Source organism: Loxodonta africana, chromosome 18, assembly GCF_030014295.1.
Source record: "Loxodonta africana isolate mLoxAfr1 chromosome 18, mLoxAfr1.hap2, whole genome shotgun sequence".
Taxonomy (NCBI): Eukaryota; Metazoa; Chordata; class Mammalia; order Proboscidea; family Elephantidae; genus Loxodonta; species Loxodonta africana.
Window position 1 is genome coordinate 32,167,513 of NC_087359.1, and position 57,072 is coordinate 32,224,584.

Consider the following 57,072-nt stretch of genomic DNA (forward strand, 5'->3'; position numbering starts at 1 on the left):
GTGACTTTAGGTTTTTTTACCACAACAGCATCTCCACCTATTTGAAGAGCAATAAATAGCTCACAGACCTGGGAGACAGTGGACAATGTGCAGTCTATAGACGATGCCTGTCCACTTATGAATTCCCAGAACTCCCCCAGGTTGAGGGTCGCTGCTCTGGGAAAAGAGGAAAGGAGAGGATAGAGAATCACCCCAGCCAGGTACTGCTTGGGCCTGGGTCAGACGGAAGAAGCTAGGCTGAGCTCAGCTCCACACCCTCTCCATTTTGCTACCTCCCACAGGCTCTCCTACTGAAGACAGGGTCAAACCCTGGCACTCTGCCACCTCCAGCAAGTGCTTAACCCCTAACAGCTGGGGTGGCTTGTGCTTGGGAAGGGTGCAGGAGGAGGAGAGGCGCAGTCAGGGCAGGGGCTGGGAGAGGGGCAAGACAGCTGAGCAGAAAGGGGTAGAGTGTTATTCAAAGTGTGGCCTGTAAACCAGCAGGATCAATATGACCTGGGAACTTGTGGGCGTTTCAAATTCTCGGCCCCCACCCCAGACCTACTGGATCAAGGTGAGGCCCAGCATTACCTGCTTTAACCAGCTGTCCAGGTGATTCTTAGACACTGCTAAAATTAACTGTGGTATAGAGGGCACAAGGTTGGCACGAAGTGCTCTATGCAGAATCAGTGAAAGAGTTGAGTCCTCCATTCATCCCTCTGTGCAGCCAACCAGACATCATCTAATGACACCTACTAGATGTGAGTCAAGCACTTTTCATATAAGCCTTCCTGAGGGAAAGGCTCAGAGATGGAAATAACCTGGCTCCCTTAGGCCCAACCCCCTTTCTAATCTCTCCCTGGTCACCCTTTGGCCTCTTGTTCTGGGCGAAGAGTTCCACACCCCCACCCCCACCCCCATCCTAGTCTATGTGTGTGGGGTGGGGGAGGGGAAGTGTCTCAGGAGGGGTGTCAGGCAAGGCTTCCTGGCAGACCCAGCTGTCCTTTCCAATCCACATGGCCCTCCCCACTCCAGCTCCCTCACAACAAGCACACCCAACAGCTGCAGGAATCATCCAGCCTGGCCCAACTCTAGCCTCAATGTCCCCCAGCTCAGGGGAAGTGGAGTTCAACCTGTTCTTCCCTGCCTGGCCTTCCCAGACCTCCTCAAGGGACCTAGACCCACCACAGCCTGAACCATGACAACTCTTCTTCCCCTCCCCACAAACCTCCCCTTCTTGAGGGCATTGGGAAAAGCTGCCAAATACAATGTCCTCACCTCAGTGCCTTCAGCCTGAGCCCCAAACCCAGCCACCAACTCCTTAGGTCACAGCCCACCCCCACCCAACACCACTCCACACTGTGGGTGGGATCTCATCTCCACACAAGCCAAGCAGCTGGCTGAACCACCTGCCTACAGAAGAGACCAAATGGAAGGCTGAGAGGAAGGGCAGGGGTCGGGGAGGCTCTGAGGGAGAGGAAGCAGGGGTGAGAGGGCCAGACCAGGAAGTCTAGGATGTTAGAGCTGGAAGGGCCCTGAGGGATCAACTAGTATAGTCTCAACATTTTACAGATGAGGGTGAAGCTCAGAGAGGTTGTGCCTTGCCCATTATCACACAGCAAAGTAGTGTCAGAGCTCAGCACAAAGCTGATCTTCCAGTCCAGTACTCTCCACAGCCCTCCCCCAGAAAGGAGGAGAGGAGATAGTGGGATACGTGTATAGTAAAACATTCTCCCCAACCAACTGTAGTCCACTCCATTGCAGACCCAGGGTCCTCCTCTAGGGAGCTTTCTTTGGTTAACTCCTCATTTCTTCTCCTCTGTCACTCATTCCACCACTGTTGACTGCCCATAACTGGCACTTGGTTCATTAGATCATCTCTTATTCATGTTATGGCTCTTTATATCTTGGGGGGGGGTGTGTGTGTGTGCGCGCACACATGTCCTGCCTCCCCCATTAGACTGGAGATTTCCCAAGGACATAAGATATGTCTCTATCATCACTCTGGGTGTTCCTAGAGAACAGATGATGTCTCCCCTCCCATTAGACTGGGAGCTGTCTGTGGGCAGGGACTGTCTCCCCTATTAGACTAGAAAAAAAACTGAGTTTCCAGAATTTTGTGGGCCTTCTTCTCACCTCCATGATTCTCTTCAACCAAGACAGCCTGGTGTTAGCCCTTTAGCCATGTGGACTGGGACCTAAGAGCAGGGAGGCCCTTGGATGAGGAGTACCCAGTTAAGAGACTATCTACCCCTGAAATGGCTGGTGGGATTTGGGGCCATTGGGTCCACCACCGTGGAACATAACTTGGGAATTCTCAGACAGCTGTTCCCATTCCTTGCCCATCCTAAGATTCCAAATTTTTGTCACAGCAATTACCTACCTTGGTGTTCTGTAATTCCTGTCTCACTAGCTCTCCTAGGAAATTCCCTGAAGATTTGAAGGGAGCTCTTCCTAATCTGGAGACCCTCTGAACTAAGGGAGTCTTGGGAGGGTGAGGGGTGAGAGGAAGGGTCTCTCTTTTTCCCCTTGGTCAAGGCCTCTGGGGATGGTTGAGGCAGACACCTCCCTCTCCAAAGCTCCCCAGCCTCCTGCCCCACCCAGCCACATTGGCCTTCCCTCTCTCATTCACCCCAGCCCCTCCTTCTTACCATGTCCCAGGAAGAGTAGGGACCATAGTTCAGCAAAGGCCCTCAAAGCTCACCACCTCTCTAAGGAACTCATCAAGGAGCCTCCCTCTATGCTCTCAAAGAAGCTGCTGGGATTTTTGTTACAACCGCCAACCTGCCCCAGTCCTAGTAGAGTTAATGCTGGAACATTTCTGATATTATTATGCTAAGCACACAACAAGATGTGTTGTGTGCTTAGCATAATAATATGAGGCCCCCATGTATGTACTGCACCCACTGTGACCCTGACCCAGAGATGTGTCAGGGTCACAGTGGGTGCAGTACATACATGGGGGCCTCATCCCTGTCCCAGAGGATCCTGACACAGCCACCTCCCACACTAGGCTGAGCTTTACAGTATACAAAGCACCTTCATAGACAGCAACCTAAGAACATGTATGTAAAAGGCTGGAGAGCAGTGCTTCATCTGCCACCCTCCACGGCACCTGGTTAGAGCACTTTCCAAATTTACACTCTGTTGGTGTGACTAACCCCACTCCACCCCATAAGATTAAGTATGTGCTCTCAATGGCCAGGGTGCGTGGCATATAGTAGCCATTCAAGAAGTGTTTGTTGCCAAGTTCCGGCTTTTGCAGGCTTTACTGTATGTATATGCTTATTTCTTTCCCTCTTCTCCCTTCTATTTTAATATTTTCTTCCCTCTTTCTCCTTTCGTGTAAGTTCTTAGTTCTGACTAAACACGCAGGAAGACATTCGGACTTCAAAAATCATTTGTCTTTTGGAACACTGGGGGAGATCTTCAAGATATTTCTTACAATGAATATTATTTTTTAAAAAAAGAAGTGTTGGATGGATGGACGGACGGACGAAAAATGAATATGATCTATTCAACAATCCTATGAGATACATAGAACAGGCCTATCCCAGTTTGTGGATAAAGGAAATTTAGGCTCAAAGACATTAAGAAATGTGTCCAAGACCCCACAAATAGTCAGGAGAGGTGGAATACCACGCCAGGCATTTTTAGTTTCAGTGCCACCACCCTTTGTACCACATCCTACAATAGTCCCAGCTTGGAATCAAACCCAGGTTTCCAGACTCCCAGCCTACACCCAGGAGCGTTGTGTGTGGCTTAGGAGGTCCATACATTGCACAACCCCAGGAGATTCTTCTCACCTCAAAGTCTCTAAATGGCAACCTTGGAGTTTTTGTAGGACTCAACCTGCATGGCTGCACATGGAGGCTTTGCCTCTATACTCACTCCTAAGCTCTCTGTGTACACACTCAAATACTTAAGGCAACAAGAACTCATCCCCTCCTTCTCTTCTCCCACCAGCCACAGTGCCGGCCAGCAGGAGCTGGGACGGGCAGGTGAGGATCCCTGAGGAATATACAGCACCCCCCCAACACCACCACTCTGTGCCTCCTGCCTTCAGGTAGGAGCATTTCTATCAAACCTCACCAAGGCCCCCACAGCTCCCTTACACACACCCACACACTGGGTGCCACACCACACTCATCTCCTCACACATGTGGGTGTATACCGCTCACACACACATGTGCACCAGGCAGTTCTCTGCAGCTCCTGTCTGAGACTCAGAAAATCAGGGGGGCTGAGGGCTGGGGGCGGCCTTCCCTACCAGAGCCCCCTCTCCTCCACTCGTGTGCAGGGCCCTGGCCCCTGGGGGTGGGGGGAACAAGGCTGGGATTAATAAGCGGCCCGGCTCCCTCCCCTAATGGGCTCCAGCTGCACAAACATTCCCAGAATTCAGAGCCGGCTCTGTCTGGGGCAGCCCAGGCCTCAGCCCCAGCATTCCTGGCCCCCTCCCCCCTCCCCAAGCCTGGGACAGCTGCTCCGGAACTCCAGCAACTGGCCAGGGATCGAATCCCAATTCAGCTTTTCCAGAGGTGGGGCGCACTAATAGCTGGGGGAGGTGTGGTGTGGGGTGGGGAAGAGAGAAGAGCTGAACAAACTCTGAAGAGGCATCCTAGTTCCTGCCCTACCTGCCCCTCCCACCCTGATTTCCTGCCTACCCTTCCTCCAACACTGCTCACACTCTTAGCAGTAGGTACCAGGGGCCCAGCTCAATCTTACCTGATTTGTCTCCCCAGGCAGCGCCCTTGTCTGGTAATACCCAGGAGGAGGTAGTGGAGAGGGGGCAAGGGAGCTGAGAGGAAAGATAAATATCTCCCCTTGTGTTTTAAGAGATCCAGCTGTATCCCTGCTGGAATCCATGGCCTGGCAGGGGCTTCCTTCAAACAGATTCTTATCAAGAAGGTGGATGGGGCAGGGGGAACAGGAAAGAGAAATGGGGTCTCCCTTCTCCCTTTATCCCCCCAGGGAGGAACATTTAGGGACCCAATGGCAGGAGTCATCAGTGGATAAAGATGTGCCTGTGTTGACACCTCTGAACCTTTCCATCTTGTTGTTCCTGCCTCAGAATCCAGGGTCAGAGGGGGTCGTTGAGCTATTTTTGTCCTGTTGCTTACAGTTAAGCCACCTATGGGACACCAGGGATGAGGCCAGGTGAGGAGACCTGTGACTTGTGTTTGTGCTAGCGTCCATCTGAGTGGGGAAAGTGGTGGAGAGTGTGGGTGACCTAACAGTGGTATGTGTACGTGTGTGTCTGGGTATGCATGGTCTCTATGCACAAGCATGAGCAACTGTGTCAAGTGGCACCCACTTGAAGGTGTTTGAAAGTAGACGAGTGTGTGCCAGTCTACTTCCCAGTGTTCAAAAATGCAGTAAGTGTGACACTGACTTAGGAAAACAGAAAGGGCTGCCTGCCAGCCACTCCCTACCCCACAATGGAAGTATCCTGACCATAGGGCATATGCTAGAGAGAAGTGAAAAGGACAAAGAATAGTAAAAAGAAGAGAAGTCAGTGAAGCTGTGTGAGCAGCAGAGGGCACTGACCTGGGACTTGAGAAATCCGAGGCTTAGGCCCAGCTCTGATATGAACCAGCTGGGGACTTCAGACAAGTCACTTCCTTCATCTGGGCCTCAGTTTCCTTATCTTGAATATGAGAAGGTGACTAGGATTTCTCCTGAATTCCTTCTTAGATTCCATTGTGACTAGAGCTGGATTTAGGGCACAGGGAGGATCCTCCATCCCCTCAGGCGTATGAAGAAAAAGGGCTCTGGAGAGGCGACCAAGAGCAGTCAATGAGGATTAAATGGAGGGTCCCCAGGTCTCTCTGGCCCTGGCGGGAAAATATGGAGGAAGCAGTGTGGCCCCTGCCTTGAGAAGCCCCAGTCTGTGGGGAGGCAAGGTACACCAAGACAAGGAGGCAGATAAAGGCCAACTTAGCTCTTGATAGTTGCTCATTGAGTCAGGGAGCATGGGGTCATCACAAGGCCCTGTCACCCCACCCTCTCTCCTCCATGTACACAGGGCAAACACACCTGCCCCCTTCCCCAGGCCCCTGCTAAGGAATGCAGACAGACCTCTCCAGGTCTTTGTCTCCATCAATCACACTGTCCACATAACCTGCTTCCTTGTGGACCCAGCCATTCCTTCATAGAGGCACAGAGGGGATGGCTCCCCAAACCCACCCAGCACACAGCAGCCCCTGATGGTGTCTGAACACTTTAACTCATCATTACTATACATGACCCCACCCCCCAACTATGGAGCCAGCTCCTGAGTTGGAGGGAAAGAACGAAAAGAGGCCTTTTCCTTGCATACATGGAGAAACAGAAGGGCTTTGGTTAGGGACAGAACTCTGGAATTGTGCCTCCATCCCTTGCAGCCACTCTCTCCTAAGTGAGCATGATTTAGCCATTCATCTGCCATTTAGTGGTATTTCTATTGAGCCCTACATTAGAAATTGTGAGGAATACAAAAAAATAAAAATAACATTTCCCTCAGGAATATGAAGTCAGGAAAAAAAAAGCCCTTCACGAAAACCGCAGGTGGGTTTAGAACCAATTCTGGATGGACCCAAGGAAACAGTAATCAATACGCAATTGGATTTTTGAGCTGTTGTGGGCATCATAGAGTAACAATAGATAAGGACACCTGAACCTCCTCCAGGAAGTTTTGGATTATAAAGCTGTGGGTGTTTTGCAGGGATACCGGGGTTTTAAAAATAAAAACAAGAAAAGCAGCAGACTGTGGTTATGAAACTCTAAGATATAGATGGGCAAGAATTCATCGCTTTTCTTCCCCACCATTCCCTCCCTCCCTTTTTCAGTTATCTTTTGAGTAACAGTCCACCCCAAAACAGAGTGGTTTAACACAACAACAATCTTATTTGCTCATGATTCTACAATTTGGGCAGGGTTCAGCGCGGACAGGTTGTCTATGCTCCATGTGGTATTGGTTGGGACAGCTCAGCTGGGTCTGGAACATCCAAGATGGCTTCACCCATATGTCTGGTGCCTCAGCTGGGGTGGCTAGAAGGAATGGAGGCTGGCTGGGCCTTCATAGTCTCTCATTCCCTAGGGCATCTCTCTCCCTCTCTCTCTATGTAGCTTCTTTCTCCTGCAGGGGAGTTGGACTTCTTTATGTGGGGCTGGCTTCCAAGAGGGAAGCAGTGGAAGCTGCCAGGCCCTTTAAGACCTAGACCTGAACTAAAACAGTATCAGTTTTCCTGCATACTATTGGTCAAAGCAAGTTTTTAACCTGAAATGCCCTTCCTCCCCATGCCTACCTGACAAATTTCTACTTGCTCCTCAAACCCCAAATATCTTCTCTATGAAGCTTTATTCATATCGCCAGGCAGAGTTCTTTTCTCCCTCCTCTATATTGCCCAGACACCTTGAATCTTCCTCTATTAGCATTTTTTACTAGAATTTTAATTATCTGTTTATAAGTTTGCCTCTCCCACTACACTGGGAATTCCTCAGTGGCAGAAATAGTATCATTCATCTTTTCACCCCTGGGGTAAGGCAGATGTACAGTGGAAGTGTGTTGAAAGAGTGAGTAAATGAATGGATGGATGGATGGATGGATGGATGGATGGATGGATGGATGGATGGATGGATGGATGGAAGAATCAAGGAAAGAATTATTTTATACCTGGTTCTTAATGGTATGTACCCTAAATTTTCCTCAGTATGCATGGTATTAGTTATCTACTGCTGCAAAATGAATTACCCCCAATTTAGCACTTTTAGATAACAAATATTTCTTATCTTGCAGTTTATATGGATCATGAATTTGGGTGCAACTTAGCTGTGTGCCTTTGGCTCAAAATCTCTCATGAGGTTGCAGTCAAACTACTGGCTGGAACTGTGGTCTCATTTGAAGGTTTGACTGGGGCAGAGCAGGGAGGGGAATCTGCTTCCAAGCTCACTCACATGGTTGTTGGTGGGTCCCAGCCCCTTACCACATGGGCCTTCCTACAGGGCTGACTCCTAATATGGCAGCTGCTTTCCCCCAGGCCAAGCAATCCAACAGAAAATGAGAGAGGGTGCTCAAAATGAAAGTTGCAGTCTTTTTATAACCTTGAAGTGACATCTATCATAGTCGCAATATTCGATTCATTAGAAGTAAGTCACGGAGTCTGGGGACCATGGTTTCAGGGGACATCTAGGTCAATTGGCATAACCAAGTTTATTAAGAATATGTTCTACATCCAACTTTGGTGAGTGGCATCTGGGGTCTTAAAAGCTTGTGAGCGGCCATCTAAGATGCATCAGTTGGTCCCAACCGGCTTGGAGCAAAGGAGAATGAAGAACACCAAAGACGTAAGGAAAATATTAGCCCAAGAGACAAAGAGCCACATAAACCAGAGACTCCATCAGCCTGAGACCAGAAGAACTAGATGGTGCCCGGCTACCACGAATGACCACTCTGACAGGGAACACAACAGACAGTCCCTGACAGAGCAGGAGAAAAGTGTGGTGTAGAACTCAAATTCACGTAACAAGACCAGACATAATAATGGTCTGACTGAGACTGGAGGAACCCTCGAAGCCATGGCCCCTGGATGCTCTGTTAACCCAGAACTAAAACCATTCCTGAAGTCCATTCTTCAGACAAAGATCTGCTTCTTAGCTCAAGCAGATACACAAGACCACATGGGATGAGAAGGATGAGAAGGCAGAAAGGGACAGGACACAGGACACCCAGGAGGAGTGTGCTGTCACATTATAGGCATTACAATTAGTGTCACATAATAATGTGTAAAAAATTCTGTATGAGAAACTAACTTGAGCTGTAAACTTTCACCTAAAGCACGCCACACACAAAAAAAGGTAAAAATTAAAATATGCATCCATCCTACTCTTAGGGGAACCCACTCTAGATCAATTTTTGTTTTGGATCTCTTCTCTTTTCTGCCATCATTTGCTTTACAACAAGAGACGTCATATTCTTTTGCTTGGCTTTCCAGACATAAATCAATTAAAGGCTTTTGAATTACTAACAAGTCCTGGATGACTGATACAATGAGATACAAACTTTGAAAATTTAGCCCCTCATTGAATCTTGAAAAACACTTTTAAGATTTGAATGAATGTGTGAATAAAAATAAAATAATTTATGTAATAGAAAAAAAAAAAGTAAGTCACTAGGTCCAGCTATGATGGAGGGCTTCCTAGAAGCTGCCTACCAAATGTAGTCATAGTTTGTCCACTTTAAATGACACAAAGTAGGAAAAGAAGAAAAAAAACAAGAGAAATTCCTGTTGAAGGACCTTGAGCCAGGATAATATCTTTGGGAGCAAAAATCCCAATCACTGAGATGGTGTTAACAGAAATTTTACCTAGCTCTGGTGAAAATGGCTTTGTGTCCGCACACAGGCACACACACACACATGAATTCATGTTTGCACCCATAAGACTGAGAAGGAGCTAGCCCTTTTTGCATCTCTCCTGGGGATGGCAGAAATTGAAATCAAGATTTTCGGTCTGGTGATCCTGTTGCATGAGGCAGGTATGGTGGTCCAGAAGGAAGGGGTAGGGAGGGGTATTGATCTAAAAGAATGTTCCATTCTGTTTTTCCCCGTGGACTAAAAGTCAGCAGACTTGGGATCTGGTCCTGGCTCTGCACAAAATGACTGTGAGTACTAGGGCCATTCATCTAATTCCCCTGGGTCTTCATTTCTTTATCTATGAAATAAGAGTTCAGCTGTGTGATCCTGAAGGTCCCTTTAATCTCTGCCATTATACAGTCTGATGCGGGGGTTAAGAGCATGGGCTTTGGCATCAGACTGCCTGAGTTCAAGCGTGAGTGATCATAGTTAAAAGCTGTGTTACCTTGAGAAAATTACTTAACTGCTCTGGTTTCTGCATCCTTCTCTGAGGAAGAAATGAATTAATACATGTCAAACACTTAGAAAGGAGCCCTGGTGGTGCAGTGGTTAAAGTGCTTGGCTGCTAATTGAAAGGTTGGCAGTTCGAACCTACCAGCCACTCCACAGGAGAAAGATGTGACAGTGTGCTTCTGTTAAGATTTACAGTCTTGGAAACCCTATGGGGCAGTTCTACTCTATCCTATAGGGTCGGAATTGACTCGACAGCAGTGGATTTGGAAACTACCCCTTCCTTCTGGACCACTATACCTGCCTCATGTAACAGGATCACTGGACCAAAAATCTTGGTTTCAATTTCTGCCATTACTGGGAGAGATGCAAAAAGGACTAGCTCCTTCTAGGGTCTTATGGGTGCAAATATGTATTCGTGTGTGTAAATGTACACACACACACACACACACACATCCATTTTCACCAGAGCTAAGTAAAATTTCTGTTAAAACCATCTCAATGATTAGGATTTTTGCTTCCAAAGGTATTACCCTGGTTCAGAAACACTTAGAACTGTGATGGGTGTACTGTAAGTGCTTTGTAAGTTTAATTATTATAACTATTTATTTCAGTTACCTGTTGCTGCATAACAAGTACTCCAAAACTCAGTAGCTTTTAAACAACAACCATTTTATTGTATCTCACAATTTTATGAGTCATGAATTTGGGCAGGGCTTGGCTGGATGATTCTTCTCTTCTACATGGTGTCAGTGAGGATACCTGATGAAATTCAGCTGGTGGATGGGCTGGCCTGGAGGATCCAAGATGGCTTCACTCACATATCTGGTGTGTGAGTGGGAAAGGCTGAAAGTCTGGGCTAAGGAAGAACTATCAACCAGAGCACCTACACGTGGCCTCTCCAGCATGGTGGCCTCAGGGTAGTCTGACTTCTTAGCTTGCAGCTCAGGCAGCTCAAAGGGTGAGGGTTCCAGTGAACAAGGTTGAAGCTGCATGGCCTTTCATGATCCAGCCTCGTTGTCCCATAGCATCCCAGATTGCTCAAAGCAGTCCAAGTTCAAGGTAAGGGAACAGAGACCTCACCTCTCCATAAAAATGTCAAAGAATTTGAAGTTATGTTTTAAAGAAACCTCAATTTTTGACCCCCCAGAGAAGTTTCTCACATTCATCCCGGGCGGGTATCAATGGAACAGTCTATCTTTCCTTCTCTGACAAGGAATTGGAGTTATATCTCCTGAGACTGAGAGGTAACCAACACACACCCCTTCCCCAAGCTGTGCACACATACACTCATACATATATATCCATATACACAGGCACAGGCACAGGCACACTGTCATATCTGGTACATTTGTGTGGCCAAACCTGCCCCATCATTAGCCATGTCTCACGTCTTGGAGACCTCAAGTCCTGCCTTAGAGCTCTTGCCCAGGAAGTTAATTCACTGACCACTCCTGCTCCTGTTGGTGTGAACAAGGGATTGTTAGTAAGGATGGAATCCAGTCAGTCATGGGTTGGGAGCTAGGGCACAGATCCAAAGCCTGCTAATGTTTGGCTTTGACATGCCCTCTCGTGTGTGTCTGTGTCTGTGTGCCTGTGTCTGTAAATGTCTCCTGATTCTTACTGGCTCAAGTCAGTATAGAAATGAGATCATCTCCCCTAAGTGGGTGCAGAGAGCAGGCAGGGGTGGACATGTGCTGCAGGCCCAAGGAAGCCAGTATGAGATTTAAAATTTGCTGGGGATCAGCCCCAAATCCTCACTCAGATCAGCCCTGCCACTCTCCTCTACACTCATCCTATGTTCCAGGCACACTGTTCTGCCTATCAGTCCCTGATCATGCCATGTTCTTTCACTCCTCCATGCCTTTGCCTTCTGAATGGAATGCCCTTATCCCTTCTTTTTACCGACAACCCTAGCACTTGCCTTTTGTATCACATTATATTGTAATTACTTGTTTAAATGACTCTTTTCCTCAAGGGCAGAAACCACGTTGTATTCATTGCTATATCTCCAACACTTGGCACAGAATATTCTCAACAAACACTGGTTGAACAAATGATTGAATGAGCAGCTATTGCTTCTAGACTCAGCAACTATTTCTCCTCTGAGTCTCTGCACTGTTCAACTCTACCTGAACTCCCAGGGCCCCTGTGTGAGAAAGGGAAAGGTCTCAAAGGGTAGGGTGGACAGTTTGGGCTGGATTCTTGAGGCCCTGGGGAGACTCTGAAGACTCTCAAATAGGAATGGACGTGGTGCTGAGCTATAGAGGTGTGGCCAGCAGATCCAGAGGCACTTAAACCTCTAGTGAGAAAAGCCAGAGAATCCTGTAAGGTTTTTCCAGTGGGGTGGGGGGGAGATGTCCTGAAGTCTTCATGCCTCAACTGAAATGGTCCATAAATCCACCTGATTCTACTGGGTTAAGTATTAGAGCCTGTTGGGAATACTTAGACCTGGGCCTGAGCCAGCATCTTCCTGGAAGAGGATGATTCTGGCTACTGAGGCAGGGGCAGGTGCATTTGAAAAAGGATGTACTCTAGACCAGTGCTCCTCACACTTGAATGTACAAACAAATCCCCTGGGATTCTTGTTAAAATGCAGCTCCTGATTCAGTAGGAATGTGGTGGGACCCCAGATTCTGATTTTCTAACAAGCTCCCAGGCAATGATGCTGCTGGGGGTGGGGAGGATGGATAGAATCACACTTTGAGTAACAAAGACCTAGAAGACTGGCATTGTGATTCAGACACTGAGGGCTCAGACCTTGAAGGCAGAGGCTGTCATCAGCAATGTCAAAAAAAATGGTCAGGAGATGATGCAAGAGGCAATATACAAATATATGTCAGCCTGACAAAAATATCTGTCATGCTTGCCCAACCCTTACATTCTTCCAGTCTATGTCCTTGGCAGACATTACTAGTTGACCCCAGATCTCTGTCTCAATAAATCAAGCTAATAGCTCAGAATCCATCTGCCTTAGGCTGGGTTCTCTAAAGAAGCAAAACCAGTAAAGCATATAAATATATATATAGAGAGAGATTCATACCAAGGAAACAGCTCACGCAATTTTAAAGTCTGAAACGTCCGAAGTCCGTGGATCATGATAGAGGCTTCTCCTGATTCACATAGCGGCAGGGATTATCAAATCCAAGATCAGCAGGTCAGAGGGCAGCGCTCTTGCTCACAGACTGTGAATGTTGATGAATGCCAAGATGGGCAGGCAAGACTGCAAGGCTTCTCCTGATTCACGTAGCTGCAGGGGCTGGCGAACCCAAGATCAGCAGGTCGAAGAGCAGGACTGTTGCTCACAGGCTGTGAAGATTGACAAATCCCAAGATTGGCAGATAAGCTGCTAGCTCAAGTCCCAAGAACCAGAGGTCAGATGAACAAGAGCCAGCTGCAGGACCCAGAAAAAGCCAAAAGCCTTGGCAAGATGAGCAGGAAGGAAGTAGTGCGGGAGGATGGAGAAAGGAAAGCTGAGGAGGCAGTGAGCTGCTACAGGCCCCGACCCCATGGCACCACTCAGCAGATTCCAACCTGAGGGGTGATCACATATCAAATATCAACAGGGAAGTGATCACAGTATTATACAACCACCAAAAGACTGAGAATCATGGCCCAGTCAAGTTGACACACAATCTTAACTATCACACCATTTTAACACAGTACTCCAGGTAGCCAGTACCAAGAGATTACAGTTGGCTTGAGAAATGACCCCATTTTCTATTTCTGGCATTGTGGTTAAGAGTCTGACTGCCTTTGCTCTGCTCTGGCTAGATAGACACCTTTGGGCAAGCTACTTCCATGAACTTCAGTTACTCTAATACTCTGTGACTTAAGGTAAAGGTAGTACCCACTTCATAGTTATTTTGAGCAGTAAATGATATTATGAATGTATAGTGCTTAGCACAGTGTGTGGCACATAGAAATTCCCTGGGTGGTGCAAACGGTTAAATACTCAACTACTAGCCTAAATGTTGGCCGTTTGACCCGCCCAAAAAGTGCCTCAGAAGACAGGCCTGGCAATCTGCTTCCAAAAGGTTACATTCTTGAAAACCCTATGCAACAGTTCTACTCTGCACACATGGGGTCGGCCTGCATCAGAATCGACTCAACAGTAACAAACAACAGCAGTGCTTAGCACAGTTTCTGGCTCATAAAAAGTGTTCAATAAATGGTTGCTACCATGGGTTTCTGGGTTACCACGTAGAGGGATAAACGAGCTGGCTGATCAATTAGAGGGGATGTGAATGAGGAAGTGGAGTAGAACAGAGGAAGGCAAAAGATAAGAGAAGAACCAGTGAACTAGGAATGGGGAAGAATAGGTGAACAAGGCTGTGGCAGCCTGGAGATGTCTGGAAGATTTCCAGCTCTCCCTGGGTGGAACTGGGCTCCCTACTAGCGCTTAAGCTCTCTGTTTGGAGGGGTGAGTGGCACTTGTCATCTTGAGATATCTGAGTTCAGAGCTTCCTGCCAAGGAAAATCGTGAAGCACTTTGAAATGGTCAAAAAGATTGCTGAGTGTCCTTGCAAGTTATCTTTAGCTTTTATTGCAGATGAACTATTTTAGAACTCAGAAAACTGATAATAATGGAAATGATTCTTATCCATAAAAATGCAAATTGTATCTGGTGGAGATGTCATTAATTATTGCCCAATGGATAGTGCCTAGTGGATACTGACCAGTTTTACATCAAGCAAATTTATTTCAGCATTCCTGATGGCCTATACATGCCTCTACTCTTACGATTCTCCTTTTAATTGGTTTTAACATCTTACTGGCTTCCTCATTAATTAATGAGTCAAAGAAAATTTTTGATGCATTCATCCTATATTTGTATGAGAATAATGACTTTGCTTTGCACACAAATTATTTTTTAACATTCTCATTAGCAGTGAAGATTGGGCAGTAGGATTTACAGGACCATCTGCCCTGGACAAGCTTTTTCCATATGCTCCAAATATTGGATTACATATGTCAAGTTTATAAGGGATTATCCCCAATTTTTTAATTTATACTATCCAAATAGATATGTCACGATTTCATATTTAAGCCTGGAAACAGTCCCAAACACTTACATAGTGAGTTTGTTTAACAAAACATAAAACAGATAAACTCATAGCACTATACCTAATACATATCCATTCATTCACTGAACAAACTAAGTAGGCTCCATGTAGGCAGGGACTGAGTTTGTACATTTCCAGGGCTTAGAAAGTACCTTACTCGTGGTAAGCATTAAATATATATCTACTGAGCCAACACATGAATGAATAAGCTTAACTAGCACTTATTAATCATTTACTATGTGCTAGGCACTGTTTTCAACACTTTATATTCATTAGTTTGTTTAATCCTCACACCAGTCTTGCACAGTAAATACAATTACATTCCCTTTTACAGATGATGAACAGAGAGGTTAAGTAACATGTCCAAATTCAACAGCTAGCAAGTGGCTGAGCCAAATTCAAGCCCAGGTTCCAAAGCCTGTGGTCTTAGGCGCCCACTATGTACCAGGTATCTTGCTAGCTTCTGAGATAAAAGACACACAAAACACACTCCCTGCCTCCAGTAACTCACAATCCAGAAGGGAGACAGACAACTAATAGTAGTGTGATGTGCTGTGACAGGTGAGAAGCCAGTGCTGAGGACAGAGGTTATCAGTAGATGGGGGTATGGCAGTCTGCACAGGGGCTACCTTACCCGAGTTCTGAGGTTGTCAGTTGCTGTTGAGTCAATTCCAGCTCATGGTGATCCCATGTGTCTTAGTTATTGAGTGCTGCTACAGCAGAAAATGCCACGAGTGGATAGCTTTAACAAAGAGAAATTTATTCTTTCACAGTCTAGGAGGCCAGAAGTCCAAATTCAGGGTGTCAACTCTAGGGGAAGGCTTTCTCTCTCTGTTGGTTCTGGGGAAAGGTCCTTGTAATCAACTTTCCCCTGGTCTAGGAGCTTCTCAGTGCAGGAACCTCAGGTCCAAAGAACACGCTTTGCTCTGGTGCTGCTTGCTTGGTGGTATGAGGTCCCCATGTCTTCCTGCTTCCTTCTCTCTTTTATATCTCAAAAGAGATTGACTTAAAATACAACCTAATCTTGTAGATTGAGTCCTGCCTCATCACCATCACAGAAGTAGGATTTGCAACACATAGGAAAATCACATCAGATGAAAAAATGGTAGACAATCACACAATACTGGAAACCATGGTCTAGCCAACTTGACACATTTTGGGAGGACACAATTCAATCATAATACCATGTATGCAGAGTAGAATTGCTCCATAGAATTTTCAAGGCTGTGACATTTTGGAAGCAGATTGCCAGGCCTGTCTTCTGAGGTTCCTCTTGGTGGGTCTGAACTGCCAGCATTTCAACTAGTAGTCTAGGGCTTAACTGTTTGCTCTACCCAGGCACTCCTGAGTCTGAGGTACCAGCAGTTAATATCCAGGCCAAAGGGACGGAAGGATATTTTGGGCACAGGAACAGTATGTGCAAAGTCATGGGACATGGTTGGTCAGAGAACATAGCGTTCAGGATATTGGAGCACAGGAGTGTAGGAGACAGCAACAGGAAGCACAACTGGGAGATAAGGGCCAGATGATGGAGAGCTTTATATGCTGAATGAGTGAAGGAGTTTGGGCACTCTTACAGAGGCTGGGAGGAACCCTGGCAGGATTTTAAGCAAGGGAGTTACAAGTACAGATCCCACACTCTGTCTCCTTCCCCAACAGGACACCAAACCCAGTACACAGATTTCCTACAAGCCACATCCCCCTCTAGAGAGTTCCCTGGGATGGGGGGGTCGGGGGGGGGGAGTGTGCTGAGTCTGGGACACAACCAGTGCCGCCTGGGAACAGTGGCTGGGAATCCTCTCTCCCGCCCTCCTGCCCACAATTCCTGCTGTTGCTCCCCAGCCTGCCACTTCAGGCACCCTCCTTCCTGTCACATTCCCCCACAAGGCCAGAGATAAGGGGAAGCAACCTCCCTTCCCACATCTCTTTCCTGCCCACCCTCTGACTCCACAATGTAAGCAGCTCTGTAGCCTGGCACACTCAGGTCCCAGTCAGAGGAAGAATGGGAGACTGGAGCTTCCTGGGTGAACCATAACTCTGGGCTGTCCCCTCCCCTCCCACTAGGCTGAGACTGGTGATTAGTTGAGTTAATGATATCCAAGCCATTTCCGACTGGCATAAGCCCACCCACCCACAGAGCCTGCCCTGAAGGCGGGCAGCCCTGGCCCAGGGTCAGGATGCTCAGGTGCCAACTACACCAGGAAGGGGTCCTGACCCCTGCGATGGCCAAGCTGAGAGCACTTGCCCGCCCCACTCCCAGCCCTCCTCCTTTCCCCTCACCCCTGGTCTCCTCACCCCCATCCCACCCTCCCTTTAGTTTGTCCCCACACAAATCCCTTTCCCTTGCCTCTCCTCCCCCCAGGTTTGGAATGAAATCACGGGGCTCTGAGACATAAACACTCTGATTGGGGCTAATTATAAGGGCTAGGTTGGGAGGCTGGAGCCTTCAGAGAGGTTGGCTTTCAAACAAAGGGCCCATGGCTCAGCCCCCAACCCAGGCCGCTCCTCTCCAGGCTCTACAGGAGTGAGGAGTGGTCCCAGGCATGGGCAGTTGTCTCTGAACTCAGTGGTCCATGAGCTCGTTTTCCATGTCCCAAGTCCCATCCTGTCCTTTCTCAGCTACCTCTCCTTGGCCCTTCCTGACCTCAAATCCTGGGTCCTTCGCAGATGGCTTGAAGGGCCTGCAAGTCTGCAGCCGAAGGCAAGGCATCTGGGGTTGGGGCAGGAGGGGGGCTGCAGGGGAAGCCAGCTGTGACAGCCCTAGCCCTAATTAACCAGCTTCAAAGCCACTGGAGAAGGAGCCTGCCTGTGAGTGTGCCCTGCTCACTCAGGCGGGTAAGACATTTCTGTCCTAATCTGAGAATAAAGAGGGAGAAAAACACCGCCCACCACAAACCCAAGGAGCCACTAGCCTAGGAGGGGCTCCGGGCTGGAACCCAGGATCAGGAAGAAACACTGGGAGCAGGGAAGACCATTCCATTTTGTTAAAACTAATCAGAAACTACAGGTTAAAAAGCCCTGAAGAAATGCATATCCTTTGATCCAGTGATTCTACTTTTGGAAATTTATCCAAGTAACTAGAAAAGCAGTACAACTTATTGAGCTTCTACTATTATGCCAGCTCTGTATACACATCTTATCTGATGTTCGAAGGAGCCCTGGTGGCACAGCGGTTAAGTGCTCGGCTGCTAACCCAAAGATCCGTAGTTCTCCGCAGGAGAAAGATGTGGCAGTCTGCTTCTATAAAGTTACAGCCTTGGAAACCCTACGGGGCAGTTCTACTGTCCTACAGGGTCACTATGAGTCAGAATAGACTCCATGGCAATGGGTTTTTTGTTGTTGTTGTTGGTTTATCTCCTACAACCTTGCCAGAGGTCTATTGCTTCCCCCCGCCCCCCAGAAAAAACGATTTTTTTATTTACAGAACTTCTGAGGCAAGTTTAAACCATGATATGTCTCAGCATCAGTTTTTTGTACTATGTATTGCCTTTTTTCAGATGAGGACACTGGGGCTCACAGGTTAAGAAATATCCTCAACTGGTAAGCTGCAGAGCCAGGACTGACTCCATAATGGTCTCATGCCAAAGTCTGTGTTTTCCACACATGGCCGGGCCCTCTTTCTCTCTCCTCCCCTTTTTTTCCCCCCTGACTACAGTATGATACATTCATTCTACCCTACTCCATATTGATAACTTGCCCTGAGTGAGGGTCAGGAATGAGTGGGTAATTCAGTTTCAGGGGGTTCTGGGTTTTTTGGCCTGATGGTTTCCCTCCTGACCCTCCTTTCCTTAGCAAAGATGATTAGAGATTGGGGGACACTGTAATCTGAGGAGGTAAAAGTTGCCCTTTAGAGAAGTGATCAGGGCTAGAAAATGTTTAGACTAGTTTTTTATTTTTTACTAGTTCAGGGGACAGATGGTCCATAAACTTCCTGAAGTTACATGCAAAATTGTCTGTTCACATGGGCCTGGGCACTCTTCCAAGAGAAGGTCCAAAGATCTTTCAGGTGCTCTGAGGGGTCAGTGAGCCCCAGAAGTTTAAGACTCATTTAGACGTGAAGACAGTGAGTCTAGAGAAGGGACCCTGCTACAGTAAGCAGTGAGGCTAGAGAGGGGATGATTCACCTCAGAACTGGCAGGAGCTTGAGCTTTGCTGCCCCAGACATGCCCTGCTGCACCCTGGGTCAATGTCTCCCCACCCTCAGAATCCAACCCAGATCAGGGGCCCAAACACTCTTGGAGTTTTTTTTTTTTTTTAATAATCCATAAGTCAGCAGCTCCAGGTCCTGCTGACCCGAGAGCCTGATCCTGGCTCTCTGGTTATATGTACAGAAGAATTTTGTCTTAGAACACTGAAGTTGCCTTCTCCAGGGCTGGTTCTTAAAAGATCCTCTTAAAGGGCAGAGTTTGTAACTAACGGAAACGTTTTCAGGAGAAGAGTCTGGAGTTGGATTTGGAAAATCAAAGTCCTATCATTAAGGAGGGAGTCAGGAGGAGAGCCAGCCACAGTGGTGAGGGTAAGAAGCTGGCAGAAATCAGCCCTGAGACCCAACCTGGGCCCAGGGGCCTCAGGTGAGGGGTTTCCTTCTGGGTCCTGACCCTCTACCAGACAAGAAGCTTACTCTTCCAGAGAGCGACCAACCCATTTACAACCTGGAAACAGTTTCCTGCCTATAGGAGACCTAGAAATCTGCAAAAGCAGACCTGCAAATCCACGTTTTAAACTGCTCTTCCAATCAGGGGAATGGGGACCCTCTCCCAGTATGGCAGTGAGCTCAGGAGTTTGACCTTTGGACTACACTCCAAGACACTTTCTCCCCCACTAGCCTAGATTCTACAAAGTGGAGTAAAGCTTCCCTTCCTCTAAGAGCTGTTTTATTAAAGCAGGAGAGCAGCAGGGAAGGTTCCCCGCCTCCCACTTTCTGTAAGGTAATTCAGCCCTTGGCTACCCCTCGAGAAAGGCAGGCATGTATGCGATCTTTCCTTTCCAAAACGGTAAGGAGAATCTATTTTCCTCCCTAGCCATAAAATGTATTTTGTCAGTTTTCTCAGGCCTTCTTCCCCTATATTGGCAGTACATTTGAGGAAGAGAGGTTGGAAAGAAAGAACAATATTTACGAAAATTCCCTTCCTCCCACCCCCACTCTGGGATGGAAAGGGTAATTGTTGCTAGTCTACCATCTCCTCCTGCCCTCAAGGTGAGGGTCCAGAGAAAATGGTACCCTAAATGCACCAAGCAGGGATGGGGTCTCAGAGGTCAGCGAGTCTCTTCCCAAACCTTCAGCGAGAGATGAGCACTCCTCTTTCCACCAGGCTCAATCCCAGCCCCTGGAAAAGCCCACCAGATTCAAGGGTTTTGGCCATTATTTCCAAGAGATGCATTCATAATTTGCAATTTAACTCTTTTCTGCAGCCCTTGTGGGGTTCCTTTAAAATCCAGTAACAAATGGAGCTACAGGGCAGTAACACCTCCCCCTCGCCCTTCTTCGATAGTTGAGGGAACCTCATGTTGAAACTTCACATATGTCATTTTACAAAAAGTTAGTTTCAACTTAAAATGTTAGCCACTGGCACAAATAACTTGGGGGAAATTATATACATACATATATATTTTAGGGGTGGGGCCCTGCTGGAATCCCCAAGCTTCACACAATTCCAAACAAAGCCCCACATTCGACTTCAATTACCACCAAACATTTCCAGTTTCCCTCCCCCAACGTAAACTAACACAAACACTTTGAAGTAGGGTTTCTAACTTTCTCCCTTGTTCCAAAAGACAGCCAACAAAGGGTAGTAAGGCACCATTTTCTCCATCACTATCCAGCTCAAAAGGCAAGGCCTGGGGCTGAGAGCCCTATCTCCACCCCTCCACCCTACCCCCACCAAACAGGCAGGGGGAAAGAGAAAGGGGAGGTGTGGTTTGGTTAAACTAATAAAATGTTACAACCCTGTTAAATACAATTAAAGGGCTCCATCTCTCAAGATAATTAAATGCACTTTATTACGATGATTAGCTTTTAATTTGCACTATTATCAAGAATCGGGAGATGATGAAAATTTGAGTTATGTGGCATACTTGTTCCACCCCACCCCTCCGTCTTCTAATCCACCCTTTGGAATTAAACTCCTAAAATATTCCAAATAGTTGAGGGAAATGATGTGTGTTGGAAACTGGAATTCTCATACCAGCGTCAAAGATACTTTATACATCACTTCTCAAGCTGGTAACTTTTAAGAAAAGTCTTGACTTTTATTTGTGGGAGGAGGAAGATAAGAAACATCTGTTATAAACAGTCGATCAATCTTGTGATATAGAATGTCTTGTAAACACTCAACCCCACCCCCACCTTCACAAAGAGCCTGCCCAGGGCCTTCTTTCGAAGCACAGATACCCACCTTTCCCCACCACCACCCCCCCCACAAGTTTGAAAAAGAAATCAGTCTTTTGCAGAGGAAAACTAAAATCCCACCAGCCCATCCCTCCCCTCCCTCCAACCCAACCCACTTTTACTACTTAAAAAAAAAAAAAAAAAACCCAAACAAAACAAAACCCACACAACACACAAATCAACCCGCAAACTGCTAACCTGAAATGCCAAAAAGGCTATGAGGACTGGGGGCGGCTGACTGCAGCGGAAAGGCGAGGAGACGTGCAAGGAGCTCTTAAGACCCCAACATTTGTGAGTAAATACTTTAAAAGTTAACGCTCTCCCTAAAAAATGCAGGCGGTCAGGATTGGTACTAAAAGTGGTGTGTGTGCGTGCGGGGGTGGGGTGAAGGGGATGTTTTCGTTTCAAAACACTTCACAATGCACTTTCTGCCCATTTCAAGCCTGGGGCAGCTAGTTGAAAAAAGAAAAGTCAGAGGAGAAAGATCTTCCTAACCGCAGGGGAGTGGGCCAGGGGGGTGGAGGCCATCCCTCACATGATCTCCGCCCTCTCCCCACCACCACTCCTGTTTAACTTTTTTTTTTTTTTCCACGTCTTCATCTCCGTTGGGAGGTTACCAAAGATTGAGCTAAAGACAGGACAAGTGAGGAGGGATAAAAGCGGGGACGGCAGGAAAATAAAAAGAATCCAAGTCTTCTTCGAAAATATCCAACGGCTTCTACCGGCCCAGTGTCAATGAGGAGGCTCACAAATTTGGCTTTTAAAGATGAAGTGTAACGAACTCCCAACTCCTCCAAGCCAAAAAAAAAAACCAGCGCCCAGGCTAGGTGCCTCTTCAGCAGCCCCAGCCCTGCCAAAGCACCAAAAAAAAAACGGAACCAAAGTGGTGGGCGGTTTTTATAAGGGCACTTACGGAGAAAATCCTCTCAATTCCTCTCCCCCCTCCCCCACCCAACCACCCCCCGTTCAGCCCTGGTGCCCGTCGCTGCTTTTTCTTTTTTTAAATAGAAAATATATAATTTACAAAAACTATTTACAGTTTTAATTACAAACCTGGAAAGGAGTGTTGGGCAGAGTTCTTTTTAAAAATCGACCTAAAAAAGAGATGGTTTCGATTGTTCTTTATTTAAAAAAATAAAATAAGGAGTCTGTAAGAGCCCGCGGAGGAAGGCGCGGTGCCCACCTGGGCCGGAGGCGTTCCCTTACACCGTGGTCTCGCCGTGCCGGCTGTTGGTGAGGCGGGTGTAGAACTTCCTCCACGAGTGCAGCGTCTTGCCAGACCAGATCCAGAAGCCCGACGTGATGCCCACGATGAGCGTCATGAGGTATTTGATCATGTAGACGGTGAAGTCGGGCGACATGCGCGGCGTGTAGTGCGCCGGGCAAGGGATGGCCAGGCTCTTGCAGTGCTGGCTTACCCACGAGCGCTCCCAGTGCTCGCGGAAGGCCTGCTCGTAGAAATAGCAGGCGATCACGATGGTGGCAGGCACCGTGTAGAGCACCGAGAAAACGCCGATGCGCACCATGAGCCGCTCTAGCTTCTCCGTCTTGGTGCCGTCGTGCTTCATGATGGTTCGGATGCGGAAGAGCGACACGAAGCCGGCCAGGAGGAAGGACGTGCCAATGAACAAGTACACGAAAAGCGGCGCCAGCACGAAGCCTCGCAGCGGATCCAGGCTGTTTAGGCCCACGAAGCACACGCCGCTCAGCAGGTCTCCGTCAATCTGGCCCATGGCCAGGATGGTGATGGTCTTGACAGCCGGCACGGCCCACGCGGCCAAGTGGAAGTACTGCGAATTGGCCTCAATGGCTTCGTGGCCCCACTTCATGCCGGCCGCCAGGAACCAGGTGAGTGACAGGATAACCCACCAGATAGAGCTGGCCATGCTAAAGAAGTAGAGCATCATGAAGAGAATGGTGCAGCCCTCCTTTTTGGTGCCCTGCACCACCGTGCGGTAACCGTCCTCAGAGAAGCGCTCGTTGCACACCACGCGCTCCTGCAGCACGAAGCCCGCGATGTAGGCCACGGACACCATTGTGTAGCAGCCCGACAGGAAGATGATTGGCCGCTCGGGGTAGCGGAAGCGCTGCATGTCCACCAGGTACGTGGTGACAGTGAAGAAAGTGGAGGCGCAGCAAAGCACAGACCAGGTGAGAATCCAGAGGCGGGCAAAGCGGGTCTCCTCCTGCGAGAAGAACATGGAGCCGTCCGGCCGCGCCGGCTCGCAGGGCGCCGCGCAGTCGCGTTCGCCTAGGAATTTATAACTGAGATAGGACGGCACTTTGAGGACACGGGGGCAGTGGAACGGGTGCTCCAGCGTGGCGTAACGAGGGGGCGCACCGCCGCCGCCCGGGCCGCCTGGTGTGCCCCCAGCACCCGGCTGCAGGCCTGGCGGCGGCGCAGTAGTGAGCAACGCGGGGGCGCCGTCCTCTGAGTGGTTTTGGCCCACGCAGATCTGCTCCGCGCCGTGGCGCGGGAAGTGCTCGCAGCGCAGGCGCTCGGGCCACTGAAAACCGAACTTGTTCATGAGCGCCTCGCAGCCCTGGCGCGCGCGCTCGCAAATGGAGCGGCACGGCGGGATGGCCTGCTCCAGCACGGTGCACACCGGCGCGTACATAGAGCACAGGAAGAAGCGCAGTTCGGGCGAGCACTGCACTTTCACCAGCGGGTAGAACTGGTGCACCTCCAGGCCCGCGTCCTCCTGGTTCGTGTGGCCCAGAAGGTTGGGCATGATGGTCTGGTTGTAAGCGATGTCCGTGCACAGCGGAATGGAGATGGGCTGGCAGAAGCCGTGGTCCGGGATGGAGATGCCCTTCTCCCCGTGGAACTGGGCCGGCCCGGCGGCAGGCAACAGCAGCAACAGCGGCAGCAGCAGGCGGGGCAGGGCACTGCGGAGCCGCATGCTGGCCGCCGCCCCCCACCCGGCTCCCGGGCGCCCCCCCCCGCCCCCGCCCCCAGCCCGGAGACCGCGCGCCTTCCCAGCCGCTGCCTCGCCGCCGCCGCCGCCTCCAGCGCCTCTTTGCAAACTTTGCTCGTGGCCGCAGATTTGGGGAGGCCGGGCGGGGGGAGGGGGCGGTGCGCCTGCCGGCTAGCTCGCCGCGGTCCGACTGAGCCGCCGGAGTCGCCGCGCGCCGTTGCTCTCTCTCCTCTTCCCCTCCCTTCTCCGCCCAACGACTTCTTTGTGCCTCCTCCAGCCCTCACCTCGGCCTCTCCGATCCCAATTAGTCGGTTTCAAGGGGGCCCCCGCCGGCGGCCCCGCCCTCTCCTCATCCCCCCAAAAATGGGATCTTGGAAACCGCCCCGTCGAGCTCGAAGCCCCGTCCCAAAATATGCTCTCGGCCAATCAGATTCAAACCCGGGGACCAGCCCCGAGGGCTGGATTGGTCAGCCACAACATGCTGAGCTCAGAAACCAGATGCCAACAAAACTCCCCCCGCCTTTTGCTTTTTAAAGAGACAAGCTATTATTACATTAAGGGCTGTTTGTCCAGCTCGGGATTTCTCCGGAGTCGCGGTGGCGAGATCCGGAGACATTCTCTAAAGCTACGGCAGACCCAGGCCACTCAAACCTCTATCACTCCTCTTCTGGGGACCAAGGCGCTCTCCTGGACAGGAGCTCTTTACATTTTTCTACCACCCCCTCCCGTACCTGGAACCCCATCAATCCAGTTCAATTTTTCAGATCAAGGTGGGGGGACATTTTAAACCCACGAGACTTAAAGAAAGGAAAAAAAAAGTTTACAAAGCCTATTTTCTCTCACCTCTTTTTCAAGGAGTCCAAGCAAAAGTTGCACTTCACCGAATATGTAGACTCCAAGGAGTTCGCCTCGCCCCACCCCCCTTCCCCTACTCTCTGGAAAAGAAGAGTCGGTCTCTTTAAGAGGCTCTTAAAGGGGCCCGGACTCCGGGGCGTAATTGCCCCATAGCGAGCACAAAGGAGCCCATTATGGTTCTTTGTGTTCGGTGGCACCTCAAAGTGAGAAAACTCAGGAACTTAGAGGCTGGAGCTGGAAGAATTGAGGAGGGGGTGGGGGTGGGGAGGATAAGGTGAAGAAGAATGGCCCCGAGCTGCGCCTTCTCCCTCCCCCTTCTTCTGAGGCAAATCTTAATTATGCAAACTAAAGTCTAGTTGCCTTAACGAGTAGGTCTTAATCGAAGGTTAATGGTGGGGAGGGCGCGGGGTGGGGTGGTGAGGGGTAGTTCTGAGTGAAAAGACGTCACTTTTAGGCCCCTGATGAAGAACTGGGCCTGACGAACATTTGGGGAAAATTTCTTTCTCCCTCCCCACCTCTGTCTCGCCCCCAAAAGTTTCCTGATATCTTCTAGGGGAGAAAGGAGTTTTACTGAAACGTTAAGTGATTCCACAGCAGAAAGGGGTAGTGCGTGTGGCTCGGGAGGAGGCTGAGAAGTGTAGCGGGTTACTTACCTAACTCCCCGCCTCCTCACCTGGCGGGGTGGGGGGGTGGCCAACTTGATTCCCGCTGCTTTAGATGGTTTCCTTCTTTCTGTTCTACCCACTCCCCCCCCCCGCCCCCTTGGATTTTAAATTTGACAGGGAGGCTCTGGAGGGAAAAGAGGAATTCGCATGTAAATCTCCTGGGCCTAGTACTGGGTGATGGATCAATTATTTCTATCGTCTCTCCCAGCAAAGGGGGGGACTTAAAAAGAAGAAAGAAAATTTACTGTAGAAAGCCCCTTTGCTTCTCTGTATGAGCCAAATCCCCCTGGTGAGCTGTTTCCTTCACCAATCTAGAAAAACATTGTTTTTAAAGAAAGGAGAAAAAAAGTTTTTTTGTTTTTTTGTTTTTTTTAAAGAAGAAACGGATGGAAGGAAGAAAAAACAGAGATCTAGGTTTGACAGGATTAAAACAATTTTTTTCCCAGAATGAATCACATAAAGATTCTCAGATTCTTTTTAATCTGAAAATATTCTTTATCATATCCTGAAGAAGTTGCCTTTTCCCTACTCTAGGAAGAAATTTTTCTTCCAAAATCTGGGAGATATGCCCTTGTTCTCCATCCAATTTCCATTTCGTCTCCACCCACAAATCTGCTGCCCCTCCTAGTCTGGAGATGGGCAAGTTGCACTCTCTCTGCTCTCTGTATAGCCAAAACTAAACCTGAGCTGCTCCTCCTTCAGGCCCATTTCTGATAGCCCACCTCTGTGTCAGCTTTGGAGCTGGTACCAAGCCTGAGTGGAGATGAGTGGTGGAAACAAATATGAATAAGACAGCTCCCACACCCCATGCAGGAAGCTCACAGTATGACAGGAAATTGAGAACAAATCTCTGATGTAAAGGCAGCATCTTTAGTTTCCTCCCAAGACAACCTTGTTTTCCTGCCCTAGGGCCAGGTTCAATTGACAGTTGCCCTCTCCCTAGCAGAGGGGCAGTTGGGGACCAAAAAAAGGCAATAAAGGACATGTCTTTCATTCACTCAGTCAACCTTTCATTCCTTCAACGCACTTTTATTGAGTCATCTCCTGATTTCAAACCACCATGGTAGGTGCTGTGGGTGATACAGCGAACGATTACAGCATTCCTGTCCTTCAAGAGTTTAGAATGTCGCAGAAGAAGAGTGATTCTACAAAGACCTTGTATTTGTCTAGTATTTTTACATGAAACAAGGAGTTACCACTATATTTCATGATTACTCGTGCCCTTCACATGAGAGAACCAAGTATGAACAGGATTTGGGGGTGGGGCGTAGTGCCAGCATCTTTAGACTCCTGGTCTACCCACCGTACTTTCTGCTCTGCTAACCTGCCTCTGGACTGCACCAGGCCTGTAACTTAAAAAAAAAAAATTAATAGATTCTCTCAGTTTAAATGCTTTCATACCGTCATTTAGTAGATAAAGCACTTGTTCCTGATCTTAGCGTAATTTAGGGAATAATATTAGAATCATTTATTCCCTGTGTCCTTGACCACAGAGAATGTGATCCAGCTGGAGCTGGGCTCACAAGGGCTCACAAGGACACATCAACTAAAAAAAAAAGGAACCTTGCACATAAGCAAATCAAACACAGCACAAAAGATTTTCTACTCTTATCTTTTTCTATTAGCATTTAGTGAATAGAAAATTTGTGGGACCAATGAAGACCCTTCTGACTCATTACTGAAACCTGTACCAATGACTGTTAAGAAAGACAATTCAAAATGTAGGATCACGGTTTTTAGCAGATCTGTGAAAAGATGAAGTTTTCAATGGTTCTACCCATTTGTAATGTTAATATATACTGATGATTCGGTAAAGTTTCTCAGACTCAGGCAGACATGGCTCTAGCAGCATACTTGTCCGTTTTCCCACTGTTGTCTATTATGTAATATTCTCTAGACTCTGGCAGACATGGCTCTGGTAGCATGCTTGCCCGCTTCCCACTTTTACCTTTTTGAATATATGCCGAATAAAACTTTTCTTTTTGCTTTACTAAACTTTGTGATGTTTTTTCCGTACACGTCTTAGAAGAAATACAACCAGAATGCTCCTGAGAAGTGAGGATGGTGAGACTTCGTTCAGCTCACTTACTTTGGACACATAATCAGGAAGGATGAATTGCTAGACAAGGACATCATGGTTGGTGAAGTCCAGGGTCAACGAAAACAAGGGAAACCCTCAATGAGATGGATTGACATGATGGATAGAACAATGGACTCAAACATAGCAATGATCATGAAGATGGCATGGGACCAGGCAATGTTTTGTTCTGTTAGACATAAGGTCACCTTGAGTCAGAGTCTACTTGATGGCAATTAACAACAATAACAACAAATTAACTTAGCACTGGCCTGACCATGATCCCTCACTACCACTAGCTGTGCAGCCTTGGAACAGTCACTTCATTTCCCTGAACCTCAGTTTCCACACCTACAAAGAGGGAATAAGACAGCAGATTACTAAAATGTAAGACTACACATCCAAACTAATTTCACAATAACAAAAAGAAATTTCATAATCACAAAGCACTTTTCAAAACAAGAAGTTAAGGAATTAAGTATTCATTCAGCAAGCATTCTTGGATACCTCAGGTAATTGCCAACATTCATTGCGTTCCTGCTAAGCCCTGCATGTAAATTATGTGTATGCCTACAAAGTGGCTGTTTTATTTTGTTTACAGATGAAGAATCTGCACCTTACCAACTGTCTCAAGGTCACACAGTAAGTGGCAGAGCTGAGATTTAAACTGAGGCCTGCTTACTCTTAGAGTTGTGTTCTATCTCCTACACCACACAGCCCCTAACATCTGTAAGAATTGTGTGCTTTTATTCATTTAACAAATATATACCCATATACAGTATTGAGCACCAACTATGAGCCAGGCACTGGGCCAGGTGCCAGGGATATACAGTGAATAAAACAAAACCAACCCTTGTTCCTGTGGAACTTATATTCTAGTGGGAGAGATCCCCATTCATCACACAGTCTCTTACATGGATGTAAAATTGCAACAGAATTCAGTACGGTGAAGGAAAGGTCCGAGGTGCTGTGAAAGGATAACCTGGGAGGGAACCTGACTGAATTTGGGAGGTTGGAAGATGCCTGGGCGATTGGAATAGAGAGGAAAGTAGGATAAGTTAAAAGGTGGTCAGTAGGGATGAGACCTTCAGGGCCTTGCAGACCACGTGTGAGGTGCTGGGTGTAGAAATATGAACTCAGAATCTAAAGGGGAAACAGACAAGGTAGCGACAAGCATTCCATATAGAGGGAAAGATACGTGCAAGGGTATGGTGGGGTGAAATAGATGGCAGGGACACCCCCAGGAGTACAAGTATATTGGTCTGATTAGAGCCCAGGTTACATCTGGAAGAGTAAAGGCAGAGAAGCCTGTTAAGTAAGCAGGGGCTTTAGATACCTGCATACAGTCTGGGCTCCAGGAGATGGGGATCCACTGGAGTATTTAGGGAAGGGAGTGAGGTAGTCACACTTAGGTTTTAGATCCCGCATTTGGGCAGCTGTGAGGAGCACAGCTTGGGGGAGCAGACTGGAATCAGAGATACCAGTTGGGAATCCGTTGTAAGAGACCAGGGAAGAGATGATGAGGTGTGAACTGAGATGTGGCCTTGTGAATAGAGAAGAGAAAGTCAGGGAGCAGGCCAACCAAGATGTCTGACCTAGGTGCCCTGATCGCATTAACCAGACTATGAAATGCAGGGAAGGAGCAAATAATGAACACAGTCAAAAAAGATTGAACCTGTGGTACATCCAAGCAAAGCTGTCCAGGAGGCAGGTGGATATTCTAACCCAGTGCCCAGGAGGAAGCTCTGGGCTAGATTTAGATCTGGTACCTTCAGCTTGTGGTTAGAGCTATGAGTGTGGTTACGATCACCTAGGCAAGGTGGATTGGTTGGGAAGGCCAAAGCTTTCAGGGGTGCCAACCTTTAAAAGCCATGGGGCGGAGGAGTAAGGAGACCGAGAAAGAGTGGTGGGGCCAGGAGAGATTTCAGCCGACACAGCTACCACTCCTAGAGAATATCACAATTTTCGGAACTGGGTCTGGGAGCCACAAGTCAGAATTTGTACTTACCTAGTTTCAGTTGTGAGGATTGAGTGAGATGGCACTCAGTTGGCCCGGTACTTGCCTAAAAGCTTGGTAAATAATAGCCATTACCATTATCTGTCTTAGTTATCTAGTGCTGCTATAAGAGAAATACTACAAGAGGATTGCTTTACCAAAGAGAAATTTATTCTCTCACAGTCTAGGAGGCTAGAAGTCTGAATTCAGGATGAAAAGGCAGGAAGGGACAGGAAAATTGAGAATGGCAACGTGGAACCTGGGGTGGAGAAGGGGAGGGTGATGACACATTGTAGGGTTGGCAACCAATGCCACAAAACAATTCATATATTAATTGTTCAATGAGAAACTGATTTGCTCTGTAAACTTTCACCTAAATCACAATTTAAAGAAAAAGATTAGAATCTAAAATGAATTGAATCAATCCAAGAGTGGGTTGACCAGTAGATAGGGTAGGCACGGGCTTACTTGTGCTTGCTTGCTGATGGGTGGTACACAGTTGTGAAATCATGCACTAGAGGTTGGTGGGTAAGTGCACGTGGGCCCACGCGTACCTTGCTTTTTGGGTAATTCGTCCCCAACTCAGCTAGATCGTTGATATATTTATGTGTAATACTAGAAAGGACACACAAGCCTGAATGCACACTACAACAGCAGTAATATCATACACTGTGCAACAGTTAAAATGATAATATGTTGTTGTTAGTTGCTGTCAAATCGGCTTTACTTAAGGTGACCTTACATATAACAGAACAAAATGTTGCCAGGTCCTGTGCCATGTTTGTGATCATTGGTATGTTTGAATCCATTGTTGTGAGTATTGTGTCAATCCACTTCTTTGAGCGTTTCCATTGTTTTCCTTGGCCTTCTACTTTACCAAGAAGAGCCCTAGTGGCACAGTGGTTAACCTGCTAACTGTAAGGTTGGCAGTTCAAACCCACAAGCCACTCTGAGGGAGAAAAATGTGGCAGTCTGCTTCCGTAAAGATTTACAGCCTTGGAAACGCTATGGAACAATTCTACTGTGTCCTACAGAGTCACCAGGAGTCAGAATCGACTTGATGGCAATGGGTTTTTTTGATTTACTTTACTAAACATGGATCCCTGGTGGCGCAGTGGTTCAGTATTCAGTGCTAACCAGCACCATCTTGGAAATCCTATGGGGTAATTCTACCCCCTGTCTTATAGAGTCGCCATGAATTGGAATTGACTCAGTGGCAACGGGTTTGGTTTGATTATCAAACATGATGTCCTTTGTCAGTTACCCGTCCATCTGTCAGTTTATGGTACTCTGGTGCCTTGCATGTTGCCTTGAGTTTCTAAGTTATGCCACTGGTATTTCAAATACCAGCAGGGTCACCCATGGTGGACAGGTTTCAGCGGTGCTTCCAGACTAGAACAGACTAGGAAGAAAGGCCTGGCAATCTACTTCTGAAAATCAGCCAATGAAAACCCTGTGAATAAGAATAGAAAGCGAAATATAGTGCTACCAAAACAATAAAGTTACATATAAAGGGAAAGTTAAAAAACAAAACAAAACTGTCCTTCCTTTATGCCACCAGGACAAGATGAAAGGCTTGTGTCAAAGAGCTGAAATGACAGCAACATCAATCACCCCACAGGCCTGCTGGGGACGGGGGAGGGACTTTTTCCAGGTAATGAAACCTGGAGGGCACTGCCAGTGGCTCCCATTCTGCACACAAATCTGTCTCTGGCCTTTCACCTGGCCACAGGAAACAGAATAATTGCATGTGTCCCTGTTCCCTTGCTTCTTTCCCTCTAGAAACACTTCCACAGAGAAACCATCCTTACTCTTATCTTTCATCGGCACAGCAACCCTAAAAGATAATGGCCGATAGGGTGGTTCTCCAGGTAATACCCCCTTCTCCAGGAAGCCCTCCCAATATCCCCAGCAGAGTTAGGGGGTCCCCTCTTTGTTTCCTCAATCCTGAGTCAATGTTCTTTCCTTCCCAAGGCACTAAGGTCCCTCCATGGGAGAATGAGGAAGACAGCATAATTTTAAATATTTTGAGATCCTTAAAGATTTTATTCTCTAAGTAAAAATATTCTACTCTGAATGGGGTAGCTCCTAGATACTTCATGGAAAACAGGTCTGAGCCTTCAGAGAAGCTAGTTGGCTGCCCCCTGTCCCAATCCATGCAATGCATCTCTACTCTGGGGGAATCTTTCTTTTCCTACACTTTCCCTGAGCCTGGCCAGTGACTCTGGAATCCACCTTCAGGTGAGATATCAAATATTCCCTCTCTCTGAACTCTATCCTCCATTTAGCTCTCAGGAAAATGGCCCTTAGAAATTGGCCACTAAAGAATCAGAAGGCCTAGGTCTACTGGAGCCCCCACTTCCTGCCCACTTGTAGGTCCCCTTCTGTGTACTTCATCCTACCCCCTGCCAAGTTCCAAGGCTGTCCCTGGTTTTGGGGACAGAGAGAAGAAAGGCTTGGCAGAGTGTAGCTATTATCCCTTTTGTTTCTCCAGCACCCTTTCCCCAGGACTCTGGATGGCAAAATGAGCCATAAACAGATTAAACAGACAAAACAGATGATCAGTTAAGTAAGGATTTTAATTAGCCCAGGCCTACTTCTGAAGAATCAGCCATTGAAAACCCTATGGAGCATAGGTCTATTCTGACACACAGCGGGGCGACAGGAGTAGGAAAGGACTAAACCACACGTGGGCCTGAACAGGCCAAGTGAAAACAAGTCATGGGCTGCTCGGAAGCCAGTGCTGAGTTTGGTTAGTGAAGTTCTTGGGCTCTCTTGGCCCAGGAAAGAAGCGTCCCTGGGAATGAGTCAAATATTCTGTATCCCAAACCTTCTAGAACCTAAGACCAAGAGGAGAGGAATGAAAAAGACTGAGTCATAGACTGCAGACATGGAGGGGTCCTCAACAGTGGTGGGTGTGGAAGTGCTCACTGGGAAGGGAGGACAAGACAGGTTAGCTTCTAGGTCGGGGCTCCCCTTCTGCCCCAGAAGAGCACGCTCTCCCATCCTGGCTGCACCCCATCTCCTAACTTGCTCTATCTTTTCCTTTTTCTCCCTTTCCACTCTCCCTCTCCTCCTCCCTTAATTTCTCTCCTTTCCTTCCAGGCTGGGCCATCTCACCCCCTCCCCTTTCTCTTTCCTGTAACTTAAGCTGTTGTTGGGAGTTGGAGGAGCTGGGCTAGTTTGAAAGGAGGCCCCACCGCTTTTCAGGGAGGAATTGAAACCGTGGAGCTGGGGGCGAAGGGAGGCAGCAGAGGAGGAGGGAGGCGACTTGAGAAATCAAAGCTGTGGCAACTCCATCTGGGAAACCAACTTTGATTTACTAGCAAAAACCTGGCTCTCCAACCACCCCCCACTCTTGCCCACTCCCCCTCCTTCCCTGGACTTTGCTTTGTGGCTATAACTGGGGGGTGGGAGGGACTGACCCCCTCTGCCAACCCAAAAGCCTGTTCTTGTCCTGCGAGGACCAGTCCTGAGGGGCTGGGCCTGGGGGACCCTGGCTAAAACTGGCTGCAGATGCTTCTGAAGGGGGCTCAGGTTCTCAGGAGCTGGGGGAGGGTACCCTTGGGAAGGAGAGAAACCCACCAGCAGGCCCAGGGAGCCTATCCCAGCAGATTCAGGCCCTGCTCTGGCTTAGGGCACCCCCCCATATGGGGCTGCTGTGGGGGTGCTGAGGGAAGGAAACCAGGGTTCCTTTATCTGTCCATGGCCTTTACCTCAGAACTTGAGGTTAAATTCAGTGTGGGTGATGGAGAGCCCTGGGTTCCAGTGGGGACTCGAGGCCATTTTAGGTGGCAGTGTCATCTCTCTCTGTATAGGTATTTCTCCTCTCCTCTCCCCTCCCCTGTGTTTTAACTTCTCTCCTCTGTCACATCCTTAAACTCCTCAAGGCACTCTAACCAAACTCCTGAAACCAAAACAGCCAGGGTCCAGTAAGTCATAACTCACGGGAATGCGCATGCACTCGGTTGGCTGGCTCCACCTGATCCTCCTCAGTGGCCCCTCTGGAACCCAAGCTTAGAGTGGGGAGAAACTAAACTCTGGGTGAGGAGAAATTACAAGCCAAGTCACTCTAAGGGTTGGGACCTACTACCTCCAGTTTTGATGGGGTTATCTAGTTCCTTGAAGCCATCTTTAATTGTTCCTTAATGTTCTGGTCCTCAATCTGAGAAGGAGTGAAGGGGAAAAGCAAAATTGATTTGAACCATGAAGTGGTCTCAGAGATCTAAGCATGTGGATCCTGTCCTTGTACTTGCTAGCTCTCTGGCCTTTAGTGAATCATTTTGCTTCTCTGGGTATCAGTTCCTCCAACTGCAAAATGGGCATAGTAAATCTATCCTGTTCCTTTTAAAGTGAGGAAAATGGATTTGAAGGCACCATTGCTTTGGGAAGGGAAGCTTAGGGTGATATATGCTGCTCTGTAACCTGGAAGCAGAATTTCAGCCAGAAGTTGGCCCAGTGGCCTGAACACATATTCACTAGAAACGTGCTGGACCTGAGCACTAGACATGGACTTATAGACAGAGGAGGTTTGAATCTCAGCTCTCTACTTCCTTACTGCATTCGCCTGGATGAGTCACTCAAGTTCTCTGAGGCTTATAAGATGGGGATATTAATCTTCTCTCTCAAGAGGTTGGGAGGATTAGATGAAGTGGTAAATGAGCAGGTCACTTCACTTAGTGGACACTCTATCCAAGTCTTTAGTGTTTACTTTTTCTCCTCTCTCCAGATCAGGTGGAGGCAGCTGGAGAAAGCATTTCCAAGGAGTCAGGGCAGGTGTCAGACTTTGTGGCAGGGGGGTGGGGGGAGGCTTCAGGTTGTCCCCATACCCCCATGACTGAGTCACTCAGTGATGGACCCATGAGGAATTCCGTGGCCTAGGAGCTGGCTGGATAGCTGGACAAAGTTGCTAATGCCAGGTTAAAGTCAGAATCTGCAGGGGACTTCAGTTTTAGGATAGAGTAACAGGGCCTCTTTGAAGCTGGGACCAATCCAATGACTCCCAGACATCCCTCCTTTGACACTGCCCCCCCACCAATATCTCCAAGAGCCCTAAAGTAGAAAATCTGAGGCATTCACCAAAAAAAAAAAAAAAAGAGCGAGAGAGACAGAGAGAGATTCGGGTCTTAGCTGACCCTCTGAATATCTCCCTTTTTTTGGAGCATTCGTAATGTTAAGGGAGCTTCTTGGAGGACTGCAAGGATGCAATTGGGAAAGCCAGGTCCTGGCTTGTGGATGGGGGTAATTGGGAGGAGAAGAATACATGCCCCCCTCCTCACCCCAGGAAGCTTTCCTTCCCTGCAGCTGGTGCCCCAAGGATTCCCCCTCCCAATCCCCAGCCCTTCCCTTGGAGAGAGCCTGCTGAGTCTGGAATGAGAAGAATCTGAACTACAAACAGACCTCCCAGAGGCACCCTGACTCTCCTCTGACCACCCCAGGCCAGAAAAGGCTGGCTTCCTGGAGCTGAGACTGGGTCTAGGGTTTGGGCTGTGGAGTAGGGCCTAGGTGGGGGGACTTTTTCCTGGAGAGGCAGGAGAGCAAAGGGTTGAGGACAGGGTGGGGACTAAGCCATACCAGGACCATATTTTCCAAACCAAAAATCAGAACCAGTAAGAGCATACTTGCAGGGCCCGTGGGATTAGGGGCTTGAAATCAAGCCTATCCCAGAATAATGCAGGGTGTGCGGTCCCATCCCAGCAGTGACAAGTAATTACCCACATACAACCAGGGGGAGAGAAAGAATCCAGCCTACCCCCTCCAGCCCTTCCCTCTCTCCTCAGCCCCTCTCTCTTTCCTTCTGAATGTGAGTGGAGGGGCTATAAGACCTTGGCTATAAGAGCCAAGATTTCCCAAGCCTCTGTCTGGTCTGCTTAACTGAGTCTGAGAAGGCTGTGAATGGGCTTTGAGGAGTCGGTGGGGGGGGGGGGGGCGGGCAGGGACTGGAATCAGGAAAAATGGAGAAACCAGCCAAAAGGACCGAAGGCACAGAGCCAGAGGGGCCCCCTCCTGCCTGCCACACTTCCCCAGACTCTGGCCTTCTGCCTGCTGTTGAACAGGCATCTATACCCCCACCTGGGCCCAGCCTGAGGCTTTGATGTGATTTTGGCCAGGCAGAGTCCTAGAGGGGGAAACCCTTGGAAGGGGACTGGAGGAGAGGCTGCCCAAAGCTGGAAGCTGCCTTAGGCAGGATGACCTCTTTGCAGGGAGGGAGGTAGGGGGGCAGCTCTCTCCAGCTTGTATAACACAGCTCCTGCCAAGGATGGTATAGAAAGGCACAGAGCCCACAGCGGGCTGGGGAAGGCCACTGAAAAGGCAGCTTAAGGGCTTCCTGCTGGGTGAGATGGATTAGGGGCCTATGGGGAAGAAGCCAGCAGAGAGAAAGGCCCTGGCCCAATGCCAGAACCCCGTTGGCCAGCAGCCCTAGGAACCAGGCTCAGGAGCCCCTAGGTGTCTGGTGGGTGGGGATCAGCACCCTCCACCTGGCTGAAGGACTGGGAGAATTGGGGCCCAGACAGGGCAACACATGGGGTTGAGGAGATAGACTATGGGAGAAAAGTTAGGGCCCCCAAAAGAGAAGGATGAGGGAAGGGGAGGAAACAATCCTGAATGACCTAGTGCCCTTGTAGCAGGAAAAGAGAGAAGGGAAAGGCCTGACTCCCCCAGCTATTTTACCTGCATGGCCTTGCTGCCTCCCAGAATGAAGGTTTCACCCTAGAGGTTCCATGGGTGGGTGGGGCAGGGACAACCCTTCCTGCCCTCCAGCCAGCCCTCTACCTGCAATGTGGAAGAGAATGAAAGGGACCCACATAGTCCTAAGGTTTCCATGCAAACACTGAAGTAGGGGAAGAGCACAGGTGGGCACGAAGATAAGCTATGCAACTGAGAGACCCTGGGTGGCACCTGGGACTGACTGTTTCAGTCCACGGCTACTTTTGCTTCAACCCTGGGCTTTTGTCTGTCTGTGAGATGGGATGAGCAATGATGTAGGAGTCAGGGGATTTGAATCTTGGTGTCATCACCTGAGAAGGAGAAAAAAAACAGCTTCATCTATTAAATACCACATTGTCAAGAGATGACACATACATTGTAGAAATTACAAAGTGCTATATTAATATGGGAAACCCTGGTGGCGTAGTGGTTAAGTGCTATGGCTGCTAACCAAAAGGTTGGCAGTTTGAATCTACCAGGCGTTCCTTAGAAACCCTATAGCGCAGTCCTACTCTGTCCCATAGGGTCCCTATGAGTCAGAATTAACTCGACAGCAATGGGTTTTGGTTTTTATATGAATATAAGGAGCACTGGTAGCAAGCAGTTAAGACCTTGGCTGCTAATCAAAAGGTCAGCAGTTCAAATCTACCAGCTGCTCCTTGGAAACCCTATGGGGCAGCTCTACTCCGTCCTATAGGGTCGATATGCGTCAGAATCAACTAGATGGCAACGGATTTTATACGAATATGTGGTTCCAAGATATCATTATCTCTGGGGTGTATGTGTGTGTAAAGGGATGGATATTCCCAGGTAGGCCAGGAAGGAAACTCATTGGGAACCAGGAATTGCCATGGGGATGCTTTGCATCTCTTTATATATCTTCACAAGGACTTTAAAAGCATGCATCGTTGTCCCCATTTACAGATGAGAAAATAGAGGCTCAAAAAAATTATGTAACTTGCCCAAGTTTGTTGTTGTTGGTCACAGTAGAGTCAATTCCAACTCATGGCGACCCCACACGTGCAGGGTAGAACTGTTCCGTAGGGTTTTCAATGCTGTGACTTTTCAGAAGCAGATCGCCAGGCCTTCCTTCTTCCTTCTAAGGCACCTCTGGGTGGGTTTGAACCACCAACCCTCCGGTTAGTAGTCCAACGCGTAACCATTTGTGCCACTCAGGGACCCCTTGCCCAAGTTTACAGGAACTCATAAAATGGGGCACCTGAATTAGAAGGCAAGGCTCTCAGGTCTTTGAAAGGCCACTCGGTCTGTAAGCATTATTCCTGGGTTGCTGTGTTCAGAGCAAGGCTCTCCCTGGAAGAGTCCTTCTAATCCCTCCAACTGGGCTTAGGGAAGAAGCAGATATAGACCCGCAAGAGCCCCTCCCTCGTAGTACAAAATATTCTGGAGAGTTTGTAAAGTGAGAAAGTCCAAAACTGACCCAGCTGTCCAGATGAGGCACATGGGGCCACTGGGGCATTCTCTGAGGGAGAAGGCTCTCCAGCAAAGGGTACTTCAACTTCAGGGCATCCCTGGATCAAAGCTGTCCTTTCTCCCAACTCAGCTGCGCCAGCCCCCTTCTTTGTGCTCAGTTTTTTCCCACAGCCCAGCAAGGAGGGTGCTGGGATCCCAGGCCCACCCCCTCCTGCTGGGCAGCACCCCATCAACTCCCACCGTGCAAAGCTTGAGAGTGGAGGAGGAGGGGGCTGTCCTTACTCCGGGGAGGCCTCGGCACCCTTTTTCCTTTCTGGGGAACAAGAAACTTGCTAATGGCTTGGGCCCCTTCCCTAGCCCCAGGCCCCAGCCCTGGCTCCCCCAGACAAAAAGCTGCTTTACATGAGAAGAGCGGGCTGCCCTGGCCTTACCCAGCGCTCAAAGAGGCGGTAGCCCCTGACAGCCGAGAAACTGCCCCTTCCCCCACGCCCAGGCCTCGTTTAGTTGCAATTAGCAATTCTTTGCATATCCCCCCACAGAACTGAGGAAGACGAGGGCCCTCACCCAAAACTGGCCTTCATCCCTCCACGGCCTCCCAGCCTGGGCCCCTTGCCCCACCCCCAGCTCACCGACTAGTCTTGGCTTCCCTGGAGTTCTCTAAAGAACGAAGCACCCAGAGTGGCCAGACCAAGGGTGGCTTGGGATGGGGGTAGAGGGGTTGGTGGTGAAGCTGGGGAGCCCAGGCTCAGGAACCCCTCTTCAACGCATGCCTGCCCCTTCGCTCCTTACTTCCTACTTGCTGCCACCTCTTCAAATCAGGCTTAGCTTTTGGATCAGTAGGATACTTGGGGGCAGAAGCTTTTAGAAAGAGATATGAAGATAGGGGGAGAAGTTGAGCTCGGGGTGTCAGGGGATGGTGTGGCTGGGGAGGGGAGGAGGCCATGTCTCTGATAAAGTTAAGAGTTCACCGCTTCCTTTCCTCTGGATGACCAGACCACTGATGCTGCAATTTGGGCTTCCTCTTCATTCCCACAGGCTAGGAGCTTAGAGCCCTCTGATGTGACACCAGCCTGGCAGTGGTAGGGTGGTGCAGGCTTGGAAAAGTAAAAAGATCCAATAGTCCCAGATCCCCTTTTAGGCTCACGCACACCCACTCCTTGGAGTCTGGTCTCACACTGGGATGGAGGTGGGGGGTCCTGGGAAACGATCTTCAAGCCCTTTACCCTCAAACAAACTTCCTTCCAGGGTGCCCTGTGAGCACTACTTTCCTCCCTCCCTCCAAGTCTCTGGTTGGCTTTTCCTGTCCCCAGCAGAGGGAGTCCTAGGCACAGTGGGGGCTCCAGAGCTGGCTGGGAGGCGGAGTGTCCTACTTGGTCTGCACTCTAGTCTGTCCTTCCTTCTGCAGGGCCTCCCCTTCCCGCTGGACTAAAATTGAGCATCCTTGGAAGGAAAGGGGAGATCCCATTGTCTAAGGGAATTCCGTTCTGGCTCTAGAGGGTATGTGGAGGGTGGGGTGAGATGTGCAGTGTGAGTGGTGGTTCAGCGGGCAATTAAGGGGCACGGCAAGGTAAAGGGACTAAGGTTCCCCTGGAGTCATCTCAGCCCCCGGTGCAGCTTTTCTGGTGGAGTCAGAGATTCCTGGCTGGTGTGGTGGCGGTGGGAGGCATCTCCTAGGGGTCTCCAAGATTTATGAAAGGAGTAGGGCAGGGGTGCAAGATATGTACAGACCTCTGACTTAGGCAGATCTATTTGGAGGTTCCCGTTTGAGCTGAGATGGCTTGGGTTGTCTTGGGTGGTCCTCTCCCCATTTTAAGTATTGATATTACACTATCCATGCAAATGGAGCTGCATAGTTTAGGCTTAAGGAGCCCCGGCAGCACAATAGTTAAGTGCTGGGCTGCTAACCTAAAGGTAGGCAGTTTGAACCCACCAACTGCTCCATGAGAGAAAAGATCTAGCAATCTACTCTGGTAAAAATTACAGTTTAGGAAACCCTTTGGAGCAGTTTTACTCTGTCCTACAGGGCGCTAGGAGTTGAAATTGATTAGACAGCGCACAACAACAATAATAGTTTAGGCTTGGGAAATAAAAAAGATAGATCTGGCCCTTTATCACCCTCCGGTGGGCTCTCACAAAGGCACATCCTTGGAGCCTGGTCTCGCATCTCAGAACCAGGGAAAAAACTACAGATGGACTCTCTAGGAGGGGAGAGGGGAGGGGAGGGACATCTGAGGCCCCAGGCGGGTGTAGGGAAGGAATCACTCTGGATTATTTCCTGCGAAATTTGCCCATAGACCCCCTGTCCCTTCAGAACCTCCCCCCCACCCCCCGGTTTGGGAATAAAAATGCTCCACAAATGAAAGAAAGGCCATGAGTTCCCACCCAGAGCTGAGGGGGCCAAAAGGGTAAACACGCTTAAATGAAGGAACATGAGGTCTTGTTCTGAGGGGATAGAGGCAGTCTCGCCCCTCCCCCCCATAAATCTGTCTACGGGAGTTTCACTGCGATGCTTGGGAGTTGTGTTCAATAGAAGAGCCTGAGGAGGCGAGGGTCTGGCACCTGGGATCCACTTCCTTCAGCTTGCTGAGGAACTCTGGGTCTCTAGACCTGTGAAGGCTATGACACCCTCTTGGCCACCCACCTCCCCTGGGAGGAAGGAATTTAATGGGGGTCAAGTGTTCAGAGCACTGGGCAGGAAGCAGTTGTGAGCCAAAAGCAGGAAATGCTCCTCAAGGGCCATCCTCCCACAGCCAACTTCTTCCTCCCAGGAGTTTGTTCACCAGCCTACCCTCCAGGAGCTGTGAGGAGGGAGGACCTGGGAAGGGGAGGGAAATGGGGGGGGGGGGTTGCCATTCACTGCCCCACACTCTTTTCCATTCCTGCTGGACCCTCTTGCTGGCAGTTTCCCCAGTCCCTCCATGGTCCTTCCCAAACCTGTGACACCATGTCTGGAGCACTGGCCTTCCGTTGGCCCCACAGTCAAGGCCCCCCAAGGTCTGAGGTCTAGCCCCAAACTACTTATGGGCCTTGGCTCCTGCTTTAGTTTCTTAGTGCTGCTGTAACAGAAAAACCACAAGTAGGTAGCTTTAATAAACACAAATTTATTTTCTCAGTTTAGGAGGCTAGAAGTCTGCATTTAGGGTGCTGACACTCTCCATTAGTTCTGGGGGAAGGCCCTTGCCTCTTTTCAGCTTCTGTCCCTCAGTTCCTTGGCGATCTTCATGTGGCAAGGCATCTGTCTTCACCCATCCTTGTTTGCTGGCTTCTGTTCCTGATCTGCTCCTCTTATATCTCGAAAGTGATTGGTTTAAAACGCACTCTACACTGAAATGGCCTCATTAACGTAAGAAAGCCCAAATGGGATTCAAACCTCCACAGGTATAAGGGTTGTTGTTTTTAGGTACCATCAAGTCCTTTTTTCAACTCATATTGGCCCCACGTGATAGAGTAGAACTGCCTCATAGTTTTCTAGATTGTAATCTTTCCAAGAGGACCCCCGTAGTGCAATGGTTAAGCGCTCCCTGCTAATCAAAAGGTTGGCAGTTGGAACCAACCAATCAGCTGCTCACTGGGGAAAAAGGTGGCAGTCTGCCTCCATAAAGATTTACAGCCTTGGAAACCCAATAGGGCAGTCCTACTCTCCTGTAGGATCGCTATGAGTCAGAATTGACTAGACAGCAAAAAGTTTGGTTTTAATCTTTGTGGAAGCAGATAGCCAGGTCTTTTTCCTGCCGAGTTATTGGATGGGTTCAAACCCATGAACCTGTTGGTTAGCAACCGAGCCTTTAACTGCTACACCACCAGGGCTCCTTATTGGGGTTAAGATTTACAACCCAATATTTTGGGGGACACAAACCAGTCCATAACACTTTCTTTACTCATCCTACCAGCACTACCTGCCCCAGTCTCCCTGCTTGACTTGGGGTGTCCTCTACTTTGGCTCTCTGGCCTTTGCTGTTTCCACTGCTCTTCTCTCCATGGTGAAATCCTACAGTGTGAATCTGCTATCACGGTGAAAACTTCCTTGATCGCCTCTTCCCAGGGCATGCCCACCTTGGGGCCCCTGACCACTTTGTTCTCACTTCTCAGAACACAAAGCACATTTTCCTTTGTTTTAGAATGATTTGAGACCCTGTCTGTGTCCCTCCACTGAGCTGAGGGATCCCAGAGCACCTCTGTCCAATAGAAACAGGATGCAAGCCACACACGTCATTTAACCTTTCTAGTTTTTTTAGTGGCCACATTAAAAAAAAAAAAAGCAACAGTGAAATTAATTTTAACAACATATTTTATTTAACCCAATATATCCAAAATATCGTTTTAACACGTAATCAATGTAAAAAATTATCAGCGAAATATTTTACTTTTTTTTTTCCAAACGAAGTCTTCAAAATTCGGTTTGTACTTTTTACACTTACGGCATATCTCATTTTAAGCTAGTCATGTGCTCAGTAGCCATGCGTGGTGTGGCTAGTGGTTAGCACACAGGACGGCCAGTTCTAGAGAACAGAGACAGGGGCCCAGATACAGACAGATAGCATCTATTAGAAATCTAGGTAGAATCTTGTCTAAAAAGCCTAGTTGCTGGAACCAGACTTCCTGGGTTTGGATACTGGCTCATTCACTAATTGTGTGACCTTAGACATATCCCTTAACCTCTCTTTGCCTTAGCTGCCTTATCTGTAAAATAAGCATAACATCCCTCATAGGGTTGTTGTGAGGCTTATGTGAAGTGCTTAGAACAATGCCTGGCCCCATACAATTGTTTGCTGAAAGAGTGAATGAAAGAAATGGGCTTTTGCCCTCCAGCAGATTGAGACAGAAGTAAGGTGGGTAAAGCGAGGAAGTTTTGTCCGCAGAAGTTGGAGCAGGCCTGAAGAGGAGGCTCAGGATGCCTGGAAGAAGGCTCCTCAGAGGGCGAGACCAAGGTTTATAGCTGTGCCGCCATGGAATTTGGAAACAGCAATAGAGCAGCGTAAGGCTTGGATGATTCACTGCTGAAATGAAGCTTCTAGGATTCAAAGAGAAAATCCTGGTGTTGCAGCGGTTAAGTGCTACGGCTGCTAACCAAAAGGTTGGCAGTTCGAATCCACTAGGCGCTCCTTGGAAACTCTATGGGGCGTTCTACTCTGTCCTATAGGGCCGCTATGAGTTGGAACCGACTCGATGGCAACGGGTATTTTAGGTTTCAAAGAAGGGAGGTCCCGGAGCCTTCAGAAAAATGCTTCACAGAGCAGGGTGAGGTTTGGAGAACTGGTGAGCAGGGGGTGATATGGAGTTTGGGAAAGGGACTACTAGCTGGGACAAAGGGACTGGTTAGAGCCAGCCTCCTCCTCCACCCGCTGTCCTCTCCCTCTCCAGTTGTTGGCTTCAGTGGACAGAGGTGGCTGCAAGCTGCATTTTGAAGTCACAGCGCCCTCTGCTGGGCATGGGAGACCGGATAGCGGCAAAAAGAATGAACAGTGCAGGGGATTTGGGGAGGGAATGACAAAGTCCTGAGCAGGGAAGGTTCTGGGTCAGATGTGGTCCTTCCTGCTCCCAAGGCACTTCTGGGGAGATCACAAATCAGAATCCCTTGATAAGAGCATGGGAAGCTTATGCAAAATGAGCAACACCTTAAGTCCCTCTGTCAGCAAGACTGAGTCTTATATCCAATTAAAAAAGAACCAAACCCATTGCCATGGAGTTGATGCTGACTCATAGATACCCCGTAGTCTTATACAGTGCCACATAATCACAGAAATGACACCCCATTCCCTTTGCCATATTCTACTGGTTAGATGCAAGTCCCAGGTCCCACCCACCACACTCAAGGGGATAGGATTACACCAAGTGTGAACACCAGGAAGCGGGATCATGAGGGACACAGGCTATGTCTGACACAGGAAGCTAAGGCTCAGAACAGCTCAGAGAGGCCAAGGGAGAGGCCCAGGGTCACACAGTTGTGAAGTCGGTGGTCTATTAACAGCTCTGCTCCTTTCTGGTTCCACTTTTACATGCTAGCTCAGTTGTGTGCCAAGACTCCCATTTCTCCCTCACACTCTTTTCCCCAGAGAGCTTGGCCTTTTATAGGTTTAACCTTTTCATGCTGGCTGAGGACGCCAAATCCAGGATCCTGGCTCCAGATTGTCTGGCTCTCATCTGCCTGTGTTTGCATTCAGGTGTTGGCACATCTCGAACAGAGTATAGTGAAACCCCCTGGTCTGGGGGAAGCCTTGGCTTTGCTACCAGCCCTCTGTGCACCCTAGCAAGTCTGTGGACCCACCTCTGCTTGTTTCCCAGACTTCCCCCTTCTCTCGTGCCCCAGCGTCTGTCTACCTCTTTACTTTCTCTCACAACTGCCCACCGAGCACCATCCCCATTGTCTGTCAGTGAGATCTCCTGAGTAGCTGCCTGCTTCTACCCATGTTCCCTGCCAGTCCATTCTGCACAAGGGCCAGGAAGATCATGTCACCCATCCCTGAAAACCTGTCATTGGCTTTCCACTGCTCTTGACATCCTTAGACCTGCTCACATCTCCAGCCTCCTCTCCTGGACATGCTGGAGAGCCAGGGACTCTGCACCACTGTGGCCCCAGCACCTAGCACCATGCCTGGCACCCAGGAGGAGCCAGCACATACCTGATGTATGACAGAAATGGATCTGTCTGAAGAGCAGGCTATATCAGGAGACCCTTAAAAGGTCCTGTCTGTGATTCCCATAACCCATGTGTGCTTTGTCCAGAAACATTTGTCCCAGACAGCCAGGTATGTGAATAGATTCAATTGGTTCCCCCAATGGGCCATGCCAGACCTTATTGTCACATCCACACCTTTATTTCTATTCTTTTAGTAATTACCCTACAAATGATATTCTGTATTTGTGTGTATATATATATGTGTGTATGTATATATATATGTGTGTGTGTGTATATATATATGTGTGTGTTGTGTATATATATATATGTGTGTATGTATATATATATATATATATATATGGGGCATATCATTTAGGCCTATATCCTAAAAACTACAATGTGCATCAAAGTCTGAAGTGAATTGAGACCTTCACTTACCTTCCTCCTAAACCATACAGTGCTTTAACTTCATTTATCATTTATGTTGCACATTTTAACTCTCTTTTTTAACCTCATCAGACATTATTAATATTGTTTACATAGTCAATGCTTGTTTAGATTTACTTTTCATCCTTCTAAAATTATTTTTATTGATACATAATTCACATACTATAAAATTCACCCTTTTGAAGTATACTATTAAATATTTTTTACTGTATTTACGAGGTTGTTTAATCGTCACCACTATCTAATTCCAGAACATTTTTATCACTCCCAAAAGAAACCAATAACCTATTAGCAGTGGTATCAGTAGTGGGGTGCAGGGGGTGTAGACTGCACTGGGTGATGCTGTCAGAGGGAGTGACACCAAAATGACTGTCTATAAATTTTTGTGCAGTGTTTCAGCAGAAATTTGTTATATTTTATAAAAAATATCCCCACAGTCTTAAACGCTAGCAAGCAGCCATCTAAGATGCATCAATTGGTCTCAACCCACCTGGAGCAAGGAAGAATGAAGAACACCAAAGACACAAAGTAATTATGAGCCTAAGAGACAGAAAGGACCACAGAAACCAGAGGCTACATCAGCCTGAGACCAGAAGAGCTAGATGGTGCCCGGCCACAACTGATGACTGCCCTGACAGGGAACTCAACAGAGAAACCCTGAGGGAGCAGAAGAGCAGTGGGATGCAGACCCCAAATTCTCGTAAAAAGACCAGGCTTAATGGTCAGACTGGGACTGGAGGGACCCTGGAGGCCATGGACCCCAGGCCTTCTGTTAGCCCACGGCAGACACCATTCCCAAAGCCAACTCTTCAGACAGGGATTGGACTGGAATAGGGGGTGGAAAATGATACTTGTGAAGAACGAGCTTCTTGGATCAAGTGGATACATGAGGCTATGTTGGCATCTCCTGTCTGGAGGGGAGATGAGAGGGCAGAGAGGGCCAGAAGCTACCCGAATGGACACGAGGAGAGAGAGTGGAGAGAAGTACTGTGCTATCTCATTAGAGACCAATTAGGAGTGTATAGCAAGGTGTATGTAAATTATTGTATGAGAGACTGACCTGATTTGTAAACTTTCACTTAAAGCACAATAAAAATTAATTAAAAAAAAAAATCCACATAGTTATAAAAACAAAAACATTTTTCGTAAGCCCGGCTTACATGTACCAATATACCTACAAGGCTAAAATTCTATGCTAATTTACTTTCTAATGCACTCCAGTCGGAGCTGTCCTTATTATCTAATTACAATGACTCTTTGAATCGCGCAGTTTCATCTGCAGGAGCTACAAGCACAGGCTGTTGTTTTCGTTGCTGCCGGTATTTTTACAGTAGCTGATTTTGTCGAATCTTCTGGTGCTTTAGCTAAAATATTGTGGTAATTAGTATTTGGGAACATACACCAATAACTTTTTTGAGAATGAAGTAGTAATTAAAGAAAAAGAAGGATTAATGTATGGGAATTACGATTTACAAATAACAGTATAAAAATTATTACTAAGGATTCTGTATGGACTCATACAGGGAGAGGTCCTCAGGGGGTGACACCAGCCCTAGTGACAGCACTGCCTATTAGTAGTCGCTTCCCATTTCTTCTTCCCCTAGCCCCTGGCAACTAATAATCTATGCCTATTCTGGACGTTTCATACAAATGGAATCACACAATATATGGTCTTTTGTTTTCAAGGTTCATCCGTGTTGTGGCAGGTGTCAGTACTTCATTCCTTTTTATGGGGAATGTGGAGGTATCATATCTTGTTTATCTATTTACCGATTGGTGGACATTTGGGTTGTTTCCACTTTTTGAGTATTATAAATAGTGCAGCTATAAACATTAGCTTTCATTCCTTCTTGCCTTTCAGATCTTCCATCTGGGATCACTTTCCTTCTGCCTGAATTTCATCCTTTGTTATAATTTTCTTGAGTGACGCTCTGCCTTTGGCAAACTTTTTTAGGTTTTACTTCTTTGAAAACTTACTCTGGAATTCTAGGTTGGAAGTTATTTTCCTTCAGCATGTTCAAGATACCATTCCACTGTCTTGTGGCTTCCATTGTTGCTGTTGAGAAGTCAGCTCTCAATGATAATCGCTCCTTAGAAGTAACTATCTTTTTTCCCCTTAGGTTGCTCTTAAGGTTTATATTTTTATTCTTTAATCTCTGCCATTCTGAGTTTCACTGTGATGTACTTATGCATGGATTCTTTTTTATTTATCCTGCTTGGGATTCTTTGAGCTTCCAGAATTTGTGGATTGATATCTCATCAGTACTGAAAATTTCTCAGCTATTATCTTTTCAAATATTGCCCTTGCCCCATTTCTCCTATCCTTTCCTTCTAGAGCTATTGTAGGGGAAAAAACATCACAAAGTTTAGTAAAGCAAAAAGAAAGTTTTATTTGGCATATACTCAAAAAGACAAAAGTTGAGAAGTGGTCAAGCATGTTGCCAGAGTTCATGTCTGCCCAAGGCCAGAGAAATATTACAGAGTAAGCAAGAATGGGAAAACAGAAAAGCTTGCTGTCACAGCCATGTCTGCCTGAGTCCAAGGAACATCACAGAACAGGCAGAAGTGGGAAAACAGATAAACACACTGCCATGGCCATGGCTGTTCGAGTCTAAGGAAATATTACAGAGTAAGCAAGAATGGGAAAATGGACAAGCGCATTTCACAGCCATGTCTGCCCTAGTCCAAGGAAATTACAGAATAGACAAAAGTGGGAAAACGGACAAGCATGCTGCCACAGCCATGTCTGCCCGAGTCCAAAGAACATTACAGAGTCATCAGTATATATTAACATTACGAATGGGCAAAACCATTGAAAGCTTCACCTTTTCACAGATTGGCTAGAAACTGTGATCTTACATTTTGAATTGCCTTTCTTAATGATCATTGGTACAGGTTTCAGTCTTCATTGGTCCAATAAATTTCTATTCACTAAATGTTAATAGAAAAAGATAAGAGTGGAAAGTCTTTTGTGTTCTGGCTTATGTGAAAGGTTCCCAAAAAGATATTTTCCAAGATTGCCCCAACTATTGTCTTTATACCTCAGTGCCCAGTTGATATGTCCTTGTGAGTCTAGCTCCAGTGAGTCTATGCTCAAGGACAGGTAATAATGACTCTAATATTATTTTCTAAATCAGAGCTCCAATTAAACCTTTTAACTGTATCCTCTGTGTCTCTTTCTCTTCTCTTTTTTGCATTCTGGGGTAATTTCTTCTGCTCTATCTTCCAATGCCTTTCTGGGAGCCCACTTTCCCTTAGGCTTTGGCCTGGAAATTCATAACTATCTTCTCAACTTTGTAATATTGTCAAGGAGATTTTAAAAATATCTTTTATCCTGTATTTATAGTTGTTTTCAGCAGGAAGGCTGATCTGAATAACTTAGCCCATCATTACTGGAAATGGAAATCCTACCATGTCGGCATTCCCTCTTCTTGGCATATGTCTCCCTTCCCTGCTGATCCAAATTCGAGCCATGCTCCAAGGACCTCCTCCAATCCCACCTCTTCCACCAGCTCTTCCTCTTCCTGCTCCTGTTGAGTTTTCCTACCTCAGAACTAGAACCGACTGTCTACCATTCAGTGGGATTTCTCTTGTATTGTTTACTTATCAAAACATTTATGAATTGACTTATTGTCTCCCAGACTAAGTGGTCAGCTCAGGGAAAGCAGGAATAGCAGGGACCAGTGGCTCCAAATCTTACGAATCAAGGGGTGTGGTGGGGGTGGAGGAGAGTCCCGTTGCAGCAGGTTTGAAGCAGTCTCTGGAATCTGACCAGGTATTTGGCCATGCAGGTTAAGGACCACTTCCCACCCGCTTTTGCCACAGCTGCATTAAGCCCCTATTCACTTCAAAGAGCTTCCTTTCCAGACCCTGAGGCTGCTGCAAGAGGAAGTTTCAGGTCTGGGAACCCCTGGTCCAAGATCTCCCTGAGACGGGCAAGGAGGCTCAAGGCGACTGCCTTGCCTCGGCACGACTGTAGGTGGCGGTACACGCGTCCCCATTGCAGCCTTGGGACACGCTCGCGCGTTTAGGGGTAGGGCAGGGATCTAACCCGGCATTAAGGAATGTGACTGCCCCAAGCTGAACGCCTTTTCAGTCCCCAAGGTCCTAATCAGGATACTGTAAACAACCTCTCCTCGTGGGCCCCGTGCTACAGCGGCACCCCATCGAATTCCATTTTCAGGTGTTGCGCAGTTTCTCGCTGTCCTGATCCTTGCCCTTGCTGTCCCACCTTTTGAAATGCGTTTTCAATCCACCCTCCTAACCATTCTCAGCTCAAAGTGTTCTTTGTTTTGTTTTTCCCTGCTGAATTGGTTAAAATAAGCTTAATTTTATGATGCGTGCCAAGAAAAGTATGGAAGAGAGGGAGGGAGGACATACTTGACCAGGTATCAGAACAGACCATGAATCCTCCATAAGCAGATCCATATAGCATTGATATGGGAATAGACAAATGGAACAAAAGAGAATCCAGAAATAAGTTCAACTACATATGAAATTCTAGTATATAATATAGGAAATTTTTCCATTCAGGAAAAGAATAAAAATTATGTTAGCAGGCTTTCCAAATGGAAGAAAATAAAATTAAAACTTGTCTTATATCATAAAACAAAAAAAAAAACCAAACTCATTGCCATCGAGTCGATGCTAATTCATAGCGACCCTAAAGGACAGAGTAGAACTACCCCATAAGGCTTCCAAAGAGCGCCTGGTGGATCTGAACTGCTAACCTTTTGGTTAGCAGCTATAGCTCTTAACCACACCACCAGGGTTTCCGTCTTACATCATATACAAAAATAAATTCCAAATGGGCTAAAACTTTAAATGTAAAAAATAAATCCATAAAATCTTGTATGAAAATCTAGGAGCCTGCATATACAATGTAAGACTGGGAAAATATTAACTAAGATTTAAAACCCAGAAAGTATAATAATAATAATAAAAGAAAGATTTGGCTATGTAAAAGGTAAGATTTTTTTTTAGTATGGAAAAATAGAACACAAATGCAGTCAATAGATAAACAATAGCTTTAGGAAAAAAAATGATGCAGATGACAAATCATGGGATAACAGCTCTACTATGCAAAAAGATCTTTAAATTGACATGGAAAAATGGCAAGGTCATAAATGGGGCAATTCATGGAAGAGCAATTATAAAAAGAGGCTCAAATTCACAAGTAATCAGGAAAATACAAAATCAAGTAACATTAAGATGTCACTTTATACCCACCAGGTTAACCAAAATTAAAGGGAGCAAAAACATACCACTTCCTGGCAAGAATATGGAGAAAGGTGTACTCTTGGATAGTGTTGGGAGAAGAGTTGGTATAGACAGCCTTCCTGAAAAGCAATGTGACAACATCTATTGAAATTAAAAACACATCTACCTTTTGATCCAGCAATTCCACTCTTGGGAATCTATCTTTTGGAAATAAACCTGGTCGCACATGGTTAAGTGCTCAGCTGCTAACTAAAGATTTGGTGGTTTGAACTCACCCAGCGGCTCCGCGGGCTGGTGATCTGTTTCTGTAAAGATTATAGCCAAGAAAACCCTATGACATAGTTCTACTCTGTCGTATAGGGTTGCTACGAGTTGGAATCGACTTGACAGCACACAACAACAACGTAGGTACACGTATATAAGGATGTTCAGTGCAACATTAGTTAGTGGCAAAGACACTGGGAAGAGTGAATATGAATTGTGACCTAGCCTGTGATGGTTATTTTATGTGCCAGTTTGGCTAGGCTATGGTGCCTAATTGTTTGGTCAAACACTAGTCAAGATGTTGCTATGAAGGTGTTTTGTAGATGTGATTAACGTTTCCAATCAGTTGATGTTAGGCAAAGGAGATTACCCTTGATAATGTGAGTAGGCCTCACCCACTCAGTTGAAGGCCTTAAGAGCAAAAACTGAGGTTTCCTGGAGAAGGAGGAATTCTGCTTCAAGACTATAACATAGAAATCCTGCTAGGTTTTCCAGCCTACTGGCCTGCCCTATGAATTTCAGACTTGACAGAATTCCACGATTACTTGAGCCAACTCCTTACAATAAATCTCTCTCTCTTCCTTTCTTTCTATGTTTACATCCTGTCGGTTTTGTTTCTCTGGAGAAGCCTGACTGATATATAGCCAGACAATGGAATATTATGCAGTCTTTAAAAATAATGAGTTAGAGCTGTGCCAATTGCCTTGGAGGGATTTTCATGAGGTATTAATTTTTTTTTTATTATGTATTATTGACTAAGAAAAGCAAGATGCGGACAAGTGTGAAAAACACGATCCTTTTTTGTAAAACTAACGATGACAAACCCCCTATATTTTGTGTACATGTATATATATGTGTGTGTGTATATATGATTATATGAACATAAGAAAAATATAGATAAATACAAGTTGGGTTATTGTCGGGGGTTACCTGTTGAGGGAGAAGGAGAGGGGGAAAAAAAACTGCTTAAAAAACTCTGGAAGATATAATTACACTTATGTATTTAAGTAAAATTATTTACGCTCATACGTGGAAAAAAAATTTAAGGAGAATAAAAACGGACAAATTTGGTCAAGAGCTTTATCATCTCCTGTGAAGTCTTTCTTTGTCAGGAGAGTTGAGCCCTCCCTCCTCTGAGCCTACCTCTGAGCCCACAGCTGCCCCTTACAGATTCCTTTCTATCCTGATACCTGAGCCATGGGCACCGAGGATCAAAAAATTATCACAAAATTTATTAGCAAATTCATACTGATATGCACAGAGCCAAAATCTAGCACAGGCCATCTGCAGTTGAAGTATTTCATACGTCTCCTTAAGTGACTGCTTCACCACTGAGCCTAAAGAACCTGCAGAGGGAAGGAGTGGTGCCACAGCTCCTGGCCTCACAGAAACTCTTAGAGCAGCTGGCCTCAAATTTTCATGGGCATAAGAATCAACAGCAGGGAGGCAGGGGTATTCTGATTTGCTAGGGTGCGATGAGATACAGTAGTTTGCATTATTAACAAGCATCCCATGTTATTCTGACCCCACTCTGAAAATCTCCTCCAAGCCCAAGATCCCCGTAGACAATTGGTTTCTTTTTGTCTCTGCTTAAACTCTCAGAGATACCTCAAACTCAGCATGTCCAGATTGCAACTCTTAATTCCCTTCCAAATTTGTCCACCACCATCCTTCACATTGTCAGTAAATGACACCACCATCTATCATCTCTCATGGAATTTACTGCAACAGCATCTTCCCTGACCTACCCACTTCCATTCCAGCTCCCTTACAAGGCATACTCCAACCTACAGGCCAAGATGGATCTCTGAAACTTGTAAATAGGATCACACTGCTCCTTTTCACAAGATCTGTTAGCCACTTCGTGTGTGGAACAAGCTTCAACTCCTTACCTTGACTTCAAGACCTTCCCAGGTGAGCTGGCCTCCTCGCCTCCTTCCATCTCACCTCTTAATCTTCTTCCCTCACTTCTTGCAATGCCTATAAACAAGACTGCGTACATAATATGCAGAACCCAGTGAAAAATGAGATGGGGGCTCTTGTTCAAAAATTAGTAAGAACTTTAAGCTGCTGACAGCAGAGCATTAAACCAAGTGTGGGGCCCCTCTGAGTGTGCGGGCCTGGTTTGATGGCACGGGGCCAATGCCGAGGAAGCCGCTCTATCTCTACCACTGACTGTGACTCTGCCTAGAACACTCTGCCCCAGTTTCTAACATCCAACTCGGCTCAAATGTCACCTGCTTCAGAGATCTCACCTGACCATCACTGAATTTAAAGTAGCCTCATCCAGTTCCTCTTTATCACATCACCCACTGTTAATATCTTCCTAGTGCCTCACCCTGTCTGAAATGGTCTCGTTTGTTTTCTTGTATATTGTCTGTCTCCCTACCTGCTTCTTCTGTCAGAACACAAACTCAGTGAGAACGAGGACCTTTCCACCTTCAACCTCGGTATCTCCAGCACCCAGAGCATGGATTCAGACTGCAACGACAACAATAGACTGGGCACAAGATAAATATTTGACAAGTGGAGTGAAGGATCCAGTATGCTGAAGAATGCGCTTCAGGAAGCAGGTTTGCAGGGGAATTCTTCAGGACAGCAAAGTGTTCTGTCTTCCCTTGAATTATATTTGAATGCCTTTGGGCATTGCAAGTACCAAGGGCTCCTCTCCTACAGCCTTAAATCCAGCCCAATTCACGCACTTAGGTTCCTTCCCTTTCGTCTGGGTTAGTAGAGATGGACAGACCACACTTCAATCTTACTGGCTGTGTGACCTTGAACACATTATTTGGCCTCTCTGAGCCTTACCTCCTCATCTTACTACCCGTGAGACCTTGACCGAGTAACTGTACCTGCCTGAGCCTCCAGATTCTCTTCTACAAAATAGTTATGATAACAGGAGCAGCTACTTCAGAGTATTACGGGGATTAACATAGAAAATATGAGATAAAGGTGTGAAGTCTTTTTAACTTTCCCTGAAGAAGCAGGGGGAGGGAACTACAGCAGGGACAAGGGACAGCCACCAGGAGTCTGCTCTCCCAGGACTCCCCAGGAGACACAGCTTGGTCCACAGGGCCCACACAGAGGCAGCGCTTTGTTTCACCACCCAAATTGCCTGTTTCCATGATGGAACAGGAAGAAAAGTCTGACTTCACAGATAAGCAGGTTATCTCCCCACAAAAGCACCCCTTTGTGCCTTCCAAGATGTGCATGTTCCAGCCCTCTATCCATACTTACTACCCCCAAGCTCTTGCGAACCAGAAGTTCATAAGTCAGTCCCACTCCTGACATTTGGCTGCCAAGAGTATGATTGGGTGATAGTGGGCATGGGGGCTCTGGAAGCAAAGGAGGGCTGCCTAAGCCTGCTCCAGCTCCTTCCCCTTTGGAAGGGCCCCTCCTTTGCCCTCAGTGCATTTGTCCTTCTCTTGCCTCCATTAGCCTTTAGCTTCAGCCTTCACAGTTCTGGTCTCTCCCTGTGGCAGTTCCTCCTGGACAAACTTCTAGCCTGGTGGCAGAGAGTAGAGGTTTAAGGTGGGGCTCTGGAGTCAGGCAGACCCCATTTGAATCCAGCAATGTGACTTTGGGCAAATTATTACTAGCAGTGTGACTTTGGGCAAGTTATTAACTCATGTAATTCTCAGTTTCCTCATTTGGAAAATGGGAAAAAATAACAACTACTCTCACTGTCCAAATATGTACTATTCTGAGCATCACAATGAATAATGATGGTAATGGGTTACAAAATTAAAAAAAAAAAAAGAGAATCTACCAAAAAAAAAAAACCAAACCCAGTGCCATTGAGTCGATTCCTACTCATAGTGACCCTATAGGACAGAGTAGAGCTGCCCCACAGAGTTTCCAAGGAGCACTTGGCAGATTTGAATTGCCGACCCTTTGATTAGCAGCCATAGCACTTAACCACTACGCCACCAACGTTTCCCAGAGAATCTACAGGGATACCTAAAATGGGGGAAGGGGAAGGAAGTGCTTCTTTACAGAATTCTTACTTATAACTGTAAAAGGAATGACAGGATTAGAGAATCATTATTTTGCAACCACCAATGTAGCAAATGATTCAAGCAAAGAACACTAAAAAACAAGAGCACTAGTGGATGATAAAACTACTGAGTGAAAAGCTGTTGAAAAGTAAGATATTCACATTGCCTCAAAGTACCACCCCAGTACATAACTTAGTAGCCACAAATGTAAAAAGGCACCTTTCCAGTGGAGTGATCTGTCTGACAACATCAAGAAATGAAACTCAGTATCACTAATGAGGGGCAGGTTGACACCATGAGCCTCCTGATGTGGTGCACTGAGAAGGACACAACACTACCTATTTTAGCATTGCGAAATGTTTAACCTGAATCTAATCCTGAGCCAGATGAATCCCAGTTGAGGGATATTCTGCAAAACAACTGACCTGAACTCTCTAAAAACATTAATGTCATGATAAACAACTAAAGTTAACCGAGCTATTCTAAAGGATCAAACAGCAATGCCTGATCCTTGATTGGGTACTGGATCAAAAGCAAGTAGTATGAAGACCATAATTTGGAGACTCTGGATATGGACTGCATATTAGAAAACATTATTATATCAATGTTACATTTCCTGAGTGCCATGATGATATTGTGTAGGCAGCATATACTAAAAGTTTTTAGGGACGAAGTATCAGGATATCTGAAATTTATTTTCAAATGGTTCTGGAAAAAACAAAACAAAACACACACATATACAGAGAGAAAGTAAGTTGGGTAACTTAAGAATTGAAGTAGATAGGTGAAGTAGAAATCTTTCAAAACTACTAGGTATTCTATCAGATTTCTTTTTGTCTTGCTGGGGACCAGTCCTCCTGTGTCCTCTTTTTCTCATCTGGACTGGGTGTTCGTTAGGCCTGATATACAGCTGTCATCCTGGAATGTCTCCACATCGTCATCCTGGGAATTCCCTTTGCTTCTTTAGTTGGTTAGATCCCTGCTTTCTGGATCTCAAGTTTCTCTGTTTCTCGTTTTACTCCTTCGTTCTGCTGTAAAACATCCCCTAATAGCTTCCAAAGAAGGGGTAAGTGGGAAGTAAATTTTCTTGAAAGTCTGCTGGTTGAAAACATCTTTTTTCTCTTTCTCAGTTGATTAATGGTTTAACTGGGTATAGATTTCTGTGTTGGAAACCATCCTCTTTTAGAATCTCCAGGGCATTACCCCCTAGTTTTCTCTGCTTTGGTGTTTTGGAGATGTCCAAAGCCATTCCAATTCCTTATCCTTCACATGGAAGGTATTTTTTTTTCGAGAAACATTTAGGAGCTTCTCTTTGTCCCATTGTCCCGAAATTTTACAGTGCTGTGTCTGGCACCAAGTTACTTTTAATCTGTGTACTGGGCCCTTCAGTACCAGAAAATGTTCACATGTTATTTCTTTCATATGCTATTGCTATTTTTTTTTCTTTCCTTTCTGGAAATCCTACTATTCAGATGTTGGATTGATGCTCAAGCTCAAGTTTTCTTATCTGTTCCTTCCTATTTTCTATTTCATCCATTCAACAAATCTTTATTTAGCACCCACTAAGGAAACCCTGGTGGTGTAGTGGTTAAGAGCTATGGCTGCTAACCAAAAGGTCGGCAGTTCGAATCTGCCCAGCACTCCTTGGGAACCCCATGGGGCAGTTCTACTCTGTCCTATAGGGTTGTTATGAGTCGGAATCGACTCAACAGTGATGGATATGTGCCAGTTGGGAGCCCATAGGAGCTCATAGGGGTGCTATGAGTTGGAATCAACTTGACAGCAATGGATTTGGCTTTGGTATAGATGTGCCAGTCATTGTTCTGGGTGCTGGGAATATAGAAGTGAATAAAACTGAAAAAAAGTCTCTGCCCTTGTGGAGGTTATATTCTAGTGGAGGAATATAAACAGTAAGCAGAAGTAAGAAAATTATATGTTAGAAAGTGATAAGTACTATAAAGAAAAACAAAACAGGGGAAGAGGCTAGGGAGTTCAAAATATATATAAAAAAATTTTTTTATATAAAAAAAATAAATATATAGGGCTCTGTAATTTCAAATAGGGTGATCAAAAAAGATCTTACTGAGAAAGTAACATTTTGAGTAAAGACCAGAAAATGAGGGCGAAAGCCCTGTGAATATCTGAGAAAGAATGATCCAGGCAGAAAGAACAGCATATCCATAAGCCCCAAAATAGGGCAGGCCGCAGCAGAGCAGGGCTGGTGTGCCCAGAGAGAAGGGAAGCAGGGAGCATAGTAGAAGATGAGGCTTGAGAGGGAGGTGGTGGTGGTCAGTAGACTTTATACTGTAAATGACAGAAAAAGTCACTCGAAAGTTGGAGCAGAGGACTGACGTGATCTGACTGACTTTTTAATAGGATCACCATAGTTGCTGTACAGAATGCAAGGGACAAAGGTGAAGCAAGGGTAACACTTAGTAGCTACTGCAGTAATTCAGGAGAAAGTGAAGAGTGAAGGTGGCTTGGACCAGGGTATCTTTTTACTCTGTTTCCTGAGAGATTTCCTCAACTTTATTTTCTAACCTTTCTATGAAATTTCTCATTTCTGCTTAAGAATTTTGAATCTCCAAAAATCTTTCTTTAT

General features: G+C 47.1%; 1 protein-coding gene and 1 long non-coding RNA gene across 2 annotated transcripts; both read right to left on the reverse strand.

The window, feature by feature from the left end:
- Nucleotides 1-10,486: 10,486 nt before the first annotated feature.
- On the reverse strand, nt 10,487-22,210 carry LOC135228084 (uncharacterized). Its single transcript, XR_010318339.1, has 3 exons — nt 21,474-22,210; nt 15,522-15,629; nt 10,487-13,130 (listed from the first exon to the last, which is right to left on the reverse strand). It is a non-coding gene; the product is annotated as an uncharacterized LOC135228084 (long non-coding RNA).
- Nucleotides 22,211-22,381: 171 nt separating this feature from the next.
- On the reverse strand, nt 22,382-24,193 carry FZD2 (frizzled class receptor 2). Its single transcript, XM_003414500.3, has one exon. The coding sequence runs from the start codon at nt 24,176-24,178 to the stop codon at nt 22,478-22,480; it is 1,701 nt and encodes a 566-aa protein (XP_003414548.3). The 5' UTR covers nt 24,179-24,193; the 3' UTR covers nt 22,382-22,477.
- Between the last annotated feature and the right edge of the window lie 32,879 nt (nt 24,194-57,072).

What these genes read in the sequence shown, in the direction of transcription:
- FZD2 (XM_003414500.3), bottom strand. Translation starts at nt 24,178, where the DNA reads ATGCGGCTCCGCAGTGCCCTGCCCCGCCTGCTGCTGCCGCTGTTGCTG.